This window comes from Salmo trutta, chromosome 9 (assembly GCF_901001165.1).
Source record: "Salmo trutta chromosome 9, fSalTru1.1, whole genome shotgun sequence".
NCBI lineage: Eukaryota > Metazoa > Chordata > Actinopteri > Salmoniformes > Salmonidae > Salmo > Salmo trutta.
In genome coordinates, this window is record NC_042965.1 from 39,366,837 (window position 1) to 39,438,925 (window position 72,089).

Genomic DNA, 72,089 nt, shown 5'->3' on the forward strand with positions numbered 1-72,089 from the left:
GGAATGAGGAACAGAGGAAAGTACAGAGAGATCCTTGATGAAAACCTGCTTCAGGACAAGTCTTTGAATGTCCTTGAGTGGCCCAGCCAGAGCCCGGACTTGAACCTGATCAAACATCTCTGGAGAAACCTGAAAATAGCTGTGCAGTGATGCTCCCCATCCAACCTGACAGAGCTTGAGAGGACCTGCAGAGAAGAAGGGGTCTGAATACCTTCCGAATGCACTGTAGGCCAATTTCTACTTTGTGTAAGGGTTTAACGCAGGCAAGGACCTGCCAGACTAGAGATACAAGCCTCTGCTTAAGTTAAAATGACTGTAAATCTAAACAAGTAACGGGGCTGCCTTTTTGCTTTTCAAATATCAGGTTGTAGCTTTAAAATGGCTGACGGTAACCGGATCAGAGAAAGATCAAAACAGGAGGAAGAGGCCATAGGCAGTCAGGTCAGAGGTCATAGAGTACCCTGGAGTGGCGGTGATCTTGTACTTGACCACAGACGAGCCTCTTCGGTCACCACGGATCAGGGCTTTGACGGCTGTGGGTGTGGCCATGGGGTCTGGTGTAGAGTGAAGCTCCATAACGTCATCCTGCTCTCTTACAGGCTCCTGCTCCGATGCTACGGGAGACTGACCTGGAAGTAGAAGAATGTTATAGTCAACTACTGAGATGTGTGAGCACACACTGCTAAATGGCATTAAAAAAAAGGTGTAAACTGTCCATTCAAGTGCATCGCCATTTACTGGTCCCAATTAAAATATATCCACCCATCTCTTCATGATATCACAATGTTCTGGTGTCGTAAACTCATTCATGACACCACCACCGATACTATATTCTATTTGATGGATTCTGACTTCTTAACTGGAAATATGAACTATACTATGGACCAGTCTGGTTTCAGTTATATTACACTTTTAATTTAACCTTTATTTAACTAGGCAAGTCAGTTAACAACAAATTCTTATTTTCAATGACGGCCTAGGAACAGTGGGTTAACTGCCTTGTTTAGAGGCAGAAAGACAGATTTTTACCTTGTCAGCTCGGGGGATTCGATCTAGCAAACTTTCGGTTGCTTACCCAACGCTCTAACCACTAGGCTACCTGCCACCCCAATGAGTACTCCAATCAGTTATTGGGTTGTAATTTGAAATACTTGCTACACCAAAAGTTAATGGGTATCTGTAGGAGGAATGTATAAGGTGGAGTCAATTAAAGTTTATTACCCACATCACTTTACAGCTTTATTGCTAGACAGGAAGTTGTTTAGAGGGAAGGAGACTTCATCTAAATTAGGGTATATATACACACACACTTGTGCTGGTGGGAACATGTCATTGTCTGTTCAGCTGTCTGACCCTTTGGGTGAATAAACTTGGTTTGAGCTTTAATAATCATCTGTGAGTTTTTATTCGGTTCATTTCGAACCTAACATATTATACACTTGGAAAGTGGAGATATCATAGAACGTCAGAATGTTAACATTGCTGGACACACCTTGCAGTTTGGCAGACACAGTCGCGCTTGCTAGCAAAGACATTTGTGGTGACTAATTCACAGGAAATTGTGAAAAATGATTTGTTTCACCTTTCAACTGCGTTCTGGTGGAATGCATTCAGTTGTGCAACTTACTGTATGTAACCCCTTTCCCTTCCTAGTCAGAACCTGTCCCAACTGATGCAGGTAAAGACATTTAAGATGGAACATTGGTACACTGTGGGAGGTACAGTGGGGGAAAAAAGTATTTGATCCCCTGCTGATTTTGTACGTTTGCCCACTGACAAAGAAATTATCAGTCTGTAATTTTAATGGTAGGTTTATTTGAACAGTGAGAGACAGAATAACAACAAAAATATCCAGAAAAACGCATGTCAAAAATGTTATAAATTGATTTGCATTTTAATGAGGGAAATAAGTATTTCAAAGTAATTACAATTTAGCATTAACACTGGAGTGATAGATGTGTGATGATGATGATGTGCAAGTAGAGACACTGGGGTGCAAAAGAGCAAAAAATAAATAAATAGCAATATGGGGATGAGGTAGTTGTGTGTACTATTTACAGATGGGCTGTGTACAGGTACAGTGATCGATAAGCTCCTCTGACAGCTGATGCTTAAAGTTAAAGTTAGAGAGAGAGCTTCAGTGATTTTTGCAATTCTTTCCAGTCATTGGCAGCAGAGAACTGGAAGGAAAGGCAGCCAAAGTAGGTGTTGGCTTTGGGGATAACCAGTGAAATATACCTGCTGGAGCGCGTGCTACGGGTGGGTGTTGCTATGGTTACCAGTGAGCTGAGATAAGGCGGGCTTTACCTAGCAAAGACTTATAGATGACCTGGAGCCAGTGGGTTTGGCAACGAATATGTAGCGAGGGCCAGCCAACGAGAGCATACAGGTCGCAGTGGTGGGTAGTATATGGGGCTTTGGTGACAAAACAGATGGCGCTGTGATAGACTCCATCCAATTTGCCGAGTAGAGTGTTGGAGGCTATTTTGTAAATGACAACGCCAAAGTCCAGGATCGGTAGGATAGTCAGTTTTACGAGGGTATGTTTGGCAGCATGAGTGAAGGAGGCTTTGTTGCGAAATAGGAAGCCGATTCTAGATTTAATTTTGGATTGGAGATTCTTAATGTGAGTCTGGAAGGAGAGTTTACAGTCTAACCAGACACCTAGATATTTGTAGTTGTCCACATATTCTAAGTCAGAACCGCCCAAAGTAGTGATGCTAGTATGGCCGGCGGGTGCGGGCAGCAATCGGTTGAAGAGCATGCGTTTAGTTTTACTAGCATTTAAAAGCAGTTGGAGGCCATGGAAGGAGTGTTATATGGCATTGAAGCTTGTTTGGAGGTTTGTTAACACAGTGTTAATGGTTTATGGTTTACATCTTGTAGTAAGCCATCTGTATTTACTCTGGTGCAGTCTTCTCTTGAATGTTGACTTTGACACAGATATGCCTACGTCCTGGAGAGAGTTGTTGATTTGGCCAACTGTTGTGAAGGGGTTTTTCTTCACCAGGGTAATAATTATTCTGTCATCCACCACAGTTGTTTTCCCATTGACTTTCAGGCCTTTTGGTGTTCCTGAGCTCACCAGTGAGTTCTTTCATTTCAAGAATGTTTAAAATAGTTGATTTGGACACACCTCATGTTTTTGCAATCTCTCTGATGGGTTTGTTTTGATTTTTCAGCCTAATGACAGCTTGATTCACTGGCAGGTACAGCTCTTTATCCTTCATATTGAGGGTTAACAGCAACAGAATCCCAATGCAAACGCCACACTTAAAAACAACTCTAGACCTTTAATCTGATTACTTGTAAATTAACTAATGAGGGAATAACACAAATTTCCATGGAACAGCTGAGCAGCCAATTGTTAAATTACTTTTGGTGACCACATAAAAAGTGCTATAATTCCTACACCGTTCACCTGATTTGGATTGTCAGTTGAAGTCAGAAGTTTACATACACCTTAGCCAAATACATTTAAACTCAGTTTTTCACAATTCCTGACATCTAATTGCTAATTTAATTTTATATCTTAATGATAATAATCAACAATCAATAAGCCTTGACTAATTCCCAAGGTTTGTAAGGCAATGGGTTAAATAATTAGGCAAGGACTCAGCTTTCTGCAAAAAGTTCATTCGGCTTTATTAATGAGAACGTTCTGAGGTCAAGATAACAAAACATCATTATATATGTCGTGTCTTTGGGCACCATTAACTGAAGACGTGTTTCTCAAAATAACTCCCTGTTATTATTATTACGCGATTAAACTGATTTATTGTTTAACTGTAATTAACTAGGAGATCGGGGCACCAAGGAAAATATTCAGATTACAAAGTTATAATTTTCCTAATATAACTTTCCTATATTATAACATTATATATTATATTATATTATAGTATAGGCCGATTATCTTCTGGTTTAAATGGTGTATTTTACCTCGTGTCCGTCTCATTCCAAACGTCGTAAATTGTTGTATCTGCATGAACCCAGTCTATACTCATATCCTTATTCATACATTTTATCCTTATTCATACATTTTATACAACCATTAGATGTAAGTCTCATCGCTGAGGCTAGTATATAAACCTTAGTATGGTAATATGGCAATATTGTCTCTCGTGAGTTTCCTAAAATTGTACCCAACGGACCAGTTCGTAGCTGGATTCTTCACCAATCTTTTATACCTTCTCCAGAACATAAATGTCGTTCGGTTCCCCAATTCTGTGAGTTGGAAGAATTTCCTTTGTCTCTCTATGAACCCCCTCTCTGTCTCAACTGGGCCATGCGGCAGGACATTCTCCTTTAGAATTTTACGACCGCCTTCACAGGGCCTGGGTAGGGAGAGGTAGGTAGGGGGATGGTGCAAGGGGGAGGGGGTCAACTGTGCTCCCTGTTCCCAGAGAGAGGGCAACGTCATGACATATAGTTCCCTCCTTACTTACGCACATGCATTTACACACAAACTGTTGGTGAACTGCATCTCCCCTTTGACTTCCCACACTGTTTATCACTATCGGCTCCGTGTTACATTCAGAATCTGGTTCAGAGTTACATCCAGCATCCAACGTCTGGCTCAGAGTTACACTACCGTTCAAAAGTTTAGGATCAAGAAATGTCCTTGTTTTTGAAAGAAATGCAACATTTTTGTCAATCCAAATAACATCAAATTGATCAGAAATACAGTGTAGACATTGTTAATGTTGTAAATGACTATTGAAGCTGGAAACGGCTAATTTGTTATGGAATATCTACATAGGCGTACAGAGGCCCATTATCAACAACCATCACTCCTGTGTTCCAATGGCACGTTGTGTTAGCTAATCCAAGTTTATAATTTTAAAAGGCTAATTGATCATTAGAAAACCCTTTTGCAATTATGTTAGCACAGCTGAAAACTGTTGTTCTGATTAAAGAAGCAATAAAACTGGCCTTCTTTAGACTAGTTGAGTATCTGGAGCATCATCATTTGTGGGTTCGATTACAGGCTCAAAATGGCCAGAAACAATAATTTTCTTCTAAAACTTGTCAGTCTATTCTTGTTCTGAGAAATGAAGGCTATTCCATGGCAGAATTTGCCAAGAAACTGAAGATCTCGTACAACGCTGTGTACTACTCCCTTGACAGAACAGCGCAAACTGGCTCTAAACAGAATAGAAAGAGGAGTGGGAGGCCCCGGTGCACAACTGAGCAAGAGGATAAGTACATTAGAGTGTCTAGTTTGACAAACAGATTCCTCACAAGTCCTCAACTGGCAGCTTCAGTAACTAGTACCTGCAAAACACCAGTCTCAATGTCAACAGTGAAGAGGCGACTCCGAGATGCTGGACTTCTAGGCAGAGTTTCTCTGTCCAGTGTCTGTATTCTTTTGCCCATCTTAATCTTTTCTTTTTATTGGCCAGTCTGAAATATGGCTTTTTCTTTGCAACTCTCTCTCCCAGACACCCAAAGTTGTGCCCCTGTTGTAATGAATAATGTGGAAATTGAGCAAGTTGAGGAGACTAAACTGCTTGGAGTAATGCTGGATTGTAAACTGTCATGGTCAAAACATATTGATGCAGCAGTAGCTAAGATGGGGAGAGGTGTGTCCATAATAAAGCTCTGCTCTGCCATCTTGACCACACTATCAACAAGGCAGGTCCTACATGCCCTGGTTTTGTCTCACCTGGACTACTGCCCAGTCGTGTGGTCAGGTACCATGAAGAGGGACTTTACAACTGGCCCGAACAGACCAGCGCAGCTGGCCCTTTAATGTACATGTAGCGCTAACATTAATAATATGCATGTCAATCTCTCATGGCTCAAAGTAGAGGAGAGATTGACTTCATCACTACTTGTTTTTATAAGAAGTATTGTGGTGGCTAATTTCTGCATTACCAAATGAGGAGAGTTACAAACTTCACACACCAGTCAGTTATACTTAAACTACATATTTAATAATAAGAGCTTTACAAAAGCACTTGTACTTTCAATGATGCTCTATCTCTAATTAACCGTTGAAAAGTGTCAACACAAAAGTACAAAGATCTTTTATAGCCAAGATACACCCCTCTCAATGTACATGACGAACCACAGATACATAGAATGGGTCACAAGGTTAACTTCTTTGGGATAGGGGGCAGTATTTCACGGCCGGATAAAAAACGTACCCGATTTCATCTGGTTACTACTCCTGCCCAGAAACTAGAATATGCATATAATTAGTAGATTTGGATAGAAAACACTCTAAAGTTTCTAAAACTGTTTGAATGGTGTCTGTGAGTATAACAGAACTCATATGGCAGGCCAAAACCTGAGAAGATTTCATGCAGGAAGTGCCCTGTCTGACAATTTGTTGTCCTTCTGTTGCATCTCTATCGAAATTACAGCATCTGTGCTGTTATGTGACACTTTCTAAGGCTTCCATTGGCTCTCTAAAGCTGCCAGAAAGTGGAATGGGCAAAGTATAGCAGCAGGGTTTGTAAGTGGTCATTCTGGGGACAGTGAGACTGGAGATGCGCATTCACGAGAACTCGCCATTTTTACTTTCTCTCTTTGAATGAATACAACGTTGCCCGGTTGGAATATTATCGCTATTTTACGAGAAAAATAGCATAAAAATGCTTCTAAGTACGGTAATGGAATATTTTGAATTTTTTTGTCACGAAATGCATCGCGCGTTACCCTTCGGATAGTGACCTGAACGCACGAACAAAACGGAGGTATTTGGATATAACTATGGATTATTTGGAACCAAAACAACATTTGTTGTTGAAGTAGAAGTCCTGGGAGTGCATTCTGACGAAGAACAGCAAAGGTAATCCAATATTCTAATAGTAATTCTGAGTTTACTGAGCCCCGACGTTGGCGGGTCTGAATAGCCAGCCTTGACGGCCGAGCTATGTACTCAGAATTTTGCAAATGTGCTTTCGCCGAAAAGCTATTTTAAAATCGGACATAGCGATTGCATAAAGGAGTTCTGTATCTATAATTCTTAAAATAATTTATGTATTTTGTCAACGTTTGTCATGAGTAATTTAGTAAATTCACCGGAAGTTTTCGGTGGGAATGCTAGTTCTGAACATCACATGCTAATGTAAAAAGCTGTTTTTTGATATAAATATGATCTTGATTGAACAAAACATGCATGTATTGTATAACATAATGTACTAGGAGTGTCATCTGATGAAGATCATCAAAGGTTAGTGCTGCATTTAGCTGTGGTTTCGGTTTATGTGACAGATATGCTTGCTTGGAAAATGGCTGTGTGATTATTTCTGGCTGGGTACTCTCCTAACATTATCTAATGTTTTGCTTTCGTTGTAAAGCCTTTTTGAAATCGGACAATGTGGTTAGATTAACGAGAGTCTTATCTTTAAAATGGTGTAAAATAGTTGATTGTTTGAGAAAATTGAATTGTGGTATTTTAGTTGGTTTTGTATTTCGCGCCGTGCGATGCCATTGGCTGTTGGCTAGGGGTTCCGCAGGCGGAACGGGGTTCCGCTAGCGGAACATCTGTCCTCAACAGGTTAAGTTTTGTATGAAAGATATCTATAAAACATAGCACACAGCAACTGCTGTGTCAACAGTTTTCATTGTATAGACCAGTGTCTGGTCCTCCTACTCCAAACTGGAACCGTCTCTCCCTGGTACGGTATAGAACAGAACCATTAGCTCCATATTATCTGGAATGCTCTTTAGGCTTTATTACCCAAAGACATCGTAAATCTCCTCTGTCAGTGCTATATCATAGAGGCCCATCCTCAGTAAGACACACACACATATGTAGACAATGTACCATTCTGTCCTCTATTACAACCATTATAATACAATACAAGCATTATAACATAATCTTGCAATTTTCCACGACAGTATTGACACGTTGAATGCACCGAGCTGTCTGTTTAAACTACTAGCACACAGCTCAGACACCCATGCATACCCGACAAGACCTCACAAGTCCTCAACTGGCAGCTTCATTAAATAGTACCCGCAAAACACCAGTCTCAATGTCAACAGTGAAGAGGCGACTCCGAGATGCTGGCCTTCTAAGCAGAGTTGCAAAGAAAAAGCCATACCTCAGACTGGCCAATAAAAAGAAAGATTAAGATGGGAAAAATACCACAGATACTGGACAGAGGAAGATTGGAAAAAAAGTGTTATGGACAGACAAATCTAAGTTGGATCACAAAGAAGAACATTCATGAGACGCAGAAAAGATGCTGAAGGAGTGCTTGACGCCATCTGTCAAGCATGGTGGAGGCAATGTGATGGTCTGGGGGTGCTTTGGTGGTGGTAAAGTGGGAGATTTTTACAGGGTAAAAGGGATATTGAAGAAGGAAGGCTATCACTACATTTTGCAACGCCATGCCATACCCTGTGGACAGCGCTTAATTGGAGCCAATTTCCTCCTACAACAGGACAATGACCCAAAGCACAGCTCCAAACTATGCAATAACTATTTAGGGAAGAAGCAGTCAGCTGGTATTCTGTCTATAATGGAGCGGCCAGCACAGTCACTGGATCTCAACCCTATTGAGCTGTTGTGTGAGCAGCTTGACCGTATGGTACGTAAGAAGTGCTCATCAAGCCAATCCAACTTGTGGGAGGTGCTTCAGGAAGCATGAGGTGAAATCTCTTCAGATTACCTCAACAAATTGACAACTAGAATGCCAAAGGTCTGCAAGGCTGTAATTGCTGCAAATGGAGGATTCTTTGACGAAAGCAAATTTTGAAGGACACAATTATTATTTCAATTAAAAATCATTATTTATAACCTTTTCAACGTCTTGACTATATTTCCTATTCATTCTGCAACTAATTTCATGTATGTTTTCATGGAAAACAAGGAATTCTCTAAGTGACCCCAAACTTTTGAATGGTAGTATACATCCAGCATCCATGTCAGAGTTACATCATCAAATCAATACTTAAGTTCACAGAGGACACCCGATACCCCCGGACAGGGCCAACCAGGCAGGATATAACCCCAACCACTTTACCAAAGCACAGCAACCACACCACTAGAGGGATATCAACAAAAACCGGACAGGAAGATTCCGTCATTGACTCAACCCACTCAAGTCGAGTATAGTGAAAAAAGCCTGGCACGACGTGACACACCCCTCCTAGGGACAGCTAAGGAAAACCACCAGTAAGCCAGTGACTCAGCCCCCGTAATAGGGTCAGAGACAGAGAATCCCAGTGGAGAGAGGGGAGCCGGCCAAGCAGAGACGGCAAGGGCGATTCGTCACTCCAGTGCCCTGCAGTTCACCTTCGCACACCTGGGCCAGGCTACACTCAAACATAGGACCTACTGAATCAAATCAAATTATATTTGTCACATGCGCCGAATACAACAGATGCAAACCTTAGTGAAATGCTTACTTACAAGCCCTTAACTAACAATGAAGTTTTAAGAAAAATACAACAACAAAAAATAATAATAACAGATGAGTCTTCAGTAAAGAATTAAAGGTCATTAACGAGTCTCTCTTGCAGGAAGGAGCACAATATAGTGTGTTACTGTTGTGAATGCAGTTAGATGGTTGAGCCCTCTGGTTATCTTTAGTCTGCACAGACAACTAATTTCCTGTTACACACCATCTGTTGACTGCCACCGATACAGAAAGGGGTTGTATGTATTTTCTCTATAAAACCAGAGACCTGGCTATGTTTGTTAAGCTTTTCAACTCTGAGCCATTCTTGGTGATGGTTGATTTGCTTCATTTTTGCAAATCTTATAATAAAGTGTTGTTTGAAAGAATCTGCAGTCTCTCTTCCCTTTGATTAGATATTCCACGACAATTTGGTGGCAGCGGTGGGATGCTAACTCCACTTGCTGATTGCTCCCAGGAGACCGAGTTTAAACTGTGAGCAGGGGCTCTGTTAGACGTGGCTCAGGGTCCCACACAATACAAGTAAAATGGACCAGAGATTGACCCTCCTCGGACCTGCCGGGCGTGTCAGTGAGTGGTTACGTCATTCCGGACAGATAAGATAAATTCAGGGTGAGACTGATTTTCTTTTAAACATCGTAGAAAATCTTGTTCTAAGAACAGGTTGTGCACATTATCTCTTTGTTGCAGCAACGACACCCCTAGTTAGAAACTTTGTTGCAGCAACGACACTCCTAGTTAGACATTTTGTTATAGCAACGACACCCCTAGTTAGAAACTTTGTTGCAGCATTGACACCACTAGTTGCTGGGTTAATAGTTGGGTTAATAGTTGGGTTATTAGTTGGGTTATTAGTTGGGTTATTAGTTGGGTTAATAGCTGGGTTAATAGTTGGGTTATTAGTTGGGTTAATCGTTGGGTTATTAGTTGGGTTAATAGTTGGGTTTTTATACCACTTTAGTGTGCCTTTTCAGTGTGTTACAGCAGTTATAAGAGTTTGTGATTTTTAGTTAGTTAAGATGGCGCTAGTTAATGTTACTTCAGATTTATGCCCCACCCTTTCTGGCGTTATAGGATTCAGTGAGATTCCACCATTCAGTTATGTAGTGATGCCCTCGTCATTCATGTATTTGGTATTTTATTAGGATCCCCATTAGCTGTTGCGAAAGCAGCAGCTCCTCTTCCTGGAGTCCACACAAAACATGACATAATACAGAACATTAATAGACAAGAACAACTCAAGGACAGAACTGCATTAAAAAAATGGTTTTACAAAAGGCACACGTAGCCTACATATCAATACATACACACTAACTATCAAGGTCAAATTATGGAGAGGCCTTGAGGTGTTGCCTCGTCTGTTTTTTTCAACCAAGTTTGCTTTTCACTTGAGCAACATGAGATGGAACAGAGTTCTCTGCAATAATGGCTCTATATAAGACTGTACACTTTCTTGAATTTGTTCTGGATTTGGGGTATCGTGGAAATGACATAATTAGTCACGCTATCCCTTGTTTTACTGTTTAAAGAACTGTCTCTTGGTATATGCTAGTGTTTCTCTAACCTGATAAAAACTATTTGTGGGACTTAGCTATACACCCAGTCTGATGACTAAGGTCCGCTTGGGTGTGACCGCAGCATGTGACATCCTGTGGGTTTACTATCTACAGAAAGTCCCATGTATGGAAACTTGCAGAAAGGAGCACAATATAGTGTGTTACTGTTGTGAATGCAGTTAGATGGTTGAGCCCTCAGGTTGTCTTTAGTCTGCACAGACAACTAATTTCCTGTTACACACCATCTGCTGACTGTCACCGATACAGAAAGGGGTTGTATGTATTTTCTCTATAAAAGCAGAGACCTGGCTATGTTTGTTAAGCTTTTCAACTCTGAGCCATTCTTGGTGATGGTTGATTTGCTTCATTTTTGCAAATCTTATAATAAAGTGTTGTTTGAAAGAATCTGCAGTCTCTCTTCCCTTTGATTAGATATTCCACGACAATTTGGTGGCAGCGGTGGGATGCTAACTCCACTTGCTGATTGCTCCCAGGAGACCGAGTTTAAACTGTGAGCAGGGGCTCTGTTAGACGTGGCTCAGGGTCCCACACAATACGAGGAAAACGGACCAGAGATTGACCCTCCTCGGACCTGCCGGGCGTGTCAGTGAGTGGTTACGTCATTCCTGACAGATAAGATAAATTCAGGGAGAGACTGATTTTCTTTTAAACATCATAGAAAATCTTGTTCTAAGAACAAGTTGTGCACATTATCTCTTTGTTGCAGCAACGACACCCCTAGTTAGAAACTTTGTTGGAGCAACGACACCCCTAGTTAGAAACTTTGTTGCAGCAACGACACTCCTAGTTAGAAACTTTGTTGCAGCAACGACACCCCTAGTTAGAAACTTTGTTGGAGCAACGACACCCCTAGTTAGAAACTTTGTTGTAGCAACGACACCCCTAGTTAGAAACTTTGTTGTAGCAACGACACCCCTAGTTAGAAACGTTGTTGCAGCAGAGTTATTTCTGAATAGGGGAAGTCCTAGAAGTAATTCTAGGGCAAACATCCTGCTGATCCAGGGTGACCCTGAAAGAGCAAGGGACATCTCTGATTGGGATCTTTTTGTTGAAGCAGAAGTATCCTGGTTAAAGACAGGGGTTGTGTTTCTCTGTTGAAGAAGAGATGCAGCCATTGGATGATATGACACGGTTACGATTTATGGGATTCCAAGGCACAATCCTTAGATATATATTTTTTTCTATATTCCTGCAGGAAAACAAATATAAAAGTAAAAAATAAAAAAAATATGAAAAAATATTAACATTGTAAAATAAAATGATTTATTTAAATGTACTGGTAAAACATTTGGTTATGATTGGGTGTGAAACCAGCTATAAATGTAAACGCTACACAGAAATGTTCATAGGAGGAACTACCATGTGGGTAAAACATTTAACATTACATAGAATAAAAAATAAAGAAATTACTAGTTTCAAATAGCAAATACTGTGTGTGTGTGTATAGACGTATAGAGTGTATAGAGAAACAGGGATGACAGGGATGATGATAATGTCTGTCCACACCCTACCTTTGCTTGTTACAACTGTGGAAAAGAGGGACATTTCGCTAGATTGTGGATATACAGGATATCTTCTCAACTGCTCACAGTTGTTGGAAACAGAAAGACAGTTTTGTATAAGGGCACAGGGCGAGACCCAGATGCAGACATGGGAGGCAGATTGTTCGAGTCTCTGATATTTATTATAAAACAAGGGGCAGGGAAGAGACAGGTCGTGGACAGGCAAAAGATCACAACAAGGTCAGCGTCCAGGAGGTACAGAGTGGCAGGCAGGCTTGAGGTCAGGGCAGGCAGCAGGCAGTATGGTCAGGCAGGCTTGAGGTCAGGGCAGGCAGTATGGTCAGGCAGGCTTGAGGTCAGGGCAGGCAGTATGGTCAGACAGGCTTGAGGTCAGGGCAGGCAGTATGGTCAGGCAGGCTTGAGGTCAGGGCAGGCAGTATGGTCAGGCAGGCTTGAGGTCAGGGCAGGCAGTATGGTCAGGCAGGCTTGAGGTCAGGGCAGGCAGTATGGTCAGGCAGGCTTGAGGTCAGGGCAGGCAGTATGGTCAGACAGGCTTGAGGTCAGGGCAGGCAGTATGGTCAGGCAGGCTTGAGGTCAGGGCAGGCAGTATGGTCAGGCAGGCTTGAGGTCAGGGCAGGCAGTATGGTCAGACAGGCTTGAGGTCAGGGCAGGCAGTATGGTCAGGCAGGCTTGAGGTCAGGGCAGGCAGTATGGTCAGGCAGGCTTGAGGTCAGGGCAGGCAGTATGGTCAGGCAGGCTTGAGGTCAGGGCAGGCAGTATGGTCAGGCAGGCTTGAGGTCAGGGCAGGCAGTATGGTCAGGCAGGCTTGAGGTCAGGGCAGGCAGTATGGTCAGACAGGCTTGAGGTCAGGGCAGGCAGTATGGTCAGACAGGCTTGAGGTCAGGGCAGGCAGTATGGTCAGGCAGGCGGGTTCAGAGTCAAGGCAGGCAGGGTCAAAACTGGGAGGACTAGCAAAACAGATGAGGAAAAAGCAGGCACACAGAAACTCACGCTGGTTGACTTGACAAGACAAACTGGCAACAGACAAACAGGGAACACCAGAATAAATACCCAGGGACTAATGGGGAAAACGGGTGACACCTGGAGGTGGGTGGAGACAATCACAAAGACAGGTGAAACAGATCAGGGCGTGACAGTTTTGTGTCAGACTGGCTTACCCTGCACTGAATATTGGCTACTAATATATCGAACTTCTAAGTATATTAACTATGCTATCCAACGTTTATTGACTTGATTCTTTGCGTTATTCTTAGCTTAGCTAAATGGTATAGTCGTTGTGCATTCTCAATGGACATTGTTAAATGGGGTGCTTTGTAAATTCGCTCTGGATATTGTTCGGATTGCAGAGCACTCTCGTCTGAAATGTACGGGTGAATAACTGATGAATTTACAAATGGTCAACACCTGTTGAATATGGCCGGTGTCAGTAAACGTCAAGGAAAGAACGTAATTAAATCGTTGCCAGCAGCACAGTGTGGAGTGTGATGTGGTGTCAGGAAAACAACCTCTCATTCAACGCCAACAAAACAAAGGAGCTGATCATGGACTTCAGGAAACAGCAGAGGGAGCACCCCCCTATCCACATCGACGAGACAGCAGTGGAGAAGGTGGAAAGTTTTAAGTTCCTCGACATACACATCACGGACAAACTGAAATGGTCCACCCACACAGACAGCGTGGTGAAGAAGGCACAACAGCGCCTCATCAACCTCAAGAGGCTGAAGAAATGTGTCTTGTCACCTAAAACACTCACAAACTTATACAGATGCACAATTTAGAGTATCCTGTCAGGCTGTATCACCGCCTGGTACGGCAACTGCTCCGCCCACAACCACAAGGCTCTCCAGAGGGTGGTGCGGACTGCAAAACGCATCACCGGGGGCAAACTAGCTGCCCTCCAGGACACCTACACCACCCGATGCCACAGGAAGGTCAAAAAAATCATCAAGGACAACAACCACCCAAGCCACTGCCTGTTCACCCCGCTATCATCCAGAAGGCGAGGTCAGTACAGGTGCATCAAAGCGGGGATCGAGAGACAGAAGCTGTTTTTCAATCTCAAGGCCATCAGACTGTTAAATATCCATCACTAACACAGAGAGGCTGCTGCCTACATACAGACTTGAAATCATTGGCCACTTTAATAAATGGATCCCTAGTCACTTTAATAATGCCACTTTAATAATGTTTACATATCTTGAATTACTCATCTCACATGTATATGCTGTATTTCATACCATCTTGCCTATGCCGCTCAGTCATAGCTCATCCATGTACAGTTGAAGTCGGAAGTTTACATACACCTTAGCCAAATACATTTAAACTCAGTTTTTCATAATTCCTGACATTTAATCATAGCATAAATTCCCTGTCTTAGGTCAGTTAGGATCACCACTTTATTTTTAGAATGTGCAATGTTAGAAAAATAGTTAATTTCACCTATTTCTTTCATCACATTCCCAGTGGGTTAGAAGTCTACATACTCTCAATTAGTATTTGGTAGCATTGCCTTTAAATTGTTTAACTTGGGTCAAACGTTTCGGGTAGCCTTCTACAAGCTTCCCACAATAAGTTGGGTGAATTTTGGTCCATTCCTCCTGACAGAGCTGGTGTAACGAAGTCAGGTTTGTAGGCCTCCTTGCTCGCACACACCTTTTCAGTTCTGCCCACAAATTTTCAATAGGATTGAGGTCAGGGCTTTGTGATGGCCACTCCAATACCTTGACTTTGTTGTCCTTAAGCCATTTTGCCACAACTTTGGAAGTATGCTTGGGGTCATTGTCCATTTGGAAGACCCATTTGCGACCAAGCTTTACCACCCTGACTGATGTCTTGAGATGTTGCTTCAATATTTTCACATAATTTTCCTCCCTCATGATGCCATCTATTTTGTGAAGTGCACTAGTCCCTCCTGCAGCAAAGCACCCCCACAACATGATGCTGCCACCCCCGTGCTTCACGGTTGGGATGGTGTTCTTCGGCTTGCAAGCCTCCCCCTTTTTCCTCCAAACATAACGATGGTCATTATGGCCAAACAGTTCTATTTTTGTTTCATCAGACCAGAGGACATTTCTCCAAAAAGTATGATCTTTGTCCCAATGTGCAGTTGCAAACCATAGTCTGGCTTTTTAAGGTGGTTTTGGAGCAGTGGCTTCTTCCTTACTGAGCGGCCTTTCAGGTTATGTCAATATAGGACTCGTTTAACTGTGGATATAGATACTTTTGCACCTGTTTCCTCCAGCATCTTCACAAGGTCCTTTGCTGTTGTTCTGGGATTGATTTGCACCAAAGCACATTCATCTCTAGGAGACAGAATGCGTCTCCTTCCTGAGCGGTATGACGGCTACGTGGTCCCATGGTGTTTATACTTGCGTACTATTGTTTGTACAGACGAATATGGTACCTTCAAGAATTTGGAAATTGCTCCCAAGGACGAACCAGACTTGTGGAGGTCTACCATATTTTTTTCTGAGGTCTTGGCTGATTTCTTTTGATTTTCCCATGATGTCAAGCAATGAGGAATTGAGTTTGCAGGTAGGCCTTAAAATACATCCACAGGTACACCTCCATTTGACTCAAATGATGTCAATTAGCCTAACAGAAGCTTCTAAAGCCATGACATAATTTTCTGAAATTTTCCAAGCTGTTTAAAGGCACAGTCAACTTAGTGTATGTAAACTTCTGACCCACTGGAATTGTGATACAGTGAATAATAAGTGAAATAATCTGTCTGTAAACAATTGTTGGAAAAATTACTTGTGTCATGCACAAAGTAGATGTCGTAACCGACTTGCCAAAGCTATAGTTTGTTAACAAGAAAATTGTGGTGGTTGAAAAACAAGTTTTAATGACTCCAACCTAAGTGTATGTAAACTTCCAACTTCAAATGTATGTACAATCTTTAAAAAAAACTAAAAAACCTTACCACAGTTTGCATTAAAAAACAAAAGTCCATCTAAAAAGTCAATGGATGCTTTTGGTTTGACATACAAATGAGTAACTGTCGAGTTGGAAACCCATCTGTGCATGCCCTCCAGACAGACATTGTCCCCTGTTAACACAGACAGATGGAGAGACAGGCTCTTCCTGCAGAATTCTGTACAGAAAAATGTAGATTAACAAACTCCTCCCCCAGGTGTCTTTCAGAACTGTTTGTTTTACTACAGCTCGCCACTAAGGAATGTGGCCATGCACTGAAGGACATACAACTGGACAGGTGAAAGCTACATTCCCAGATGGTGAGTGGACATCATATCCAGCACCTCCCCATTCATGTACTAGTAGATCAGGGTAAAGCAGGAGAGGAAGCCACTTTACACTACTAGGACACAGCCTGTTAGTCTTCTTCCTCAGCGTAGACCAGCTGGATGTTGACCTTGTCTCTCAGCGCCCCGTTCTCTCTGTACACGTACAGATGACCGTTTGGGACGGGCCCGGCGCTGCCTCCCCCCTCTCCGTCTCCCTCCCTCTCTCCTTCCCCCTCTCTCTCATCCTGCTGGGCCATCAGGTCATTGAAGGAGGCCACACATAGGTCGTGCTCCTGCAGGGAGACGGGGTAGCAGAGAGCGGACCTCTCGATCCTCACTGAGCGCCTGACGGGGGTGAAGAATCTCAGCTCCTGTCCGTCCAACACGCGGGCCACAGCCGCCTCCCTCTTCTGGCTCCTGAAACCACTGTGGGTGGGAGAGATCAGAGAGAACAGGTTACAGTATGAACAGTACATACACATGGTGATGGGTTACAAGCTCAGGGCACACGTTAAATACAGTACACAATGTGATGGGGGGGGTTTGAATCCCAAAACACACGTTAAATACAGTACACAAGGTGATGGGGGGGTTTGAATCCCAAAACACACGTTAAATACAGTACACACGGTGATGGGTTTGAATCCCAAAACACACGTTAAATACAGTACACATAGTGATGGGGGGGTTTGAATCCCAAAACACACGTTAAATACAGTACACATAGTGATGGGTTTGAATCCCAGAACACACGTTAAATACAGTACACAAGGTGATGGGGGGTTTGAATCCCAAAACACACGTTAAATACAGTACACACGGTGATGGGGGGTTTGAATCCCAAAACACACGTTAAATACAGTACACACGGTGATGGGGGGTTTGAATCCCAAAACACACGTTAAATACAGTACACACGGTGATGGGGGGTTTGAATCCCAAAACACACGTTAAATACAGTACACACGGTGATGGGGGGTTTGAATCCCAAAACACACGTTAAATACAGTACACACGGTGATGGGTTTGAATCCCAAAACACACGTTAAATACAGTACACACGGTGATGGGGGGTTTGAATCCCAAAACACACGTTAAATACAGTACACACGGTGATGGGGGGTTTGAATCCCAAAACACACGTTAAATACAGTACACAAGGTGATGGGGGGTTTGAATCCCAAAACACACGTTAAATACAGTACACACGGTGATGGGTTTGAATCCCAAAACACACGTTAAATACAGTACACACGGTGATGGGTTTGAATCCCAAAACACACGTTAAATACAGTACACATAGTGATGGGTTTGAATCCCAGAACACACGTTAAATGCACTACACACGGTGATGGGTTTGAATCCCAGAACACATGTTAAATAAAGTACACACGGTGATGGGGGGTTTGAATCCCAAAACACACGTTAAATACAGCACACATAGTGATAGGATTGAAATGGCAGCTCTTGTCAATGGTTGTGCACTATCTAGGGTAGGACTGACCCCAATTAGTCAACTGGTCAATTGTTTGGTCGTTACGCTGTTGGTCGACCAAGATTGTTTTAGTCTAGCAGTAACAAATATATCTCTATACATTTGCACCCATCTCAGTGAACTAATCCATTGTGGAGGCCTAGACTAAAATGTGGTCGGAGGCTCCATATGGGAGAGGGGACAATGCAGAGGGCTCTGTATATCTCCGCATTGACATGATTGGTTGACGGTAGGTGGGGGCGGTACATCCTGTAGAAAACACACTCTTCCTTGACGACAGCTCTGCACTGCTCAGCGAGTATGATAGCCCTGACTTCTGCTGAGGCCGTATCACTGTAAATGCTGCATCACTGTAAATGCTGCATGGCCAAAGCAGATGTCAGATTCACAATGCACCCAGATGCACAATGCACTTGCCTCTCCAGAATGCCTCTCCTGACAATATGTGCACATTCATTGTTTTAGAACTTTATTGTGTGAATTGTTTGTGTTTGATTGTTAGTGTATATCAATTTCCCATTACATACATCCCCAGTAGTACATTTATGTTAATTCCTATAATATCTAAATCTACAATGTTTGTTACTTTGGTTATGGTAATTTCTGTTAATGCAATCAATATTATTATTTTTCCAGTCTTCCCGCTATCATTGTCAGAGTGCACAACCTATGCTACACTTGTGATTAACAAGTTTAGGTTTATTTCATTCCATTTACCAGTTTTTGTCAATTTAGTCAATGTCCTTGGTTTGGGGGGGCACCTGTCAATATTGAGAAAGGACGCGCACACATAGAAGTGGGCCTATAGGCTACCTGGCCTGTGGGCAAACGTAGGCATATAAAATATGCCCATTTGAGGATCTGATATTTCTGATTGGCTTAACGCACCACCACTAATGACCTATGGAGATCTCGAAGTAATGTTTTCACCACCTCAAACAGCAAGCAAACCAAGTCTGTTTTTACATCCACTAAGAATTACAAAAGTTCCTAAATGTATTTGAAAAATCTTTCCAGCTCTCTCCCTTTCAAAACCACTCAGCTTGAAAGGGAAAAATGTAATGCTCTGATCCAGTGGAAACATAAATTAAATAGGCCGACTTAATTACTTGTTATCGGTGCTGGACTTGGACTGAAATAGGTTCCGGTACGGATTTTGGGTGCTTGTACTGTTTATATTCAGGTGCAGGAGCTCCACAATACTTTTGAGCTAATATTTTATAAAGAGGAACAGGAGGTCAAGCAGTAGAACATTTGAGGTGCAGGTACTCAGCTCTGGTGAGCTCCTGCCCAAGTCCACCACTGCTTCTCATCCTTGCACATATAGCCAACAGCTGTGTCTGCCCCGAGCTCACTGCCGCAGGAAACTGAGGGTCCAGAAAATGTTATACAATGTTGCATGTTCACTAGCCAAGCTTCAGGCCAGACCCAAGAAATGGGCAGCAGGAGGAGAATAGTTGAGACAGGTTACGTTTGAATTTTTCTAGATATCTGGCGCCCTCTTGAGCCATTTGTCTTATTAAAACACATAGGGTGTGTTTATGGAAAAAACGCATTTAAAATTTAGACTAATCGATTTGGTCGAAAGAACAGACTACTTTCGGCCAACCAAGATGTTTGTTAGTCGGGGACAGCCCAAATATAGGGAATAGGGTGCCAATCGGAACATAGACAAGGTGATTGGGGCGGCAGGTAGCTTAGCGGGGCGGCAGGTAGCCTAGTGGTTAGAGCGTTGGGCCAGTAACCGAAAGGTTGCTAGATCGAATCCCTGAGCTGAGGTAAAAATCTGTCATTCTGCCCCTAAACAAGGCATTTAACCCGCTGTTCCTAGGCTGTCACTGTAAATAAGAATTTCTTCTTAACTGACTTGCCAAGTTCAATAAAGGTTAAATAAAAATTGATGGGAATACAGGACATGCCCAACCTGACTACCTGTGGCCAATGGCAGTGTTGGTGTCTGGGTACAAAGATGTGGTAAAATGAAGCCCTATTCAGTGGGGAAGCTCTTTACACTTGTACCCATATAAGAGTTGAAACATTTGGACACTGATAAGCACCTAAATTTGAACACAGTAACATATACATGACATCGCCACAGCGCAGTATTGGTTCTGAACTTGAAGTCGGAAGTTTACATACACTTAGGTTGGAATGATTAAAACTAATTTGTTCAACCACTCCACAAATTTCTTGTTAACAAACTGTAGTTTTTGCAAGTTGGTTAGGACATCTACTTGGTGCATGACACAAGTCATTTTTCCAACAATTGTTTACAGACAGATTATTTCACTTATAATTCACTGTATCACAATTCCAGTGGGTCAGAAGTTTACATACACTAAGTTGACCGTGCCTTTAAACAGCTTGGAAAATTCCAGAAAATTATCTCATGACTTTAGAAGCTTCTGTTAGGCTAATTGACATCATTTGAGTCAAATGGAGGTGTACCTGTGGATGTATTTCAAGGCCTACTTTCAAACTCAATTCCTCATTGCTTGACATAATGGGAAAATAAAAATAAATGAGCCAAGACCTCAGAAAAAAAAATGATAGACCTCCACAAGTCTGGTTCGTCCTTGGGAGCAATTCCCAAATGCCTGAAGGTACCACGTTCATCTGTACAAACAATAGTACGTAAGTATAAACACCATGGGACCACGCAGCCGCCATACAGCTCATGAAGGAAAGGGAGGAAAACTAGCCTCCCTGCGGACCAGGCATCTTTTCACTCCCTCCTCTCCACATTTTCTTCCTCTGTTTCTGCTGCTAAAGCCACTTTCTACCACTAAATTCCAAGCATCTGCCTCTAACCCTAGGAAGCTCTTTGCCACCTTCTCCTCCCTCCTGAATCCCCCCCCCCTCCCTCTCTGCAGATGACTTTGTCAACCATTTTGAAAAGAAGGTTGACGATATCCGATCCTCGTTTGTTAAGTCAAACGACACCGCTGGTCCTGCTCACATTGCCCTACCCTATGCTTTGACCTCTCTCTCCAGATGAAATCTTGCGACTTGTGACGGCCGGCCGCCCAACAACCTGCCCGCTTGACCCTATCCCCTCCTCTCTTCTCCAGACCATTTCCGGAGACCTTCTCACCTCGCTCATCAACTCATCCTTGAACGCTGGCTACGTCCCTTCCGTCGTCAAGAGAGCGAGAGTTGCACCCCTTCTCAAAAAACCTACACTCAATCCCTCCGATGTCAACAACTACAGACCAGTATCCCTTCTTTCTTTTCTCTCCAAAACTCTTGAGCGTGCCGTCCTTGGCCAGCTCTCTTGCCATCTCTCTCAGAATAACCTTCTTGATCCAAATCAGTCAGGTTTCAAGACTGGTCATTCAACTGAGACTGCTCTTCTCTGTGTCACGGAGGCTCTCCGCACTGCTAAAGCTAACTCTCTCTCCTCTGCTCTCATCCTTCTAGACCTATCCTCTGCCTTTGATACTGTGAACCATCAGATCCTCCTCTCCACCCTCTCCGAGTTGGGCATCTCCGGCGCGGCTAACTCTTGGATTGCGTCCTACCTGACAGGTCGCTCCTACCAGGTGGCGTGGCGAGAATCAGTCTCCGCACCACGTGCTCTCACCACTGGTGTCCCCCAGGGCTCAGTTCTAGGCCCTCTCCTATTCTCGCTATACACCAAGTCACTTGGCTCTGTCATATCCTCACATGGTCTCTCCTATCATTGCTACGCAGACGACACACAATTCATCTTCTCCTTTCCCCCCTTCTGATAACCAGGTGGCGAATCGCATCTCTGCATGTCTGGCAGACATATCAGTGTGGATGACGGATCACCACCTCAAGCTGAAACTCGGCAAGACGAAGCTGCTCTTCCTCCCGGGGAAGGACTGCCCGTTCCATGATCTCGCCATCACGGTTGACAACTCCATTGTGTCCTCCTCCCAGAGTGCTAAGAGCCTTGGCGTGACCCTGGATAACACCCTGTCGTTCTCCGCTAACAACAAGGCGGTGACCCGATCCTGTAGGTTCACGCTCTACAACATTCGCAGAGTACGACCCTGCCTTACACAGGAAACGGCGCAGGTCCTAATGCAGGCACTTGTCATCTCCCGTCTGGATTACTGCAACTCGCTGTTGGCGGGGCTCCCTGCATGTGCCATTAAACCCCTACAACTCATCCAGAACGCCGCAGCGCGTCTGGTGTTCAACCTTCCCAAGTTCTCTCATGTCACCCCGCTCCTCCGCACACTCCACTGGCTTCCAGTTGAAGCTTGCATCTGCTACAAGACCATGGTGCTTGCCTAAGGAGCTGTGAGGGGAACGGCACCTCCGTACCTTCAGGCTCTGATCAGTCCCTACACCCAAACAAGGGCACTGCGTTCATCCACCACTGGCCTGCTCGCAACCCTACCTCTGTGGAAGCACAGCTCCCGCTCAGCCCAGTCAAAACTGTTCGCTGCTCTGGCACCCCAATGGTGGAACAAGCTCCCTCACGATGCCAGGACAGCGAAGTCAATCACCACCTTCCGGAGACATCTGAAACCCCACCTCTTTAAGGAATACCTGGGATAGGATAAAGTAATCCTTCTAACCCCCCCTACCCCCCCAAAAAGATAGATGTACTATTGTATAGTGGTTGTTCCACTGGATATCATAAGGTGAATGCACCAATTTGTAAGTCTCTCTGGATAAGAGCCTCTGCTAAATGACGTAAATGTAAATGAAGCAGACGCATTGTCTCTTATAGATGAACGTACTTTGGTGCGAAAAGTGCAAATCAATCCCAGAACAGCAGCAAAGGATCTTGTGAAATTGCTGGAGGAAACGGGTACACATCTCCACAGTAAAACGAGTCCTATATTGACATAACCTGAAAGGCCGCTCAGCAAGGAAGAAGCCACTGCTCCAAAACCAACATAAAAAAAGCCAGACTACGGTTTGCAACTGCACATGGGCACAAAGATTGTACTTTTTGGAGAAATGTCCTCTGGTCTGATGAAACAAAAACAGAACTGTTTGGCCATAATGACCATCGTTATGTTTGGAGGAAAAAGGGGGTCGCTTGCAAGCCGAAGAACATCATCCCAACCGTGAAGCACGGGGGTGGCAGCATCATGTTGTGGGGGTGCTTTGCTGCAGGATGGACTGGTGCACTTCACAAAATAGATGGCATCATGAGGTAGGAAAATTATGTGGATATATTGAAGCAACATCTCAAGACATCAGTCAGGAAGTTAAAGCTTGTTCGCAAACGGGTCTTCCAAATGGACAATGACCCCAAGCATACTTCCAAAGATGTGGCAAAATGGCTTAAGGACAACAAAGTCAAGGTATTGCAGTGGCCATCACAAAGCCCTGACATCAATCCCATAGAAAATTTGTGGGCAGAACTGAAAATGCATATGCGAGCAAGGAGGCCTACAAACCTGACTCAGTTACACCAGCGCTGTCAGACGGAATGGGCCAAAATTCACCCAACTTATTGTGGGAAGCTTGTGGAATGCTACCTGAAACGTTTGACCCAAGTTAAACAATTTAAAAGGCAATACACTCAATTAGTATTTGGTAGCATGTAAACTTCTGACCCACTGGTAATGTGACGAAAGACTTCAAAGCTGAAATAATTTTCCCTACTATTATTCTGAGATTTCACATTCTGAAAATAAAGTTGTGGTCCTAACTGACCTAAAACGGGGCATTTTACTAGGATTAAATGTCAGGAATTGTGAAAAACTGAGTTAATGTATTTTTGCTAAGGTGTATGCAAACTTCCGACTTCAACTGTGTGTGTGTGTGTACGTACACACACACACACCTCAGGAACCTGTCTTTCCAAGATAATTCGTAAAAATCCAAATAGCGTCACAGATCTTCATTGTAAAGGGTTTAAACACTGTTTCCCATGCTTGTTCAATGAAACAAACAATTAATGAACATGCACCTGTGGAACGGTCGTGAAGAAACTAACAGCTTACAGACGGTAGGCAATTAAGGTCACAGTTATGAAAACATAGGACACTAAAGAGGCCTTTCTACTGACTCTGAAAAACACAAAAATAAAGATGCCCAGGGTTCCTGCTCATCTGCGTGAACGTGCTTTAGGCATGCTGCAAGGAGGCATGAGGACTGCAGATGTGGCCAGGGCAATAAATTGCGATGTCTGTACTGTGAGACGCCTAAGACAGTGCTACAGGGAGACAGACACGGACAGCTGATCGTCCTCACAGTGGCAGACCACGTGTAACAACACCTGCACAGGATCCGAACATCACACCTGCGGGACAGGTACAGGATGGCAACAACAACTGCCTGAGTTACACCAGGAACGCACAATCCCTCCATCAGTGCTCAGACTGTCCACAATAGGCTGAGAGAAGCTGGACTGAGGGCTTGTAGATCTGTTGTAAGGCAGGTTCTCACCAGCAACAAAGTCGCCTATGGGCACAAACTCACTGTCGCTGGACCAGACAGGACTGGCAAAAAGTATAATTCACTGACGGGCCGCGGGTCTGTCTCACCAGGGGTGATGCTCGAATTCGCATTTATCGTCTTAGGAATGAGCATTACACCGAGGCCTGTACTCTGGAGCGGGATCGATTTGGAGGTGGAGGGTCCGTCATGGTCTGGGGCGGTGTGTCACAGCATCATCGGACTGAGCTTGTTGTCATTGCAGGCAATCTCAATGCTGTTCGGTACAGGGAAGACATCCTCCTCCCTCATGTGGTACCCTTCCTGCAGGCTCATCCTGACATGACCCTCCAGCATGACAATGCCACCAGACATACTGCTCGTTCTGTGCGTGATTTCCTGCAAGACAGGAATGTCAGTGTTCTGCCATGGCCAGCGAAGAGCCTGGATCTCAATCCCATTGAGCACATCTGGGACCTGTTGGATAGGAGGGTGAGGGCTCGGTCCATTCCCCCCCAGAAATGTCCGGGAACTTGCAGATGCCTTGGTGGAAAAGTGGGTTAACATCTCACAGCAAGAAAAGGCAAATCTGGTGCAGTCCATGAGGAGATGCAATGCAGTACTTACAGCTGTTGGTGGCCACACCAGATACTGACTTACTTTTGATTTTGACCCTCCCTTTGTTCAGGGACACATTATTCAATTTCTGTTAGTCACGTGTCAGTGGAACTTGTTCAGTTTATGCCTCAGTTGTTGAATCTTGTTATGTTCATACAAATATTTACACACGTTAAGTTTCCTGAAAATAAACGCAGTTGACAGTGAGAGGACGTTTCTTTTTTTGCTGAGATTATATAGAAATATAGGCCTAATTAAGTTACAGTATGAAGACTTAACAGGACGTGTTCTTAGGCCTACAGCTCGATGGTGGTTATACAAGGCTGCTATACAAAGCCTACTAATGATAACGACATTACTTATTAATAATCATAATAATAAGAGAACAAGAAAAAAAAGGGTATGAGAGCTAGAGCTGCATACGTAATGTGTGACAAACAGGTGCTGTTAGATTACAATCTTATTTTTCAGCCCGTTTGGAACAGCGTAAACACTAAATCAATTATAAACTAATACCAGGCCGTTCTAGTGGGGGAAACAATGGTAAAGCACAACCATGATTAAAAACAGCCAAATCTGCGAACATTTCTTTATCTGACATTTTGCTGTTGCAAAACACCCAAACAAGCGACAGAAGCAAGATTGTCTTATTTCTGTAGATATACAGTACCAGTCAAAAGTTGGGACACAATCCTACTCATTCAAGGGTTTTTCTTTATTTTTACTATTTTCTACATTGTAGAATAATAGTGAAGACAACAAAACAATGTTTATAACACATATGGAATCATGTAGTAACCAAAAACGTGTTAAACAAAACAAAATATATTTGAGATTCTTCAAAGTAGCCATCCTTTGCCATGACAGCTTTGCACACTCTTGGCATTCCCTCAACCAGCTTCACCTGGAATGCTTTTCCAACAGTCTTGAAGAAGTTCCCATATATGCTGAACATTTGTTGGCTGCTTTTCCTTCACTTTGTTGGCCAACTCATCCCAAATCATCTCAATTGGGTAGAGGTTGGGTGATTGTGGAAGCCAGGCCATCTGTTGCAGCACTGGAGGTGTGTTTTGGGTCATTGTCCAGCTGAAAAACAAATGATAGTCCCACAAAGCGCAAACCAGATGGGATGGCGTATCGCTGCAGAATGCTGTGGTAGCCATGCTGGTTAAGTGTGCCTTGAATTTTAAATAAATCCCTGACAGTGTCACCAGCAAACCACCCCACACCACCTCCTTCATGCTTAACAGTGGGAACCACACATGCGGAGATCATCCGTTCACCTACTCTGCGTCTCACAAAGACATGGCAGTTGGAACCAAAAATCGCACATTTTCACTCATCAGACCAAAGGACAGATTTCCCCCGGTCTAATGTCCATTGCTCGTGTTTCTTGGCCCATGTAAGTATTTTCTTATTGCTGTCCTTTAGTAGTGGTTTCTTTACAGCAATTTGACCACGAAGGCCTGATTCACGCAGTCTCCTCTGAACAGTTGATGTTGAGATGTGTCTGTAACTTGAACTCTGAAGCATTTACTTGGGCTGCATTTTCTTCAGGCTGTTACCGCTAATGAACTTATCCTCTGCAGCAGAGGTAACTCTGGGTCTTCCTTTCCTGTGGCGGTCCTCAGGAGAACCAGTTTCATCATAGCGCTTGATGGTTTTTGCGACAGCACTTGAAACTTTCAAAGTTTTTGAAATTTTCCAGATTGACTGACCTCCATGTCTTAAAGTAATGACTGTTGTTTCTCTATGCCTATTTGAGCTGTTCTTGCCATAATATGGACTTTGTCTTTACCAAATAGGGCTATCTTCTGTATACCACCCCTACCTTGTCACAACACAACTGATTGGCTTAAACGCATTAAGAAGGAAAGAAATTCCACAAATTAACAAGGCACACCTGTTAATGTGCAAAGCTGTCAAAGGCAAAGTGTGGCTACTTTGAAGAATCTCAAATATATTTTGATTTGTTTAACATTTTTTTGGTTACTACATGAATCCATATGTGTTATTTCATAGTTTTGATGTCTTATTATACAATGTAGAAAATAGTAAAAAATTAAGAAAAACCCTGGAATGAGTAGGTGTGTCCTAACTTTTGACTGGTACTATATATAGACTTTTTGTAAAAGCCAGGCACATTTAACAGTTAGGTTATTGATTATAGACCTAATTAAGTTGGTTTGCCGACTCCTCAATTTTCTCAGACAATAAGGCTAAGCCATATTCGCACGGGACTAGTATTACTGGAGAACGTTGGTTATGTAATTATTACCCAGAATGTCTGGGTAATAAATGTCTGAATTTCAATTGTGGAAGTGTGATCATAATCATTAGCATATTTTTGTGCTCTGCAGTAGAAGTAAAAAATGTCCCATAGCCTTCAGATGTGAGCTAAACAGTACACTTGAGATGCGTTTTAAGGCTATGGATGAGAAAGTGAATTTATCATTTCCAAACGTTTAGGTCAGTTGTATGCTGCTTTGCGATCTATTAACAACAAGGGTTACAGAATAGGCTATGGGTAACACTTTGTTCAATTTATGGAATCAGTTATAGTTCTCTTGCTCAAACCGTGAGCAACACCTGTCAAACTCAGACATTTCTCTCAAAACACAAGGATGTCGAGAGGACCTTTTAGAGTTCTCCCAAAAAAAGCAGGTTATTCTGGCTGGAATTGTTAGTCTCCTGCCCTGTACGAATTACTGACATGGCAGATTCGGACGGGACTAAAACTACAGATGTGGTGTTTGTGCACATAATTAAAATCCCCAGACCACCCCCAGAAAAACGAATCCAGTCCGAATAGGTATTTTAAAGCAAAGGCTGTTTCCTCCGCCACATCGTTCTCAATCCCAATATGCTGGTTAATTTTACTATTATGCACATAGCAACGGTACACTGAAGATTATGTTTCTGAACCGTGGACAGCGACCAATACAACATGGGAGAAAGTGTATTTATTATAAAATAATATTAGATTTGAGTGTTTCACCATTATTTTTACATAACCAAACACAGTTTCAGTATCACGACAAAGAGTGATGACTGTGCCATCCCCGTGGCCTCCAATGGAATAGTCCAGAGACAGGCGCGACTCAGACAGGTGTCTTGTGCACAATGGGGGAAAAAAAAAATATAATAATATCGACTGCTCGACTAAAGAAACCTTGGTCGACCAAGAGCCTATCGACCAAACAATCAAACCAGATGACTAAATGGGGTCCGCCCACATGGAGAAACCAGTTAGACCCATCACTCACATTGATAATCATGAAGTGCTTTGCGAGGCTGGCTATGGCAAACAACTCCATCATGCCTCACCCACTCCAATATGCATACTTGCCCCAACAGATCCATTGATGGTATAATCTGAATTTCACTCCACACTGCCCTTACACAACTAGATAAGAGGAATACCTACGGTGCATTCGGAAAGTATTCAGACCACTTTTTCCACATTGTTACTCAAAACTGAGCTCAGGTTCATCCTGTTTCTATTGATCATCCTTGAGGATGTTCCTACAACTTGATTGGTGTCCACCTGTGGTCAATTCAATTGATTGGACATGATTTGGAAAGGCACACAGCTGTCAATATAAGGTCCCACAGTCGACAGTGCATGTCAGAGCAAAAACCAAGGCATGAGGTCGAAAGAATTGTCTGTAGATCTCCGAGACAGGATTGTGTCAAGGCACAGATCTGGGGAAGTGTACAAAAAAAATTATGTTCTGCAGCATTGAAGGTCCCCAAGAACACAGTGGCCTTGATCATTCTTAAATGGAAGAAGTTTGGAACTACCAAGACTCTTCCTAGAGCTGGTCGCCCGGCCAAACTGAGCAATTGGGGAAGAAGGGCCGAAAAACATCCCCTCAGCAATGCTGCCACCACCATGCTTCACCGTAGGGATGTGCCAGGTTTCCTCCAGACATGACGCTTGACATTCCGGCCAAAGAGTTCAATCTTGGTTTCATCATGGTCGGAGAGTCCTTTAGCTGACTTTTGGCAAACTCCAAGTGGGCTGTCGTGCCTTTTACTGAGGAGTGGCTTCTGTCTGGCCACTCTACCATAAAGGCCTGATTGGTGGAGTGCTGAAGAGATGGTTGTCCTTCTGGAAGGTTTTCCCATCTCCACAGAGGAACTCTGGAGCTCTGTCAGAGTGACCATCGGGTTCTTGGTCACCTCACTGGTGGTGGCAGCATCATGCTGAGGGGATGTTTTTCAGCGGCAAGCACTGGGAGACTAGTCAGACTTGAGGGAAAGAGGAACAGAGGAAAGTACAGAGAGATCCTTGATGAAAACCTGCTTCAGGACAAGTCTTTGAATGTCCTTGAGTGGCCCAGCCAGAGCCCGGACATGAACCTGATCAAACATCTCTGGAGAAACCTGAAAATAGCTGTGCAGTGATGCTCCCCATCCAACCTGACAGAGCTTGAGAGGACCTGCAGAGAAGAAGGGGTCTGAATACCTTCCGAATGCACTGTAGGCCAATTTCTACTTTGAGTAAGGGTTTAACGCAGGCAAGGACCTGCCAGACTAGAGATACAAGTCTCTGCTTAAGTTAAAATGACTGTATATCTAAACAAGTAACGGGGCTGCCTTTTTGTTTTTCAAATATCTGGTTGTAGCTTTAAAATGGCTGACGGTAACCGGATCAGAGAAAGATCAAAACAGGAGGAAGAGGCCATAGGCAGTCAGGTCAGAGGTCATAGAGTACCCTGGAGTGGCGGTGATCTTGTACTTGACCACAGACGAGCCTCTTCGGTCACCACGGATCAGGGCTTTGACGGCTGTGGGTGTGGCCATGGGGTCTGGTGTAGAGTGAAGCTCCATAACGTCATCCTGCTCTCTTACAGGCTCCTGCTCCGATGCTACGGGAGACTGACCTGGAAGTAGAAGAATGTTATAGTCAACTACTGAGATGTGTGAGCACACACTGGTAAATGGCATTAAAAAAAAGAAGGTGTAAACTGTCCATTCAAGTGCATCGCCATTTACTGGTCCCAAATCAAATATATCCACCCATCTCTTCATGATATCACAATGTTCTGGTGTTGTAAACTCATTCATGACACCACCACCGATACTGTATTCTATTTGATGGATTCTGACTTCTTAACTGGAAATATGAACTATACTATGGACCAGTCTGGTTTCAGTTATATTACACTTTTAATTTAACCTTTATTTAACTAGGCAAGTCAGTTAACAACAAATTCTTATTTTCAATGACGGCCTAGGAACAGTGGGTTAACTGCCTTGTTTAGAGGCAGAATGACAGATTTTTACCTTGTCAGCTCAGGGGATTCAATCTAGCAAACTTTCGGTTGCTTACCCAACACTCTAACCACTAGGCTACCTGCCACCCCAATCAGTACTCCAATCAGTTATTGGGTTGTAATTTGAAATACTTGCTACACCAAAAGTTAATGGGTATCTGTAGGAGGAATGTATAAGGTGGAGTCAATTAAAGTTTATTACCCACATCACTTTACAGCTTTATTGCTAGACAGGAAGTTGTTTAGAGGGAAGGAGACTTCATCTAAATTAGGGTATATACACACATACTTGTGCTGGTGGGAACATGTCATTGTCTGTTCAGCTGTCTGACCCTTTGGGTGAATAAACTTGGTTTGAACTTTAATAATCATCTGTGAGTTTTTACTCGGTTCATTTCGAACCTAACATATTATACACTTGGAAAGTGGAGATATCATAGAACGTCAGAATGTTAACATTGCTGGACACACCTTGCAGTTTGGCAGACACAGTCGCGCTTGCTAGCAAAGACATTTGTGGTGACTAATTCACAGGAAATTGTGAAAAATGATTTGTTTCACCTTTCAACTGCGTTCTGGTGGAATGCATTCAGTTGTGCAACTTACTGTATGTAACCCCTTTCCCTTCCTAGTCAGAACCTGTCCCAACTGATGCAGGTAAAGACATTTAAGATGGAACATTGGTACACTGTGGGAGGTACAGTGGGGGAAAAAAGTATTTGATCCCCTGCTGATTTTGTACGTTTGCCCACTGACAAAGAAATGATCAGTCTGTAATTTTAATGGTAGGTTTATTTGAACAGTGAGAGACAGAATAACAACAAAAATATCCAGAAAAACGCATGTCAAAAATGTTATAAATTGATTTGCATTTTAATGAGGGAAATAAGTATTTCAAAGTAATTACAATTTAGCATTAACACTGGAGTGATAGATGTGTGATGATGATGATGTGCAAGTAGAGACACTGGGGTGCAAAAGAGCAAAAAATAAATAAATAGCAATATGGGGATGAGGTAGTTGTGTGTACTATTTACAGATGGGCTGTGTACAGGTACAGTGATCGATAAGCTGCTCTGACAGCTGATGCTTAAAGTTAAAGTTAGAGAGAGAGCTTCAGTGATTTTTGCAATTCTTTCCAGTCATTGGCAGCAGAGAACTGGAAGGAAAGGCAGCCAAAGTAGGTGTTGGCTTTGGGGATAACCAGTGAAATATACCTGCTGGAGCGCGTGCTACGGGTGGGTGTTGCTATGGTTACCAGTGAGCTGAGATAAGGCGGGCTTTACCTAGCAAAGACTTATAGATGACCTGGAGCCAGTGGGTTTGGCAACTAATATGTAGCGAGGGCCAGCCAACGAGAGCATACAGGTCGCAGTGGTGGGTAGTATATGGGGCTTTGGTGACAAAACAGATGGCGCTGTGATAGACTCCATCCAATTTGCCGAGTAGAGTGTTGGAGGCTATTTTGTAAATGACAACGCCAAAGTCCAGGATCGGTAGGATAGTCAGTTTTACGAGGGTATGTTTGGCAGCATGAGTGAAGGAGGCTTTGTTGCGAAATAGGAAGCCGATTCTAGATTTAATTTTGGATTGGAGATTCTTAATGTGAGTCTGGAAGGAGAGTTTACAGTCTAACCAGACACCTAGATATTTGTAGTTGTCCACATATTCTAAGTCAGAACCGCCCAAGTAGTGATGCTAGTATGGCCGGCGGGTGCGGGCAGCAATCGGTTGAAGAGCATGCGTTTAGTTTTACTAGCATTTAAAAGCAGTTGCAGGCCATGGAAGGAGTGTTATATGGCATTGAAGCTTGTTTGGAGGTTTGTTAACACAGTGTTAATGGTTTATGGTTTACATCTTGTAGTAAGCCATCTGTATTTACTCTGGTGCAGTCTTCTCTTGAATGTTGACTTTGACACAGATATGCCTACGTCCTGGAGAGAGTTGTTGATTTGGCCAACTGTTGTGAAGGGGTTTTTCTTCACCAGGGTAATAATTATTCTGTCATCCACCACAGTTGTTTTCCCATTGACTTTCGGGCCTTTTGGTGTTCCTGAGCTCACCAGTGAGTTCTTTCATTTCAAGAATGTTTAAAATAGTTGATTTGGACACACCTCATGTTTTTGCAATCTCTCTGATGGGTATGTTTTGATTTTTCAGCCTAATGACAGCTTGATTCACTGGCAGGTACAGCTCTTTATCCTTCATATTGAGGGTTAACAGCAACAGAATCCCAATGCAAACGCCACACTTCAAAACAACTCTAGACCTTTAATCTGATTACTTGTAAATTAACTAATGAGGGAATAACACAAATATCCATGGAACAGCTGAGCAGCCAATTGTTAAATTACTTTTGGTGACCACATAAAAAGTGCTATAATTCCTACACCGTTCACCTGATTTGGATTGTCAGTTGAAGTCAGAAGTTTACATACACCTTAGCCAAATACATTTAAACTCAGTTTTTCACAATTCCTGACATCTAATTGCTAATTTAATTTTATATCTTAATGATAATAATCAACAATCAATAAGCCTTGACTAATTCCCAAGGTTTGTAAGGCAATGGGTTAAATAATTAGGCAAGGACTCAGCTTTCTGCAAAAAGTTCATTCGGCTTTATTAATGAGAACGTTCTGAGGTCAAGATAACAAAACACCATTATATATGTCGTGTCTTTGGGCACCATTAACTGAAGACGTGTTTCTCAAAATAACTCCCTGTTATTATTATTACGCGATTAAACTGATTTATTGTTTAACTGTAATTAACTAGGAGATCGGGGCACCAAGGAAAATATTCAGATTACAAAGTTATAATTTTCCTAATATAACTTTCCTATATTATAACATTATATATTATATTATATTATAGTATAGGCCGATTATCTTCTGGTTTAAATGGTGTATTTTACCTCGCATCCGTCTCATTCCAAACGTCGTAAATTGTTGTATCTGCATGAACCCAGTCTATACTCATATCCTTATTCATACATTTTATCCTTATTCATACATTTTATACAACCATTAGATGTAAGTCTCATCGCTGAGGCTAGTATATAAACCTTAGTATGGTAATATGGCAATATTGTCTCTCGTGAGTTTCCTAAAATTGTACCCAACGGACCAGTTCGTAGCTGGATTCTTCACCAATCTTTTATACCTTCTCCAGAACATAAATGTCGTTCGGTTCCCCAATTCTGTGAGTTGGAAGAATTTCCTTTGTCTCTCTATGAACCCCCTCTCTGTCTCAACTGGGCCATGCGGCAAGACATTCTCCTTTAGAATTTTACGACCGCCTTCACAGGGCCTGGGTAGGGAGAGGTAGGTAGGGGGATGGTGCAAGGGGGAGGGGGTCAACTGTGCTCCCTGTTCCCAGAGAGAGGGCAACGTCATGACATATAGTTCCCTCCTTACTTACGCACATGCATTTACACACAAACTGTTGGTGAACTGCATCTCCCCTTTGACTTCCCACACTGTTTATCACTATCGGCTCCGTGTTACATTCAGAATCTGGTTCAGAGTTACATCCAGCATCCAACGTCTGGCTCAGAGTTACACTACCGTTCAAAAGTTTAGGATCAAGAAATGTCCTTGTTTTTGAAAGAAATGCAACATTTTTGTCAATTCAAATAACATCAAATTGATCAGAAATACAGTGTAGACATTGTTAATGTTGTAAATGACTATTGAAGCTGGAAACGGCTAATTTGTTATGGAATATCTACATAGGCGTACAGAGGCCCATTATCAACAACCATCACTCCTGTGTTCCAATGGCACGTTGTGTTAGCTAATCCAAGTTTATAATTTTAAAAGGCTAATTGATCATTAGAAAACCCTTTTGCAATTATGTTAGCACAGCTGAAAACTGTTGTTCTGATTAAAGAAGCAATAAAACTGGCCTTCTTTAGACTAGTTGAGTATCTGGAGCATCATCATTTGTGGGTTCGATTACAGGCTCAAAATGGCCAGAAACAATAATTTTCTTCTAAAACTTGTCAGTCTATTCTTGTTCTGAGAAATGAAGGCTATTCCATGGCAGAAATTGGCAAGAAACTGAAGATCTCGTACAACGCTGTGTACTACTCCCTTGACAGAACAGCGCAAACTGGCTCTAAACAGAATAGAAAGAGGAGTGGGAGGCCACGGTGCACAACTGAGCAAGAGGATAAGTACATTAGAGTGTCTAGTTTGACAAACAGATTACTCACAAGTCCTCAACTGGCAGCTTCAGTAAATAGTACCTGCAAAACACCAGTCTCAATGTCAACAGTGAAGAGGCGACTCCGAGATGCTGGACTTCTAGGCAGAGTTTCTCTGTCCAGTGTCTGTATTCTTTTGCCCATCTTAATCTTTTCTTTTTATTGGCCAGTCTGAAATATGGCTTTTTCTTTGCAACTCTCTCTCCCAGACACCCAAAGTTGTGCCCCTGTTGTAATGAATAATGTGGAAATTGAGCAAGTTGAGGAGACTAAACTGCTTGGAGTAATGCTGGATTGTAAACTGTCATGGTCAAAACATATTGATGCAGCAGTAGCTAAGATGGGAGAGGTGTGTCCATAATAAAGCTCTGCTCTGCCATCTTGACCACACTATCAACAAGGCAGGTCCTACATGCCCTGGTTTTGTCTCACCTGGACTACTGCCCAGTCGTGTGGTCAGGTACCATGAAGAGGGACTTTACAACTGGCCCGAACAGACCAGCGCAGCTGGCCCTTTAATGTACATGTAGCACTAACATTAATAATATGCATGTCAATCTCTCATGGCTCAAAGTAGAGGAGAGATTGACTTCATCACTACTTGTTTTTATAAGAAGTATTGTGGTGGCTAATTTCTGCATTACCAAATGAGGAGAGTTACAAACTTCACACACCAGTCAGAGTTATACTTAAACTACATATTTAATAATAAGAGCTTTACAAAAGCACTTTTACTTTCAATGATGCTCTATCTCTAATTAACCACTGAAAAGTGTCAACACAAAAGTACAAAGGTCTTTTATAGCCAAGATACACCCCTCTCAATGTACATGACGAACCACAGATACATAGAATGGGTCACAAGGTTAATTTCTTTGGGATAGGGGGCAGTATTTCACGGCCGGATAAAAAACGTACCCTATTTCATCTGGTTACTACTCCTGCCCAGAAACTAGAATATGCATATAATTAGTAGATTTGGATAGAAAACACTCTAAAGTTTCTAAAACTGTTTGAATGGTGTCTGTGAGTATAACAGAACTCATATGGCAGGCCAAAACCTGAGAAGATTTCATGCAGGAAGTGCCATGTCTGACAATTTGTTGTCCTTCTGTTGCATCTCTATCGAAATTACAGCATCTGTGCTGTTATATGACACTTTCTAAGGCTTCCATTGGCTCTCTAAAGCTGCCAGAAAGTGGAATGGGCAAAGTATAGCAGCAGGGTTTGTAAGTGGTCATTCTGGGGACAGTGAGACTGGAGATGCGCATTCACGAGAACTCGCCATTTTTACTTTCTCTCTTTGAATGAATACAACGTTGCCCGGTTGGAATATTATCGCTATTTTACGAGAAAAATAGCATAAAAATGTATTTTAAACAGCGTTTGACATGCTTCTAAGTACGGTAATGGAATATTTTGAATTTTTTTGTCACGAAATGCATCGCACGTTACCCTTCGGATAGTGACCTGAACGCACGAACAAAACGGAGGTATTTGGATATAACTATGGATTATTTGGAACCAAAACAACATTTGTTGTTGAAGTAGAAGTCCTGGGAGTGCATTCTGATGAAGAACAGCAAAGGTAATCCAATATTCTAATAGTAATTCTGAGTTTACTGAGCCCCGACGTTGGCGGGTCTGAATAGCTAGCCTTGACGGCCGAGCTATGTACTCAGAATTTTGCAAATGTGCTTTCGCCGAAAAGCTATTTTAAAATCGGACATAGAGATTGCATAAAGGAGTTTTGTATCTATAATTCTTAAAATAATTTATGTATTTTTTCAACGTTTGTCATGAGTAATTTAGTAAATTCACCGGAAGTTTTCGGTGGGAATGCTAGTTCTGAACATTACATGCTAATGTAAAAAGCTGTTTTTTGATATAAATATGATCTTGATTGAACAAAACATGCATGTATTGTATAACATAATGTACTAGGAGTGTCATCTGATGAAGATCATCAAAGGTTAGTGCTGCATTTAGCTGTGGTTTCGGTTTATGTGACAGATATGCTTGCTTGGAAAATGGCTGTGTGATTATTTCTGGCTGGGTACTCTCCTAACATTATCTAATGTTTTGCTTTCGCTGTAAAGCCTTTTTGAAATCGGACAATGTGGTTAGATTAACGAGAGTCTTATCTTTAAAATGGTGTAAAATAGTTGATTGTTTGAGAAAATTGAATTGTGGTATTTTAGTTGGTTTTGTATTTCGCGCCGTGCGATGCCATTGGCTGTTGGCTAGGGGTTCCGCAGGCGGAACGGGGTTCCGCTAGCGGAACATCTGTCCTCAACAGGTTAAGTTTTGTATGAAAGATATCTATAAAACATAGCACACAGCAACTGCTGTGTCAACAGTTTTCATTGTATAGACCAGTGTCTGGTCCTCCTACTCCAAACTGGAACCGTCTCTCCCTGGTACGGTATAGAACAGAACCATTAGCTCCATATTATCTGGAATGCTCTTTAGGCTTTATTACCCAAAGACATCGTAAATCTCCTCTGTCAGTGCTATATCACAGAGGCCCATCCTCAGTAAGACACACACACATATGTAGACAATGTACCATTCTGTCCTCTATTACAACCATTATAATACAATACAAGCATTATAACATAATCTTGCAATTTTCCACGACAGTATTGACACGTTGAATGCACCGAGCTGTCTGTTTAAACTACTAGCACACAGCTCAGACACCCATGCATACCCGACAAGACCTCACAAGTCCTCAACTGGCAGCTTCATTAAATAGTACCCGCAAAACACCAGTCTCAATGTCAACAGTGAAGAGGCGACTCCGAGATGCTGGCCTTCTAAGCAGAGTTGCAAAGAAAAAGCCATACCTCAGACTGGCCAATAAAAAGAAAGATTAAGATGGGAAAAATACCACAGATACTGGACAGAGGAAGATTGGAAAAAAAGTGTTATGGACAGACAAATCTAAGTTGGATCACAAAGAAGAACATTCGTGAGACGCAGAAAAGATGCTGAAGGAGTGCTTGACGCCATCTGTCAAGCATGGTGGAGGCAATGTGATGGTCTGGGGGTGCTTTGGTGGTGGTAAAGTGGGAGATTTTTACAGGGTAAAAGGGATATTGAAGAAGGAAGGCTATCACTCCATTTTGCAACGCCATGCAATACCCTGTGGACAGCGCTTAATTGGAGCCAATTTCCTCCTACAACAGGACAATGACCCAAAGCACAGCTCCAAACTATGCAATAACTATTTAGGGAAGAAGCAGTCAGCTGGTATTCTGTCTATAATGGAGCGGCCAGCACAGTCACTGGATCTCAACCCTATTGAGCTGTTGTGTGAGCAGCTTGACCGTATGGTACGTAAGAAGTGCTCATCAAGCCAATCCAACTTGTGGGAGGTGCTTCAGGAAGCATGGGGTGAAATCTCTTCAGATTACCTCAACAAATTGACAACTAGAATGCCAAAGGTCTGCAAGGCTGTAATTGCTGCAAATGGAGGATTCTTTGACGAAAGCAAATTTTGAAGGAGACAATTATTATTTCAATTAAAAATCATTATTTATAACCTTTTCAAGGTCTTGACTATATTTCCTATTCATTCTGCAACTAATTTCATGTATGTTTTCATGGAAAACAAGGAATTCTCTAAGTGACCCCAAACTTTTGAATGGTAGTATACATCCAGCATCCATGTCAGAGTTACATCATCAAATCAATACTTAAGTTCACAGAGGACACCCGATACCCCCGGACAGGGCCAACCAGGCAGGATATAACCCCAACCACTTTACCAAAGCACAGCAACCACACCACTAGAGGGATATCAACAAAAACCGGACAGGAAGATTCCGTCATTGACTCAACCCACTCAAGTCGAGTATAGTGAAAAAAGCCTGGCACGACGTGACACACCCCTCCTAGGGACAGCTAAGGAAAACCACCAGTAAGCCAGTGACTCAGCCCCCGTAATAGGGTCAGAGACAGAGAATCCCAGTGGAGAGAGGGGAGCCGGCCAAGCAGAGACGGCAAGGGCGGTTCGTCACTCCAGTGCCCTGCAGTTCACCTTCGCACACCTGGGCCAGGCTACACTCAAACATAGGACCTACTGAATCAAATCAAATTATATTTGTCACATGCGCCGAATACAACAGATGCAAACCTTAGTGAAATGCTTACTTACAAGCCCTTAACCAACAATGAAGTTTTAAGAAAAATACAACAACAAAAAATAATAATAACAGATGAGTCTTCAGTAAAGAATTAAAGGTCATTAACGAGTCTCTCTTGCAGAAAGAAGCACAATATAGTGTTTTACTGTTGTGAATGCAGTTAGATGGTTGAGCCCTCAGGTTGTCTTTAGTCTGCACAGACAACTAATTTCCTGTTACACACCATCTGCTGACTGTCACCGATACAGAAAGGGGTTGTATGTATTTTCTCTATAAAACCAGAGACCTGGCTATGTTTGTTAAGCTTTTCAACTCTGAGCCATTCTTGGTGATGGTTGATTTGCTTCATTTTTGCAAATCTTATAATAAAGTGTTGTTTGAAAGAATCTGCAGTCTCTCTTCCCTTTGATTAGATATTCCACGACAATTTGGTGACAGCGGTGGGATGCTAACTCCACTTGCTGATTGCTCCCAGGAGACCGAGTTTAAACTGTGAGCAGGGGCTCTGTTAGACGTGGCTCAGGGTCCCACACAATACGAGTAAAATGGACCAGAGATTGACCCTCCTCGGACCTGCCGGGCGTGTCAGTGAGTGGTTACGTCATTCCGGACAGATAAGATAAATTCAGGGTGAGACTGATTTTCTTTTAAACATCGTAGAAAATCTTGTTCTAAGAACAGGTTGTGCACATTATCTCTTTGTTGCAGCAACGACACCCCTAGTTAGAAACTTTGTTGCAGCAACGACACCCCTAGTTAGAAACTTTGTTGCAGCAACGACACTCCTAGTTAGACATTTTGTTATAGCAACAACACCCCTAGTTAGAAACTTTGTTGCAGCAATGACACACCTTGTTAGAAACGTTGTTGCAGCAACGACACCCCTAGTTAGAAACTTTGTTGCAGCAACGACACCCTTAGTTAGAAACTTTGCTGCAGCAACGACACCCCTAGTTAGAAACTTTGTTGCAGCAACGACACTCCTTAGTAGAAACGTTGTTGCAGCAACGACACCCCTAGTTAGAAACTTTGTTGCAGCAACGACACTCCTAGTTAGAAACTTTGTTGCAGCAACGACACTCCTAGTTAGAAACGTTGTTGTAGCAACGACACCCCTAGTTAGAAACTTTGTTGTAGCAACGACACCCCTAGTTAGAAACTTTGTTGCAGCAGAGTTATTTCTGAATAGGGGAAGTCCTAGAAGTAATTCTAGGGCAAACATCCTGCTGATCCAGGGTGACCCTGAAAGAGCAAGGGACATCTCTGATTGGGATCTTTTTGTTGAAGCAGAAGTATCCTGGTTAAAGACAGGGGTTGTGTTTCTCTGTTGAAGAAGAGAAGCAGCCATGGGATGATATGACACGGTTACGATTTATGGGATTCCATGGCACACAAATGTTGTAGTACAGTAGCTGTTTGTCTGTTAGTACACCAGCGGTCCCTACCTGAGAGGTGTCATGGGAGGGGATGTGGCCTGAGATTGGTCTGGCATGGGGACCGACAGAATGTTGTTGGGGTAGTTGAAGAGGTAGGACACCACGATGGTGTGACCATCCTTAAAACCTCCTCCTCTTCTTCTTCACTCTCCTTTTGTTACGTGACTTTCTTGTTGCTGCAGGAAGATTTGAAGATTTCACTCATGTCCATCTTCCAACTGTCAGGGACATCCTTGATTTTGTGGAAATACACTGCCCTGTTCAACCCTGGGAGTAGCCAGAGCAATTCAACAATTACAGATTCATTTGATCTTAATTCAGTTGACTAAGACATTTGATTTCTCCATAAGAATGCCCATTCAGTTCCTGAACAAAGTGGAGATGTACATTTAGTGTTCCTTAGGTGAGCCCTCATTCCCTTCACGAGATCTCAGGTTTAGAGATGTTGTCCATGTTCACTTCATAGATCTCCATTCCTGCCACAGTGTGAAAACAACAACAACCGCGTCCTTTATTAGCGGTCATAGCAGTCATTTAGTTATATAAAGGAGTTATTACACACCCAGAGTATTATGTTTGTGTATTCCTTTGTAGACTAGTTGGGTTATTAGTTGGTTTATTAGTTGCGTTATTAGCTGGGTTATTAGCTGGGTTATTAGCTGGGTTATTAGTTGGGTTATTAGGCGGGTTATTAATTGGGTTACTAGTCGGTCTATTAGTTGGGTTAAAGGTTGGGTTTTTAGTTGGGTTATTAGTTGGGTTACTAGTCGGTCTATTAGTTGGGTTATTAATTGGGTTACTAGTCGGTCTATTAGTTGGGTTATTAGTTGGGTTAATAGCTGGGTTATTAGCCGGGTTATTAGTTGGTTTATTATTCGGATTATTAGCTGGGTTAATAGTTGGGTTATTAGCTGGGTTAATAGTTGGTTTATTAGTTGGGTTAATAGCTGGGTTATTAGCTGGGTTAATAGTTGGGTTATTAGGCGGGTTATTAATTGGGTTACTAGTCGGTCTATTAGTTGGGTTAAAGGTTGGGTTTTTAGTTGGGTTATTAGTTGGGTTACTAGTCGGTCTATTAGTTGGGTTATTAATTGGGTTACTAGTCGGTCTATTAGTTGGGTTATTAGTTGGGTTAATAGCTGGGTTATTAGTTGGTTTATTATTCGGGTTATTAGCTGGGTTAATAGTTGGGTTATTAGCTGGGTTAATAGTTGGTTTATTAGTTGGGTTAATAGCTGGGTTATTAGCTGGGTTAATAGTTGGTTAATAGTTGGGTTATTAGCTGGGTTAATAGTTGGGTTAATAGTTGGTTTATTAGCCGGGTTATTAGTTGGTTTATTATTCGGGTTATTAGCTGGGTTATTAGTTGGGTTATTCGCTGGGAATTTAGTCGGGATGTTAGTTGGGTTGTTAGGTGGGTTGTTCGTTGGGTTAAAGGTTGGGTTATTAGTTGGGTTATTAGTTGGGTCAAAGTTCGGGTTATTAGTTGGGTTGTTAGCTGGGTTAATAGTTGGGTTAATAGTTGGGTTATTAGTTGGGTTATTAGTTGGGTTAATAGCTGGGTTAATAGTTGGGTTATTAGTTGGGTTAATCGTTGGGTTATTAGTTGGGTTAATAGTTGGGTATTTATACCACTTTAGTGTGCCTTTTCAGTGTGTTACAGCAGTTATAAGAGTTTGTGATTTTTAGTTAGTTAAGATGGCGCTAGTTAATGTTACTTCAGATTTATGCCCCACCCTTTCTGGCGTTATAGGATTCAGTGAGATTCCACCATTCAGTTATGTAGTGATGCCCTTGTCATTCATGTATTAGGTATTTTATTAGGATCCCCATTAGCTGTTGCGAAAGCAGCAGCTCCTCTTCCTGGAGTCCACACAAAACATGAAACATGACATAATACAGAACATTAATAGACAAGAACAACTCAAGGACAGAACTGCATTAAAAAAATGGTTTTACAAAAGGCACACGTAGCCTACATATCAATACATACACACTAACTATCAAGGTCAAATAATGGAGAGGCCTTGAGGTGTTGCCTCGTCTGTTTTTTTCAACCAAGTTTGCTGTTCACTTGAGCAACATGAGATGGAACAGAGTTCTCTGCAATAATGGCTCTATATAAGACTGTACACTTTCTTGAATTTGTTCTGGATTTGGGGTATCGTGGAAAATGACATAATTAGTCACGCTATCCCTTGTTTTACTGTTTAAAGAACTGTCTCTTGGTATATGCTAGTGTTTCTCTAACCTGATAAAAACTATTTGTGGGACTTAGCTATACACCCAGTCTGATGACTAAGGTCCGCTTGGGTGTGACCGCAGCATGTGACATCCTGTGGGTTTACTATCTACAGAAAGTCCCATGTATGGAAACTTGCAGGAAGGAGCACAATATAGTGTGTTACTGTTGTGAATGCAGTTAGATGGTTGAGCCCTCAGGTTGTCTTTAGTCTGCACAGACAACTAATTACCTTTTACACACCATCTGCTGACTGCCACCGATACAGAAAGGGGTTGTATGTATTTTCTCTATAAAAGCAGAGACCTGGCTATGTTTGTTAAGCTTTTCAACTCTGAGCCATTCTTGGTGATGGTTGATTTGCTTCATTTTTGCAAATCTTATAATAAAGTGTTGTTTGAAAGAATCTGCAGTCTCTCTTCCCTTTGATTAGATATTCCACGACAATTTGGTGGCAGCGGTGGGATGCTAACTCCACTTGCTGATTGCTCCCAGGAGACCGAGTTTAAACTGTGAGCAGGGGCTCTGTTAGACGTGGCTCAGGGTCCCACACAATACGAGTAAAATGGACCAGAGATTGACCCTCCTCGGACCTGCCGGGCGTCAGTGAGTGGTTACGTCATTCCGGACAGATAAGATAAATTCAGGGTGAGACTGATTTTCTTTTAAACATCGTAGAAAATCTTGTTCCAAGAACAGGTTGTGCACATTATCTCTTTGTTGCAGCAACGACACCCCTAGTTAGAAACTTTGTTGCAGCAACGACACTCCTAGTTAGAAACGTTGTTGCAGCAACGACACCCCTAGTTAGAAACTTTGTTGCAGCAACGACACTCCTAGTTAGAAACTTTGTTGCAGCAACGACACTCCTAGTTAGAAACGTTGTTGTAGCAATGACACCCCTAGTTAGAAACTTTGTTGTAGCAACGACACCCCTAGTTAGAAACGTTGTTGCAGCAACGACACCCCTAGTTAGAAACTTTGTTGCAGCAGTTATTTCTGAATAGGGGAAGTCCTAGAAGTAATTCTAGGGCAAACATCCTGCTGATCCAGGGTGACCCTGAAAGAGCAAGGGACATCTCTGATTGGGATCTTTTTTTTGAAGCAGAAGTATCCTGGTTAAAGACAGGGGTTGTGTTTCTCTGTTGAAGAAGAGAAGCAGCCATGGGATGATATGACACGGTTACGATTTATGGGATTCCAAGGCACACAAATGTTGTAGTACAGTAGCTGTTTGTCTGTTAGTACACCAGCGGTCCCTACCTGAGAGGTGTCATGGGAGGGGATGTGGCCTGAGATTGGTCTGGCATGGGGACCGACAGAATGTTGTTGGGGTAGTTGAAGAGGTAGGACACCACGATGGTGTGACCATCCTTAAAACCTCCTCCTCTTCTTCTTCACTCTCCTTTTGTTACGTGACTTTCTTGTTGCTGCAGGAAGATTTGAAGATTTCACTCATGTCCATCTTCCAACTGTCAGGGACATCCTTGATTTTGTGGAAATACACTGCCCTGTTCAACCCTGGGAGTAGCCAGAGCAATTCAACAATTACAGATTCATTTGATCTTAATTCAGTTGAATAAGACATTTGATTTCTCCATAAGAATGCCCATTCAGTTCCTGAACAAAGTGGAGATGTACATTTAGTGTTCCTTAGGCGAGCCCTCCTTCCCTTCACGAGATCTCAGGTTTAGAGATGTTGTCCATGTTCACTTCATAGATCTCCATTCCTGCCACAGTGTGAAAACAACAACAACCGCGTCCTTTATTAGCGGTCATAGCAGTCATTTAGTTATATAAAGGAGTTATTACACAACCAGAGTATTATGTTTGTGTATTCCTTTGTAGACTAGTTGGGTTATTAGTTGGTTTATTAGTTGGGTTATTAGCTGGGTTATTAGCTGGGTTATTAGTTGGGTTATTAGGGGGTTATTAATTGGGTTACTAGTCGGTCTATTAGTTGGGTTAAAAGTTGGGTTTTTAGTTGGGTTATTAGTTGGGTTACTAGTCGGTCTATTAGTTGGGTTATTAATTGGGTTACTAGTCGGTCTATTAGTTGGGTTATTAGTTGGGTTAATAGCTGGGTTATTAGCCGGGTTATTAGTTGGTTTATTATTCGGATTATTAGCTGGGTTAATAGTTGGGTTATTAGCTGGGTTAATAGTTGGTTTATTAGTTGGGTTAATAGCTGGGTTATTAGCTGGGTTAATAGTTGGTTAATAGTTGGGTTATTAGCTGGTTTATTATTCGGGTTATTAGCTGGGTTATTAGTTGGGTTATTCGCTGGGAATTTAGTCGGGATGTTAGTTGGGTTGTTAGGTGGGTTATTCGTTGGGTTAAAGGTTGGGTTATTAGTTGAGTTATTAGCTGGGTTATTAGTTGGGTTATTAGCTGGGTTAATAGTTGGGTTATTAGTTGGGTCAAAGTTCGGGTTATTAGTTGGGTTGTTAGCTGGGTTAATAGTTGGGTTATTAGTTGGGTTATTAGTTGGGTTATTAGTTGGGTTAATAGCTGGGTTAATAGTTGGGTTATTAGTTGGGTTAATCGTTGGGTTATTAGTTGGGTTAATAGTTGGGTTTTTATACCACTTTAGTGTGCCTTTTCAGTGTGTTACAGCAGTTATAAGAGTTTGTGATTTTTAGTTAGTTAAGATGGCGCTAGTTAATGTTACTTCAGATTTATGCCCCACCCTTTCTGGCGTTATAGGATTCAGTGAGATTCCACCATTCAGTTATGTAGTGATGCCCTCGTCATTCATGTATTTGGTATTTTATTAGGATCCCCGTTGGCGGTTGCAAAAGCAGCAGCTACTCTTCCTGGAGTCCACACAAAACATGAAACATGACATAATACAGAACATTAATAGACAACAGCTCAAGGACAGAACTGCATTAAAAAAATGTTATTACAAAAGGCACACGTAGCCTACATATCAATACATACACACTAACTATCAAGGTCAAATAATGGAGAGGCCTTGAGGTGTTGCCTCGTCTGTTTTTTTCAACCAAGTTTGCTGTTCACTTGAGCAACATGAGATGGAACAGAGTTCTCTGCAATAATGGCTCTATATAAGACTGTACACTTTCTTGAAATTGTTCTGGATTTGGGGTATCGTGGAAAATAACATAATTAGTCACGTTATCCCTTGTTTTACTGTTTAAAGAACTGTCTCTTGGTATATGCTAGTGTTTCTCTAACCTGATAAAAACTCTTTGTGGGACTTAGCTATACACCCAGTCTGATGACTAAGGTCCGCTTGGGTGTGACCGCAGCATGTGACATCCTGTGGGTTTACTATCTACAGAAAGCCCCATGTATGGAAACTTGCAGAAAGGAGCACAATATAGTGTGTTACTGTTGTGAATGCAGTTAGATGGTTGAGCCCTCAGGTTGTCTTTAGTCTGCTCAGACAACTAATTACCTTTTACACACCATCTGTTGACTGCCACCGATACAGAAAGGGGTTGTATGTATTTTCTCTATAAAAGCAGAGACCTGGCTATGTTTGTTAAGCTTTTCAACTCTGAGCCATTCTTGGTGATGGTTGATTTGCTTCATTTTTGCAAATCTTATAATAAAGTGTTGTTTGAAAGAATCTGCATTCTCTCTTCCCTTTGATTAGATATTCTACGACAATTTGGTGACAGCGGTGGGATGCTAACTCCACTTGCTGATTGCTCCCAGGAGACCAAGTTTAAACTGTGAGCAGGGGCTCTGTTAGACGTGGCTCAGGGTCCCACACAATACGAGTTAAATGGACCAGAGATTGACCCTCTTCGGACCTGCCGGGCGTGTCAGTGAGTGGTTACGTCATTCCTGACAGATAAGATAAATTCAGGGAGAGACTGATTTTCTTTTAAACATCATAGAAAATCTTGTTCTAAGAACAAGTTGTGCACATTATCTCTTTGTTGCAGCAACGACACCCCTAGTTAGAAACTTTGTTGGAGCAACGACACCCCTAGTTAGAAACTTTGTTGGAGCAACGACACCCCTAGTTAGAAACTTTGTTGTAGCAACGACACCCCTAGTTAGAAACGTTGTTGCAGCAACATTTACATCATTTACATTTAAGTCATTTAGCAGACGCTCTTATCCAGAGCAACTTACAAATTGGTGCATTCACCTATAATATCCAGTAGAACAAACACTTTACAATAGTGCATCTAAATCCTTTAAAGGGGGGGGGTTAGAAGGATTACTTTATCCTATCCCAGGTATTCCTTAAAGAGGTGGGGTTTCAGGTGTCTCCGGAAGGTGGTGATTGACTCCGCTGTCCTGGCATCGTGAGGGAGATTGTTCCACCATTGGGGTGCCAGAGCGGCGAACAGTTTTGACTGGGCTGAGCGGGAACTGTGCTTCCTCAGAGGTAGGGAGGCGAGCAGGCCAGAGGTGGATGAACGCAGTGCCCTTGTTTGGGTGTAGGGCCTGATCAGAGCCTGAAGGTACGGAGGTGCCGTTCCCCTCACAGCTCCGTAGGCAAGCACCATGGTCTTGTAGCGGATGCGAGCTTCAACTGGAAGCCAGTGGAGAGAGCGGAGGAGCGGGGTGACGTGAGAGAACTTGGGAAGGTTGAACACCAGACGGGCTGCGGCGTTCTGGATGAGTTGTAGGGGTTTGATGGCACAGGCAGGGAGCCCAGCCAACAGCGAGTTGCAGTAATCCAGACGGGAGATGACAAGTGCCTGGATTAGGACCTGCGCCGCTTCCTGTGTGAGGCAGGGTCGTACTCTGCGAATGTTGTAGAGCATGAACCTACAGGATCGGGTCACCGCCTTGATGTTAGTGGAGAACGACAGGGTGTTGTCCAGGATCACGCCAAGGTTCTTAGCACTCTGGGAGGAGGACACAAGGGAGTTGTCAACCGTGATGGCGAGATCATGGAACGGGCAGTCCTTCCCCGGGAGGAAGAGCAGCTCCGTCTTGCCGAGGTTCAGCTTGAGGTGGTGATCCGTCATCCACACTGATATGTCTGCCAGACATGCAGAGATGCGATTCGCCACCTGGTTGTCAGAAGGGGGAAAGGAGAAGATTAATTGTGTGTCGTCTGCATAGCAATGATAGGAGAGACCGTGTGAGGATATGACAGAGCCAAGTGACTTGGTGTATAGCGAGAATAGGAGAGGGCCTAGAACAGAGCCCTGGGGGACACCAGTGGTGAGAGCACGTGGTGCGGAGACAGCTTCTCGCCACGCCACCTGGTAGGAGCGACCTGTCAGGTAGGACGCAATCCAAGCGTGGGCCGCGCCGGAGATGCCCAGCTCGGAGAGGGTGGAGAGGAGGATCTGATGGTTCACAGTATCAAAGGCAGCAGATAGGTCTAGAAGGATGAGAGCAGAGGAGAGAGAGTTAGCTTTAGTAGTGCGGAGAGCCTCCGTGACACAGAGAAGAGCAGTCTCAGTTGAATGCCCAGTCTTGAAACCTGACTGATTAGGATCAAGAAGGTCATTCTGAGAGAGATAGCAGGAGAGCTGGCCAAGGACGGCACGTTCAAGAGTTTTGGAGAGAAAAGAAAGAAGGGATACTGGTCTGTAGTTGTTGACATCGGAGGGATCGAGTGTAGGTTTTTTCAGAAGGGGTGCAACTCTCGCTCTCTTGAAGACGGAAGGGACGTAGCCAGCGGTCAAGGATGAGTTGATGAGCGAGGTGAGGTAGGGGAGAAGGTCTCCGGAAATGGTCTGGAGAAGAGAGGAGGGGATAGGGTCAAGTGGGCAGGTTGTTGGGCGGCCGGCCGTCACAAGACGCAAGATTTCATCTGGAGAGAGAGGGGAGAAAGAGGTCAAAGCACAGGGTAGGGCAGTGTGAGCAGGACCAGCGGTGTCGCTTGACTTAGCAAACGAGGATCGGATGTCGTCAACCTTCTTTTCAAAATGGTTGACGAAATCATCCGCAGTGAGGGAGGAGGGGGGGGGGAGGGGGAGGAGGATTCAGGAGGGAGGATAAGGTAGCAAAAAGCTTCCTAGGGTTAGAGGCAGATGCTTGGAATTTAGAGTGGTAGAAAGTGGCTTTAGCAGCAGAGACAGAAGAGGAAAATGTAGAGAGTGAAAGGATGCGAGGTCCGCAGGGAGGCGAGTTTTCCTCCATTTCCGCTCGGCTGCCCGGAGCCCTGTTCTGTGAGCTCGCAGTGAGTCGTCGAGCCACGGAGCAGGAGGGGAGGACCGAGCCGGCCTGGAGGATAGGGGACAGAGAAAATCAAAGGATGCAGAGAGGGAGGAGAGGAGGGTTGAGGAGGCAAAATCAGGAGATAGGTTGGAGAAGGTTTGAGCAGAGGGAAGAGATGATAGGATGGAAGAGGAGAGAGTAGCAGGAGAGAGAGAGCGAAGGTTGGGACGGCGCAATACCATCCGAGTAGGGGCAGAGTGAGAAGTTTTTGATGAGAGCGAGAGGGAAAAGGATACAAGGTAGTGGTCGGAGACTTGGAGAGGAGTTGCAATGAGATTAGTGGAAGAACAGCATCTAGTAAAGATGAGGTCAAGCGTATTGCCTGCCTTGTGAGTAGGGGGGGGAAGGTGAGAGGGTGAGGTCAAAAGAGGAGAGGAGTGGAAAGAAGGAGGCAGAGAGGAATGAGTCGAAGGTAGACGTGGGGAGGTTAAAGTCACCCAGAACTGTGAGAGGTGAGCCATCCTCAGGGAAGGAACTTATCAAGGCGTCAAGCTCATTGATGAACTCTCCAAGGGAACCTGGAGGGCGATAAATGATGAGGATGTTAAGCTTGAAAGGGCTGGTAACTGTGACAGCATGGAATTCAAATGAGGAGATAGACAGATGGGTCAGGGGAGAAAGAGAGAATGTCCACTTGGGAGAGATGAGGATTCCAGTGCCACCACCCCGCTGGCTCGATGCTCTAGGGGTATGCGAGAACACGTGGCCAGACGAGGAGAGAGCAGTAGGAGTAGCAGTGTTATCTGTGGTGATCCATGTTTCCGTCAGCGCCAGGAAGTCTAGGGACTGGAGGGTAGCATAGGCTGAGATGAACTCAGCCTTGTTGGCCGCAGACCGGCAGTTCCAGAGGCTGCCGGAGACCTGGAACTCCACGTGGGTCGTGCGCGCTGGGACCACCAGGTTAGAGTGGCAGCGGCCACGCGGTGTGAAGCGTTTGTATGGCCTGTGCAGAGTGGAGAGAACCGGGATCGACAGACACATAGTTGACAAGCTACAGAAGAGGCTACGCTAATGCAAAGGAGATTGGAATGACAAGTGGACTACACGTCTCGACACCCCTAGTTAGAAACGTTGTTGCAGCAACGACACCCCTAGTTAGAAACTTTGTTGCAGCAACGACACTCCTAGTTAGAAACTTTGTTGGAGCAACGACACCCCTAGTTAGAAACTTTGTTGCAGCAACGACACCCCTAGTTAGAAACTTTGTTGGAGCAACGACACCCCTAGTTAGAAACCTTGTTGCAGCAACGACACCCCTAGTTAGAAACGTTGTTGCAGCAACGACACCCCTAGTTAGAAACTTTGTTGCAGCAACGACACCCCTAGTTAGAAACGTTGTTGCAGCAACGACACCCCTAGTTAGAAACGTTGTTGCAGCAGAGTTATTTCTGAATAGGGGAAGTCCTAGAAGTAATTCTAGGGCAAACATCCTGCTGATCCAGGGTGACCCTGAAAGAGCAAGGGACATCTCTGATTGGGATCTTTTTGTTGAAGCAGAAGTATCCTGGTTAAAGACAGGGGTTGTGTTTCTCTGTTGAAGAAGAGAAGCAGCCATGGGATGATATGACACGGTTACGATTTATGGGATTCCAAGGCACAATCCTTAGATATATATTTTTTTCTATATTCCTGCAGGAAAACAAATATATAAGTTTAAAAAAAAAAAAATATGAAAAAATATTAACATTGTAAAATAAAATGATTTATTTAAATGTACTGGTAAAACATTTGGTTATGATTGGGTGTGAAACCAGCTATAAATGTAAACGCTACACAGAAATGTGCATAGGAGGAGCAACCATGTGGGTAAAACATTTAACATTACATAGAATAAAAAATAAAGAAATTACTAGTTTCAAATAGCAAATACTGTGTGTGTGTGTGTGTGTGTGTATAGACGTATAGAGTGTATAGAGAAACAGGGATGACAGGGATGATGATGACAATGTCTGTCCACACCCTATCTTTGCTTGTTACAACTGTGGAAAAGAGGGACATTTCGCTAGAAAGTGTTCAAACCCAAGGAAACAGAGGGCAGCGGGGAAAGGTTGGAGAACCAGACCTCCACCGAAAACAACCCTTTACAATCCACATACGGACTGATGCGAGGTAGAGACAGGTAGAGACAGTTGACGCCCTTGGACAGCATTTAAAGATATTTTTTTGAAACCACGTGAGGTGCCGATGGTTTGTCTCTTCGTCAATGGTGAGTCAACAGATTTTCTAGTAAATTCCGGCGCTGCGATGTCTGTCATAAATTCACATCCATGTCCAAACCTCCCATTTCAAACGAATCCATCAGCAATTTGGAGTGACTATGAAAGAGTTGCATAAAACATCAATCCATTTTCTGCATGTTGTACTGTAAATTTGGCAGGAAGAGATCTCTGTAAATTGTGGATATACAGGATATCTTCTCAACTGCTCACAGTTGTTGGAAACAGAAAGACAGTTTTGTATAAGGGCACAGGGCGAGACCCAGATGCAGACATGGGAGGCAGATTGTTCGAGTCTCTGATATTTATTTTAAAACAAGGGGCAGGGAAGAGAATGGTCGTGGACAGGCAAAAGATCATAACAAGGTCAGCGTCCAGGAGGCACAGAGTGGCAGGCAGGCTTGAGGTCAGGGCAGGCAGTATGGTCAGGCAGGCTTGAGGTCAGGCAGGCTTGAGGTCAGGGCAGGCAGTATGGTCAGGCAGGCTCGAGGTCAGGGCAGGCAGTATGGTCAGGCAGGCTCGAGGTCAGGGCAGGCAGTATGGTCAGGCAGGCTCGAGGTCAGGGCAGGCAGTATGGTCAGGCAGGCTCGAGGTCACGGCAGGCAGTATGGTCAGGCAGGCTCGAGGTCAGGGCAGGCAGTATGGTCAGGCAGGCTCGAGGTCAGGGCAGGCAGTATGGTCAGACAGGCTCGAGGTCAGGGCAGGCAGTATGGTCAGGCAGGCTCGAGGTCAGGGCAGGCAGTATGGTCAGGCAGGCTCGAGGTCAGGGCAGGCAGTATGGTCAGGCAGGCTCGAGGTCAGGGCAGGCAGTATGGTCAGGCAGGCTTGAGGTCAGGGCAGGCAGTATGGTCAGGCAGGCTTGAGGTCAGGGCAGGCAGTATGGTCAGGCAGGCTTGAGGTCAGGGCAGGCAGTATGGTCAGGCAGGCTTGAGGTCAGGGCAGGCAGTATGGTCAGGCAGGCTTGAGGTCAGGGCAGGCAGTATGGTCAGGCAGGCTTGAGGTCAGGGCAGGCAGTATGGTCAGGCAGGCTTGAGGTCAGGGCAGGCAGTATGGTCAGGCGGGCTTGAGGTCAGGGCAGGCAGTATGGTCAGGCAGGCTTGAGGTCAGGGCAGGCAGTATGGTCAGGCAGGCTTGAGGTCAGGGCAGGCAGTATGGTCAGGCAGGCTTGAGGTCAGGGCAGGCAGTATGGTCAGGCAGGCTTGAGGTCAGGGCAGGCAGTATGGTCAGGCAGGCTTGAGGTCAGGGCAGGCAGTATGGTCAGGCAGGCGGGTTCAGAGTCAAGGCAGGCAGGGTCAAAACTGGGAGGACGAGCAAAACAGATGAGGGGAAAAAGCAGGAGCACAGAAACTCACGCTGGTTGACCTGACAAGACAAACTGGCAACAGACAAACAGGGAACACCAGAATAAATACCCAGGGACTAACGGGGAAAACGGGTGACACCTGGAGGTGGGTGGAGACAATCACAAAGACAGGTGAAACGGATCAGGGCGTGACAGTTTTGTGTCAGACTGGCTTACCTTGCACTGCGAATTTCCCACCATTGACAAGACATTTATGTTATGGACAGAAGATGGACCCCAATTGTGATTTATTAATATGTGTTGTCAACAACAGTGACATTTGAAGCCTGAGACTGGTATAGGACATTAGGACTCCCATATTCTCCAGTAGTAAATTGGCAGATCTTCAGTATTGGTTCTAATACAAGGTCAGGTTCTGTTACCAATTAAAAAGGCACAAATACTATAACAACTCTCCAGAGAAGTGGGTATCACTACCTTAGAAAATGGTTAAGTTGTTATATATTAGAGAGGTGAGTGAGTACAGCTACACTATGGCCATGGTCAGGAAGAGGTCAACTACAGCAAAACCATAGAGGCACTAAAGGAAGAGGTCAACTTTTGCAAAACCATAGAGGCACTAAAGGAAGAGGTCAACTTTTGCAAAACCATAGAGGCACTAAAGGAAGAGGTCAACTTTTGCAAAACCATAGAGGCACTAAAGGAAGAGGTCAACCACAGAAAAACCATAGAGGCACTAAAGGTAACGCAAAGGTATTCTACCAATCCAGCTTGATAATGAAAAAATCCAATCATGGATAAAATTGGGCAACATTTCCCTGCTGACTGGAAATATGCGAAAGTGGATACAAATTCATTGCTTTGACTAATTATAACAATTTGTTAGTTACGCTATCCTTACGAACTGCATAGCATACCATTACAGCAGTATGTACCGGTAATATTTGTTAGCTAGCTACCTAGCGTTAGTTGGCTACTAATATACCGAACTAATAAGTATATTAACTATGCTATCCAACGTTTATTGACTTGATTCTTTGCGTTATTCTTAGCTTAGCTAAATGGTATAGTCGTTGTGCATTCTCAATGGACATTGTTAAATGGGGTGCTTTGTAAATTCGCTCTGGATATTGTTCGGATTGCAGAGCACTCTCGTCTGAAATGTACGGGTGAATAACTGATGAATTTACAAATGGTCAACACCTGTTGAATATGGCCGGTGTCAGTAAACGTCAAGGAAATAACGTAATTAAATTGTTGCCAGCAGCACAGTGTGGAGTGTGATGTGGTGTCAGGAAAACAACCTCTCACTCAACGCCAACAAAACAAAGGAGCTGATCATGGACTTCAGGAAACAGCAGAGGGAGCACCCCCCTATGCACATCGACGAGACAGCAGTGGAGAAGGTGGAAAGTTTTAAGTTCCTCGACATACACATCACGGACAAACTGAAATGGTCCACCCACACAGACAGCGTGGTGAAGAAGGCGCAACAGCGCCTCATCAACCTCAGGAGGCTAAAGAAATTTGGCTTGTCACCTAAAACACTCACAAACTTATACAGATGCACAATTGAGAGTATCCTGTCAGGCTGCATCACCGCCTGGTATGGCAACTGCACCGCCCACAACCACAAGGCTCTCCAGAGGGTGGTGCGGACTACAAAACGCATCACCGGGGGCAAACTACCTGCCCTCCAGGACACCTACACCACCCGATGTCACAGGAAGGTCAAAAAGATAATCAAGGACAACAACCACCACTGCCTGTTCACCCCGCTATCCTCCAGAAGGCGAGGTCAGTACAGCTGCATCAAAGCGGGGACCGAGAGACTGAAAAAAAGCTTCTATCTCAAGGCAATCAGATTGTTAAACAGCCATCACTAGCACAGAGAGGCGGCTGCCTACATACAGACTTGAAATCATTGGCCACTTTAATAAATGGATCACTAGTCACTTTAATAATGCCACTTTAATAATGTTTACATATCTTGAATTACTCATCTCACATGTATATGCTGTATTTCATACCATCTAGCCTATGCCGCTCAGTCATAGCTCATCCATATACAGTTGAAGTCGGAAGTTTACATACACCTTAGCCAAACACATTTAAACTCAGTTTTTCATGATTCCTGAAATTTAATCATAGCATAAATTCCCTGTCTTAGGTCAGTTAGGATCACCACTTTATTTTTAGAATGTGCAATGTCAGAAAAATAGTTGAGAATTATTTATTTCAGCTTCTATTTCTTTCATCACATTCCCAGTGGGTTAGAAGTTTACATACTCTCAATTAGTATTTGGTAGCATTGTCTTTAAATTGTTTAACTTGGGTCAAACATTTCGGGTAGCCTTCCACAAGCTGCCCACAATGAGTTGGGTGAATTTTGGCCCATTTCTCCTGACAGAGCTTCGTGTAACGGAGTCAGGTTTGTAGGCCTCCTTGCTCGCACACGCTTTTTCAGTTCTGCCTACAAATTTTCAATAGGATTTAGGTCAGAGCTTTGTGATGGCCAATTCTAATACCTTGACTTTGTTGTCCTTAAGCCATTTTGCCACAACTTTGGAAGTATGCTTGGGGTCCATTTGGATGACCCATTTGCGACCAACCTTTACCACCCTGACTGATGTCTTGAGATGTTGCTTCAATATTTTCACATAATTTTCCTCCCTCATGATGCCATCTATTTTGTGAAGTGCACTAGTCCCTCCTGCAGCAAAGCACCCCACAACATGATGCTGCCACCCCCGTGCTTCACGATTGGGATGGTGTTCTTCGGCTTGCAAGCCTCCACCTTTTTCCTCCAAACATAACGATGGTGATTATGGCCAAACAGTTCTATTTTTGTTTCATCAGACCAGAGGACATTTCTCCAAAAAGTATGATCTTTGTCCCAATGTGCAGTTGCAAACCATAGTCTGGCTTTTTAAGGTGGTTTTGGAGCAGTGGCTTCTTCCTTACTGAGCGGCCTTTCAGGTTATGTCAATATAGGACTCATTAACTGTGGATATAGATACTTTTGCACCTGTTTCCTCCAGCATCTTCACAAGGTCCTTTGCTGTCGTTCTGGAATTGATTTGCACTTTTTGCACCAAAGCACATTCATCTCTAGGAGACAGAATGCGTCTCCTTCCTGAGCGGTATGACGGCTACGTGGTCCCATGGTGTTTATACTTGAGTACTATTGTTTGTACAGATGAACATGGTACCTTCAAGCATTTGGAAATTGCTCCCAAGGACGAACCAGACTTGTGGAGGTCTACCATATTTTTTCTGAGGTCTTGGCTGATTTCTTTTGATTTTCCCATGATGTCAAGCAATGAGGAATTGAGTTTGCAGGTAGGCCTTGAAATACATCCACAGGTACACCTCCATTTGACTCAAATTATGTCAATTAGCCTAACAGAAGCTTCTAAAGCCATGACATCATTTTCTGAAATTTTCCAAGCTGTTTAAAGGCACAGTCAACTTAGTGTATGTAAACTTCTGACCCACTGGAATTGTGATACAGTGAATTATAAGTGAAATAATCTGTCTGTAAACAATTGTTGGAAAAATGACTTGTGTCATGCACAAAGTAGATGTCCTAACCGACTTGCCAAAACTATAGTTTGTTAACAAGAAATTTGTGGTGGTTGAAAAACAAGTTTTAATGACTCCAACCTAAGTGTATGTAAACTTCCAACTTCAAATGTATGTACAATCTTTAAAAAAAACTAAAAAACCTTACCACAGTTTGCATTAAAAAACAAAAGTCCATCTAAAAAGTCAATGGATGCTTTTGGTTTGACATACAAATGAGTAAGTGTCGAGTTGGAAACCCATCTGTGCATGCCCTCCAGACAGACATTGTCCCCTGTTAACACAGACAGATGGAGAGACAGGCTCTTCCTGCAGAATTCTGTACAGAAAAATGTAGATTGACAAACTCCTCCCCCAGATGTCTTTCAGAACTGTTTGTTTTACTACAGCTCGCCACTAAGGAATGTGACCATGCACTGAAGGACATACAACTGGACAGGTGAAAGCTACATTCCCAGATGGTGAGTGGACATCATATCCAGCACCTCCCCATTCATGTACTAGTAGATCAGGGTAAAGCAGGAGAGGAAGCCACTTTACACTACTAGGACACAGCCTGTTAGTCTTCTTCCTCAGCGTAGACCAGCTGGATGTTGACCTTGTCTCTCAGCGCCCCGTTCTCTCTGTACACGTACAGATGACCGTTTGGGACGGGCCCGGCGCTGCCTCCCCCCTCTCCGTCTCCCTCCCTCTCTCCTTCCCCCTCTCTCTCATCCTGCTGGGCCATCAGGTCATTGAAGGAGGCCACACATAGGTCGTGCTCCTGCAGGGAGACGGGGTAGCAGAGAGCGGACCTCTCGATCCTCACTGAGCGCCTGACGGGGGTGAAGAATCTCAGCTCCTGTCCGTCCAACACGCGGGCCACAGCCGCCTCCCTCTTCTGGCTCCTGAAACCACTGTGGGTGGGAGAGATCAGAGAGAACAGGTTACAGTATGAACAGTACATACACATGGTGATGGGTTACAAGCTCAGGGCACACGTTAAATACAGTACACAAGGTGATGGGGGGGGTTTGAATCCCAAAACACACGTTAAATACAGTACACAAGGTGATGGGGGGGTTTGAATCCCAAAACACACGTTAAATACAGTACACACGGTGATGGGTTTGAATCCCAAAACACACGTTAAATACAGTACACATAGTGATGGGGGGGTTTGAATCCCAAAACACACGTTAAATACAGTACACACGGTGATGGGTTTGAATCCCAGAACACACGTTAAATACAGTACACAAGGTGATGGGGGGTTTGAATCCCAAAACACACGTTAAATACAGTACACACGGTGATGGGGGGGTTTGAATCCCAAAACACACGTTAAATACAGTACACACGGTGATGGGGGGTTTGAATCCCAAAACACACGTTAAATACAGTACACACGGTGATGGGGGGTTTGAATCCCAAAACACACGTTAAATACAGTACACACGGTGATGGGGGGTTTGAATCCCAAAACACACGTTAAATACAGTACACAAGGTGATGGGGGGTTTGAATCCCAAAACACACGCTAAATACAGTACACACGGTGATGGGTTTGAATCCCAAAACACACGTTAAATACAGTACACACGGTGATGGGTTTGAATCCCAAAACACACGTTAAATACAGTACACATAGTGATGGGTTTGAATCCCAGAACACACGTTAAATGCACTACACACGGTGATGGGTTTGAATCCCAGAACACACGTTAAATAAAGTACACACGGTGATGGGGGGTTTGAATCCCAAAACACACGTTAAATACAGCACACATAGTGATAGGATTGAAATGGCAGCTCTTGTCAATGGTTGTGCACTATCTAGGGTAGGACTGACCCCAATTAGTCAACTGGTCAATTGTTTGGTCGTTACGCTGTTGGTCGACCAAGATTGTTTTAGTCTAGCAGTAACAAATATATCTCTATACATTTGCACCCATCTCAGTGAACTAATCCATTGTGGAGGCCTAGACTAAAATGTGGTCGGAGGCTCCATATGGGAGAGGGGACAATGCAGAGGGCTCTGTATATCTCCGCATTGACATGATTGGTTGACGGTAGGTGGGGGCGGTACATCCTGTAGAAAACACACTCTTCCTTGACGACAGCTCTGCACTGCTCAGCGAGTATGATAGCCCTGACTTCTGCTGAGGCCGTATCACTGTAAATGCTGCATCACTGTAAATGCTGCATGGCCAAAGCAGATGTCAGATTCACAATGCACCCAGATGCACAATGCACTTGCCTCTCCAGAATGCCTCTCCTGACAATATGTGCACATTCATTGTTTTAGAACTTTATTGTGTGAATTGTTTGTGTTTGATTGTTAGTGTATATCAATTTCCCATTACATACATCCCCAGTAGTACATTTATGTTAATTCCTATAATATCTAAATCTAAAATGTTTGTTACTTTGGTTATGGTAATTTCTGTTAATGCAATCAATATTATTATTTTTCCAGTCTTCCCGCTATCATTGTCAGAGTGCACAACCTATGCTACACTTGTGATTAACAAGTTTAGGTTTATTTCATTCCATTTACCAGTTTTTGTCAATTTAGTCATTGTCCTTTGTTTGGGGGGGCACCTGTCAATATTGAGAAAGGACGCGCACACATAGAAGTGGGCCTATAGGCTACCTGGCCTGTGGGCAAACGTAGGCATATAAAATGTGCCCATTTGAGGATCTGATATTTCTGATTGGCTTAACGCACCACCACTAATGACCTATGGAGATCTCGAAGTAATGTTTTCACCACCTCAAACAGCAAGCAAACCAAGTCTGTTTTTACATCCACTAAGAATTACAAAAGTTCCTAAATGTATTTGAAAAATCTTTCCAGCTCTCTCCCTTTCAAAACCACTCAGCTTGAAAGGGAAAAGTGTAATGCTCTGATCCAGTGGAAACATAAATTAAATAGGCCGACTTAATTACTTGTTATCGGTGCTGGACTTGGACTGAAATAGGTTCCGGTACGGATTTTGGGTGCTTGTACTGTTTATATTTAGGTGCAAGAGCTCCACAATACTTTTGAGCTAATATTTTATAAAGAGGAACAGGAGGTCAAGCAGTAGAACATTTGAGGTGCAGGTACTCAGCTCTGGTGAGCTCCTGCCCAAGTCCACCACTGCTTCTCATCCTTGCACATATAGCCAACAGCTGTGTCTGCCCCGAGCTCACTGCCGCAGGAAACTGAGGGTCCAGAAAATGTTATACAATGTTGCATGTTCACTAGCCAAGCTTCAGGCCAGACCCAAGAAATGGGCAGCAGGAGGAGAATAGTTGAGTCAGGTTACGTTTGAATTTTTCTAGATATCTGGCGCCCTCTTGAGCCATTTGTCTTATTAAAACACATAGGGTGTGTTTATGGAAAAAACGCATTTAAAATTTAGACTAATCGATTTGGTCGAAAGAACAGACTACTTTCGGCCAACCAAGATGTTTGTTAGTCGGGGACAGCCCAAATATAGGGAATAGGGTGCCAATCGGAACATAGACAAGGTGATTGGGGCGGCAGGTAGCTTAGCGGGGCGGCAGGTAGCCTAGTGGTTAGAGCGTTGGGCCAGTAACCGAAAGGTTGCTAGATCGAATCCCTGAGCTGAGGTAAAAATCTGTCATTCTGCCCCTAAACAAGGCATTTAACCCGCTGTTCCTAGGCTGTCACTGTAAATAAGAATTTCTTCTTAACTGACTTGCCAAGTTCAATAAAGGTTAAATAAAAATTGATGGGAATACAGGACATGCCCAACCTGACTACCTGTGGCCAATGGCAGTGTTGGTGTCTGGGTACAAGGATGTGGTAAAATGAAGCCCTATTCAGTGGGGAAGCTCTTTACACTTGTACCCATATAAGAGTTGAAACATTTGGACACTGATAAGCACCTAAATTTGAACACAGTAACATATACATGACATCGCCACAGCGCAGTATTGGTTCTGAACTTGAAGTCGGAAGTTTACATACACTTAGGTTGGAGTGATTAAAACTAATTTGTTCAACCACTCCACAAATTTCTTGTTAACAAACTGTAGTTTTTGCAAGTTGGTTAGGACATCTACTTGGTGCATGACACAAGTCATTTTTCCAACAATTGTTTACAGACAGATTATTTCACTTATAATTCACTGTATCACAATTCCAGTGGGTCAGAAGTTTACATACACTAAGTTGACTGTGCCTTTAAACAGCTTGGAAAATTCCAGAAAATGATGTCATGGCTTTAGAAGCTTCTGGTAGGCTAATTGACGTCATTTGAGTCAAATGGAGGTGTACTCGGATGTATTTCAAGGCCTACTTTCAAACTCGAATCCTCTTTGCTTGACATAATGGGAAAATCAAAAGAAATGAGCCAAGACCTCAGAAAAAAAATGGTAGACCTCCACAAGTCTAGTTCATCCTTGGGAGCAATTCCCAAATGCCATGGTACCACGTTCATCTGTACAAACAATAGTACGTAAGTATAAACACCATGGGACCATGCAGCCACCATACAGCTCATGAAGGAAAGAGAGGAAAACTAGCCTCCCTGCGGACCAGGCATCTTTTCACTCCCTCCTCTGCACATTTTCTTCCTCTGTTTCTGCTGCTAAAGCCACTTTCTACCACTAAATTCCAAGCATCTGCCTCTAACCCTAGGAAGCTCTTCGCCACCTTCTCCTCCCTCCTGAATCCCCCCCCCCCCTCCCTCTCTGCGGATGACTTTGTCAACCATTTTGAAAAGAAGGTTGACGATATCCGATCCTCGTTTGTTAAGTCAAACGACACCGCTGGTCCTAGTCACATTGCCCTACCCTATGCTTTGACCTCTCTCTCCAGACGAAATCTTGCGACTTGTGATGGCCGGACGCCCAACAACCTGCCCGCTTGACCCTATCCCCTCCTCTCTTCTCCAGACCATTTCCGGAGACCTTCTCACCTCGCTCATCAACTCATCCTTGAACGCTGGCTACGTCCCTTCCGTCGTCAAGAGAGCGAGAGTTGCACCCCTTCTCAAAAAACCTACACTCAATCCCTTCGATGTCAACAACTACAGACCAGTATCCCTTCTTTCTTTTCTCTCCAAAACTCTTGAGCGTGCCGTCCTTGGCCAGCTCTCTTGCCATCTCTCTCAGAATGACCTTCTTGATCCAAATCAGTCAGGTTTCAAGACTGGTCATTCAACTGAGACTGCTCTTCTCTGTGTCACGGAGGCTCTCCGCACTGCTAAAGCTAACTCTCTCTCCTCTGCTCTCATCCTTCTAGACCTATCCGCTGCCTTTGATACTGTGAACCATCAGATCCTCCTCTCCACCCTCTCCGAGTTGGGCATCTCCGGCGCGGCTAACTCTTGGATTGCGTCCTACCTGACAGGTCGCTCCTACCAGGTCGCGTGGCGAGAATCAGTCTCCGCACCACGTGCTCTCACCACTGGTGTCCCCCAGGGCTCAGTTCTAGGCCCTCTCCTATTCTCGCTATACACCAAGTCACTTGGCTCTGTCATATCCTCACATGGTCTCTCCTATCATTGCTACGCAGACGACACACAATTCATCTTCTCCTTTCCCCCCTTCTGATAACCAGGTGGCGAATCGCATCTCTGCATGTCTGGCAGACATATCAGTGTGGATGACGGATCACCACATCAAGCTGAAACTCGGCAAGACGAAGCTGCTCTTCCTCCCGGGGAAGGACTGCCCGTTCCATGATCTCGCCATCACGGTTGACAACTCCATTGTGTCCTCCTCCCAGAGTGCTAAGAGCCTTGGCGTGACCCTGGATAACACCCTGTCGTTCTCCACTAACATCAAGGCGGTGACCCGATCCTGTAGGTTCATGCTCTACAACATTCGCAGAGTACGACCCTGCCTTACACAGGAAACGGCGCAGGTCCTAATGCAGGCACTTGTCATCTCCCGTCTGGATTACTGCAACTCGCTGTTGGCGGGGCTCCCTGCATGTGCCATTAAACCCCTACAACTCATCCAGAACGCCGCAGCCCGTCTGGTGTTCAACCTTCCCAAGTTCTCTCATGTCACCCCGCTCCTCCGCACACTCCACTGGCTTCCAGTTGAAGCTCGCATCTGCTACAAGACCATGGTGCTTGCCTAAGGAGCTGTGAGGGGAACGGCACCTCCGTACCTTCAGGCTCTGATCAGTCCCTACACCCAAACAAGGGCACTGCGTTCATCCACCTCTGGCCTGCTCGCCTCCCTACCTCTGTGGAAGCACAGCTCCCGCTCAGCCCAGTCAAAACTGTTCGCTGCTCTGGCACCCCAATGGTGGAACAAGCTCCCTCACGATGCCAGGACAGCGAAGTCAATCACCACCTTCCGGAGACATCTGAAACCCCACCTCTTTAAGGAATACCTGGGATAGGATAAAGTAATCCTTCTAACCCCCCCCTACCCCCCCCAAAAAGATATAGATGTACTATTGTATAGTGGTTGTTCCACTGGATATCATAAGGTGAATGCACCAATTTGTAAGTCGCTCTGGATAAGAGCCTCTGCTAAATGACGTAAATGTAAATGAAGCAGACGCATTGTCTCTTATAGATGAACGTACTTTGGTGCGAAAAGTGCAAATCAATCCCAGAACAGCAGCAAAGGATCTTGTGAAATTGCTGGAGGAAACGGGTACACATCTCCACAGTAAAACGAGTCCTATATTGACATAACCTGAAAGGCCGCTCAGCAAGGAAGAAGCCACTGCTCCAAAACCAACATAAAAAAGCCAGACTACGGTTTGCAACTGCACATGGGCACAAAGATTGTACTTTTTGGAGAAATGTCCTCTGGTCTGATGAAACAAAAACAGAACTGTTTGGCCATAATGACCATCGTTATGTTTGGAGGAAAAAGGGGGTCGCTTGCAAGCCGAAGAACATCATCCCTACCGTGAAGCACGGGGGTGGCAGCATCATGTTGTGGGGGTGCTTTGCTACAGGATGGACTGGTGCACTTCACAAAATAGATGGCATCATGAGGTAGGAAAATTATGTGGATATATTGAAGCAACATCTCAAGACATCAGTCAGGAAGTTAAAGCTTGTTCGCAAACGGGTCTTCCAAATGGACAATGACCCCAAGCATACTTCCAAAGATGTGGCAAAATGGCTTAAGGACAACAAAGTCAAGGTATTGCAGTGGCCATCACAAAGCCCTGACATCAATCCCATAGAAAATTTGTGGGCAGAACTGAAAATGCATATGCGAGCAAGGAGGCCTACAAACCTGACTCAGTTACACCAGCGCTGTCAGACGGAATGGGCCAAAATTCACCCAACTTATTGTGGGAAGCTTGTGGAATGCTACCTGAAATGTTTGACCCAAGTTAAACAATTTAAAAGGCAATACACTCAATTAGTATTTGGTAGCATGTAAACTTCTGACCCACTGGTAATGTGACGAAAGACTTCAAAGCTGAAATAATTTTCCCTACTATTATTCTGAGATTTCCCATTCTGAAAATAAAGTTGTGGTCCTAACTGACCTAAAACGGGGCATTTTACTAGGATTAAATGTCAGGAATTGTGAAAAACTGAGTTAATGTATTTTTGCTAAGGTGTATGCAAACTTCCGACTTCAACTGTGTGTGTGTGTGTGTACGTACACACACACACACACACACACACACACACACACACACACACACACACACACACACACACACACACACCCCCCTCAGGAACCTGTCTTTCCAAGATAATTCGTAAAAATCCAAATAGCGTCACAGATCTTCATTGTAAAGGGTTTAAACACTGTTTCCCATGCTTGTTCAATGAAACAAACAATTAATGAACATGCACCTGTGGAACGGTCGTGAAGAAACTAACAGCTTACAGACGGTAGGCAATTAAGGTCACAGTTATGAAAAACATAGGACACTAAAGAGGCCTTTCTACTGACTCTGAAAAACACAAAAATAAAGATGCCCAGGGTCCCTGCTCATCTGCGTGAACGTGCTTTAGGCATGCTGCAAGGAGGCATGAGGACTGCAGATGTGGCCAGGGCAATAAATTGCGATGTCTGTACTGTGAGACGCCTAAGACAGTGCTACAGGGAGACAGACACGGACAGCTGATCGTCCTCACAGTGGCAGACCACGTGTAACAACACCTGCACAGGATCCGAACATCACACCTGCGGGACAGGTACAGGATGGCAACAACAACTGCCTGAGTTACACCAGGAACGCACAATCCCTCCATCAGTGCTCAGACTGTCCACAATAGGCTGAGAGAAGCTGGACTGAGGGCTTGTAGATCTGTTGTAAGGCAGGTTCTCACCAGCAACAAAGTCGCCTATGGGCACAAACTCACTGTCGCTGGACCAGACAGGACTGGCAAAAAGTATAATTCACTGACGGGCCGCGGGTCTGTCTCACCAGGGGTGATGCTCGAATTCGCATTTATCGTCTTAGGAATGAGCATTACACCGAGGCCTGTACTCTGGAGCGGGATCGATTTGGAGGTGGAGGGTCCGTCATGGTCTGGGGCGGTGTGTCACAGCATCATCGGACTGAGCTTGTTGTCATTGCAGGCAATCTCAATGCTGTGCGGTACAGGGAAGACATCCTCCTCCCTCATGTGGTACCCTTCCTGCAGGCTCATCCTGACATAACCCTCCAGCATGACAATGCCACCAGACATACTGCTCGTTCTGTGCGTGATTTCCTGCAAGACAGGAATGTCAGTGTTCTGCCATGGCCAGCGAAGAGCCTGGATCTCAATCCCATTGAGCACATCTGGGACCTGTTGGATAGGAGGGTGAGGGCTCGGTCCATTCCCCCCCAGAAATGTCCGGGAACTTGCAGATGCCTTGGTGGAAGAGTGGGTTAACATCTCACAGCAAGAAAAGGCAAATCTGGTGCAGTCCATGAGGAGATGCACTGCAGTACTTACAGCTGTTGGTGGCCACACCAGATACTGACTTACTTTTGATTTTGACCCTCCCTTTGTTCAGGGACACATTATTCAATTTCTGTTAGTCACGTGTCAGTGGAACTTGTTCAGTTTGTCTCAGTTGTTGAATCTTGTTATGTTCATACAAATATTTACACACGTTAAGTTTCCTGAAAATAAACGCAGTTGACAGTGAGAGGACGTTTCTTTTTTTGCTGAGATTATATAGAAATATAGGCCTAATTAAGTTACCGTATGAAGACTTAACAGGACGTGTTCTTAGGCCTACAGCTCGATGGTGGTTATACAAGGCTGCTATACAAAGCCTACTAATGATAACGACATTACTTATTAATAATCATAATAATAAGAGAACAAGAAAAAAAAGGGTATGAGAGCTAGAGCTGCGTACGTAATGTGTGACAAACAGGTGCTGTTAGATTACAATCTTATTTTTCAGCCCGTTTGGAACAGCGTAAACACTAAATCAATTATAAACTAATACCAAGCCGTTCTAGTGGGGGAAACAATGGTAAAGCACAACCATGATTAAAAACAGCCAAATCTGCGAACATTTCTTTATCTGACATTTTGCTGTTGCAAAACACCCAAACAAGCGACAGAAGCAAGATTGTCTTATTTCTGTAGATATACAGTACCAGTCAAAAGTTGGGACACAATCCTACTCATTCAAGGGTTTTTCTTTATTTTTACTATTTTCTACATTGTAGAATAATAGTGAAGACAACAAAACAATGTTTATAACACATATGGAATCATGTAGTAACCAAAAACGTGTTAAACAAAACAAAATATATTTGAGATTCTTCAAAGTAGCCATCCTTTGCCATGACAGCTTTGCACACTCTTGGCATTCCCTCAACCAGCTTCACCTGGAATGCTTTTCCAACAGTCTTGAAGAAGTTCCCATATATGCTGAACATTTGTTGGCTGCTTTTCCTTCACTTTGTTGGCCAACTCATCCCAAATCATCTCAATTGGGTAGAGGTTGGGTGATTGTGGAAGCCAGGCCATCTGTTGCAGCACTGGAGGTGTGTTTTGGGTCATTGTCCAGCTGAAAAACAAATGATAGTCCCACAAAGCGCAAACCAGATGGGATGGCGTATCGCTGCAGAATGCTGTGGTAGCCATGCTGGTTAAGTGTGCCTTGAATTTTAAATAAATCCCTGAGTGTCACCAGCAAACCACCCCACACCACCTACTTCATGCTTAACAGTGGGAACCACACATGCGGAGATCATCCGTTCACCTACTCTGCGTCTCACAAAGACATGGCAGTTGGAACCAAAAATCGCACATTTTCACTCATCAGACCAAAGGACAGATTTCCCCCGGTCTAATGTCCATTGCTCGTGTTTCTTGGCCCATGTAAGTATTTTCTTATTGCTGTCCTTTAGTAGTGGTTTCTTTGCAGCAATTTGACCACGAAGGCCTGATTCACGCAGTCTCCTCTGAACAGTTGATGTTGAGATGTGTCTGTAACTTGAACTCTGAAGCATTTACTTGGGCTGCATTTTCTTCAGGCTGTTACCGCTAATGAACTTATCCTCTGCAGTAGAGGTAACTCTGGGTCTTCCTTTCCTGTGGCGGTCCTCAGGAGAACCAGTTTCATCATAGCGCTTGATGGTTTTTGCGACAGCACTTGAAACTTTCAAAGTTTTTGAAATTTTCCAGAGTGACTGACCTCCATGTCTTAAAGTAATGACTGTTGTTTCTCTATGCCTATTTGAGCTGTTCTTGCCATAATATGGACTTTGTCTTTACCAAATAGGGCTATCTTCTGTATACCACCCCTACCTTGTCACAACACAACTGATTGGCTTAAACGCATTAAGAAGGAAAGAAATTCCACAAATTAACAAGGCACACCTGTTAATGTGCAAAGCTGTCAAAGGCAAAGTGTGGCTACTTTGAAGAATCTCAAATATATTTTGATTTGTTTAACATTTTTTTGGTTACTACATGATTCCATATGTGTTATTTCATAGTTTTGATGTCTTATTATACAATGTAGAAAATAGTAAAAAATTAAGAAAAACCCTGGAATGAGTAGGTGTGTCCTAACTTTTGACTGGTACTATATATAGACTTTTTGTAAAAGCCAGGCACATTTAACAGTTAGGTTATTGATTATAGACCTAATTAAGTTGGTTTGCCGACTCCTCAATTTTCTCAGACAATAAGGCTAAGCCATATTCGCACGGGACTAGAATTACTGGAGAACGTTGGTTATGTAATTATTACCCAGAATGTCTGTTATTCCAGAGGACGATACGGATGGGATTCTTTTTCCTGAAACGGCACCCTGTAATTAATTTTTTTCCCTCCATGACAGTTATGACAGAAGCCTGGAGTTTTTCGTTCTAGGCATGAAGAAATTTCAACAAGTCTAGACAATAACAGGGCTACACTGATAACTCGAGCTTGGTTCCCAAGTTTCTAAACCACACCAAAATCAGCTTTGTTATAGTGTCACCATTATATTTCAATTGTGGAAGTGTGATCATAATCATTAGCATATTTTTGTGCTCTGCAGTAGAAGTCAAAAATGTCCCATAGCCTTCAGATGTGAGCTAAACAGTACACTTGAGATGCGTTTTAAGGCTATGGATGAGAAAGTGAATTTATCATTTCCAAACGTTTAGGTCAGTTGTATGCTGCTTTGCGATCTATTAACAACAAGGGTTACAGAATAGGCTATGGGTAACAATTTGTTCAATTTATGGAATCAGTTATAGTTCTCTTGCTCAAACCGTGAGCAACACCTGTCAAACTCAGACATTTCTCTCAAAACACAAGGATGTCGAGAGGACCTGTACAGTTCTCCCAAAAAAAGCAGGTTATTCTGGCTGGAATTGTTAGTCTCCTGCCCTGTACGAATTACTGACATGGCAGATTCGGACTGGACTAAAACTACAGATGTGGTGTTTGTGCACATAATTAAAATCCCCAGACCACCCCCAGAAAAACTAATCCAGTCCGAATAGGTATTTTAAAGCAAAGGCTGTTTCCTCCGCCACATCGTTCTCAATCCCAATATGCTGGTTAATTTTACTATTATGCACATAGCAACGGTACACTGAAGATTATGTTTCTGAACCGTGGACAGCGACCAATACAACATGGGAGAAAGTGTATTTATTATAAAATAATATTAGATTTTAGTGTTTCACCATTATTTTTACATAACCAAACACAGTTTCAGTATCACGACAAAGAGTGATGACTGTGCCATCCCCGTGGCCTCCAATGGAATAGTCCAGAGACAGGCGCGACTCAGACAGGTGTCTTGTGCACAATGGGGGAAAAAAAATAAAAAATAATATCGACTGCTCAACTAAAGAAACCTTGGTCGACCAAGAGCCTATCGACCAAACAATCAAACCAGATGACTAAATGGGGTCCTGTCTGGCCACTCTACCATAAAGGCCTGATTGGTGGAGTGCTGAAGAGATGGTTGTCCTTCTGGAAGGTTTTCCCATCTCCACAGAGGAACTCTGGAGCTCTGTCAGAGTGACCATCGGGTTCTTGGTCACCTCACTGGTGGTGGCAGCATCATGCTGAGGGCATGTTTTTCAGCGGCAAGCACTGGGAGACTAGTCAGACTTGAGGGAATGAGGAACAGAGGAAAGTACAGAGAGATCCTTGATGAAAACCTGCTTCAGGACAAGTCTTTGAATGTCCTTGAGTGGCCCAGCCAGAGCCCGGACTTGAACCTGATCAAACATCTCTGGAGAAACCTGAAAATAGCTGTGCAGTGATGCTCCCCATCCAACCTGACAGAGCTTGAGAGGACCTGCAGAGAAGAAGGGGTCTGAATACCTTCCGAATGCACTGTAGGCCAATGTCTACTTTGTGTAAGGTTTTAACGCAGGCAAGGACCTGCCAGACTAGAGATACAAGTCTCTGCTTAAGTTAAAATGACTGTATATCTAAACAAGTAACGGGGCTGCCTTTTTGTTTTTCAAATATCTGGTTGTAGCTTTAAAATGGCTGACGGTAACCGGATCAGAGAAAGACCAAAACAGGAGGAAGAGGCCATAGGCAGTCAGGTCAGAGGTCATAGAGTACCCTGGAGTGGCGGTGATCTTGTACTTGACCACAGACGAGCCTCTTCGGTCACCACGGATCAGGGCTTTGACGGCTGTGGGTGTGGCCATGGGGTCTGGTGTAGAGTGAAGCTCCATAACGTCATCCTGCTCTCTTACAGGCTCCTGCTCCGATGCTACGGGAGACTGACCTGGAAGTAGAAGAATGTTATAGTCAACTACTGAGATGTGTGAGCACACACTGCTAAATGGCATTAAAAAAATAAGGTGTAAACTGTCCATTCAAGTGCATCACCATTTACTGGTCCCAAATCAAATATATCCACCCATCTCTTCATGATATCACAATGTTCTGGTATCTTAAACTCATTCATGACACCACCACCAATACTATATTCTATTTGATGGATTCTGACTTCTTAACTGGAAATATGAACTATACTATGGACCAGTCTGGTTTCAGTTATATTACACTTTTAATTTAACCTTTATTTAACTAGGCAAGTCAGTTAACAACAAATTCTTACTTTCAATGACGGCCTAGGAACAGTGGGTTAACTGCCTTGTTTAGAGGCAGAATGACAGATTTTTACCTTGTCAGCTCGGGGGATTCGATCTAGCAAACTTTCGGTTACTGGCCCATCGCTCTAACCACTAGGCTACCTGCCACCCCAATCAGTACCCCAATCAGTTATTGGGTTGTAATTTGAAATACTTGCTACACCAAAAGTTAATGGGTATCTGTAGGAGGAATGTATAAGGTGGAGTCAATTAAGGTTGGATATGGGGCTTGGAATGTTACTGAGTAAGGGAAAGGCAATCACATGGTTGCGGTCAATGATAAAGGTGGAGAGATGTAGATTAGTGAGGAATGTGGGCCGAGGTCAGGTCACAGTAAGAGAAGGAACAGTTTATTACCCACATCACTTTACAGCTTTATTGCTAGACAGGAAGTTGTTTAGAGGGAAGGAGACTTCATCTAAATTAGGGTATATACACACACACTTGTGCTGGTGGGAACATGTCATTGTCTGTTCAGCTGTCTGACCCTTTGGGTGAATAAACTTGGTTTGAGCTTTAATAATCATCTGTGAGTTTTTATTCGGTTCATTTCGAACCTAACATATTATTGTCATGACGTTGGCCTCTGAGTACAGGGAGGACAGTTGACCCCCTCCCCTTTGTACTATCCCCCAACCTTGCACCCCCACCCAGGCCCTGTGTGAAAGGGTTGTAAAAATTCTAAGAGGAGAATCTCCTACGACATGTTTCATAGAGAGACAAAGGAAATTCTTCCAACTCATAGAATTGGAGAACCGAACGACATTTTATGTTCTGGAGAAGGTATGGAAGATTGGTGAAGAGTCCAGCTACGAACTGGTCCGCTTGGTACAATTTTGTGATACTCAGAAGAGACAATATAGCCATATTACCATAAAACAGTTTATATAATAGCCTCAGCGATGAGACTTGCATCATAATGGTTGTATAAAATGTATTAATAAGGATAAAGCTATTTGTAATACATTGAGATGCTATGTACTGATGTTAATGTGATAGAATTGTATTTCTGTACCAAATTTAACTCAGTCATCGGCACGCCCCGCAGGGACAGAGACAGGACCAGGCGTCATTTGACAAGCCTGTTCTAGGGTCACCTATAAAAACCCCCACCCTGATTTACTTTCTTAAGACCAGGCCTGCACTCCATGGCCAATAGGTTTTACCATCCAAGTACTCTACTGAAAGTGAACCATACCACGTGGTTAACTTTTAGACTATCGATATCGACAGAATAAGAACAAGTCTTTGATATTAATTATTAGTCTGCAGCTAAGTAAGTTATATCATCTAACGCGAAGACCAACGAAACATCCATTCTATAACGACATTAATGAATGTCGCTTTGAAAGATCCATTCTAACCGAGAGAGAGAGAGAGAGAACTCTCCATCAGAACAGAACTCTTCAACAAGGATCCCGACGACACTGAGCGTAAATATATATTGATTGCAATTGTTCCCGAATGAGTGAGCGTTCAATTGTCAATTGTAATATTAATGAACTCTGTAGGTGTGCATCCTCAGCTGACTTTTATGATCCATTGTTCAACAGGCCGACCTGCCTGTTTAGCCCATTAGGGCACATTACGCTACCAATCCTTTGTGAAGATAATTACTGTTTGTATGTTTTCTGTTAATTACTTAGTGTAGTAAATAAATGATTTTAAGACAATTGATGTATGGATGATTTTAGTAAAGACTGGGTTCGTGCAGATACAACAATTTACGACGTTTGGAATGAGACTGGACTCGAGGTAAAATACACCATTTAAACCAGAAGATAATCGGCCTATATTATAATATAGGTTAAGTTATATTAGGAAAATTATAACTTTGTAATCTGAATATTTTTCTTGGTGCCCCGATCTCCTAGTTAATTACAATTAAACGATTAATCAGTTTAATCGCGTGATAATAATTACAGGGAGTTAAATGATAAACATGTCTTCAGTTTAATGGTACCCAAAGACACGACATTATACACTTGGAAAGTGGAGATATCATAGAACGTCAAAATGTTAACATTGCTGGACACACCTTGCAGTTTGGCAGACACTGTCGCGCTTGCTAGCAAAGACATTTGTGGTGACTAATTCACAGGAAATTGTGAAAAATGATTTGTTTCAACTTTCAACTGCATTCTGGTGGAATGCATTCAGTTGTGCAACTTACTGTATGTAACCCCTTTCCCTTCCTAGTCAGAACCTGTCCCAACTGATGCAGGTAAAGACATTTAAGATGGAACATTGGTACACTGTGGGAGGTATGAAGGGCTGCACACTGTTTTTATGCTCCAAATTCACTACTTTATTGACAACGTTTAGATTCTAAACGGATATAATTCTTTATGACCATATGTACCTCTAATTATCATTGACTATTTTTAAAAATGTTTTATTTCACCTTTACTTAACTAGGCAAGTCAGTTAAGATCAAATTCTTATTTACAATGACGGCCTACACCGGCCAAACCCAGACGACGCTGGGCCAATTGTGCGCCGCCCTATGGGACTCCCAATCACAGCAGGGTGTGATACAGCCTGGAATCGATCCAGGTTGTCTGTAGTGACAACTCTTACACTGAGATGCAGTGCCTTAGAGTGCAGCGCCACTCGGGAGCACAAAACTAAGCGCAAAAGTGAATTGGTTTCTACACCCACCAACGTTTGTGACAAGAGGGAACACAGCTACAACTGGAAGTGACTTTTTCGTAGCAGGTTAGGATAATTAATGTGGCAGGTTAGGAGACTAAGGTTAAGATTAGGAAAATAATTAGGGTTAG

General features: G+C 43.5%; 2 protein-coding genes across 2 annotated transcripts in view; both read right to left on the reverse strand.

Annotated features, from left to right (window-relative positions):
* Window positions 1-16,307: 16,307 nt before the first annotated feature.
* Window positions 16,308-30,159, reverse strand: LOC115200530 (cytoskeleton-associated protein 2-like). Its single transcript, XM_029763659.1, has 2 exons — window positions 29,927-30,159; window positions 16,308-17,150 (listed from the first exon to the last, which is right to left on the reverse strand). The coding sequence occupies exons 1-2, from the start codon at window positions 30,157-30,159 to the stop codon at window positions 16,814-16,816; spliced, it is 570 nt and encodes a 189-aa protein (XP_029619519.1). The 3' UTR covers window positions 16,308-16,813.
* Window positions 30,160-55,849: 25,690 nt separating this feature from the next.
* LOC115200531 (cytoskeleton-associated protein 2-like) overlaps window positions 55,850-72,089 on the reverse strand; it is a 29,482-nt gene continuing 13,242 nt past the window's right edge. The window contains exons 8-9 of the mRNA XM_029763660.1: window positions 68,768-68,936; window positions 55,850-56,692 (exon numbers count right to left, since the gene is read on the reverse strand). Coding sequence (XP_029619520.1) covers window positions 56,356-56,692; window positions 68,768-68,936 — 506 coding nt within the window. The 3' untranslated portion in view covers window positions 55,850-56,355. The remainder of the gene's footprint in view (window positions 56,693-68,767; window positions 68,937-72,089) is intronic.

What these genes read in the sequence shown, in the direction of transcription:
- LOC115200530 (XM_029763659.1), bottom strand. Translation starts at nt 30,159, where the DNA reads ATGCCATTTACCAGTGTGTGCTCACACATCTCAGTAGTTGACTATAAC. An exon ending in AAGATCACCGCCACTCCAGG is followed by an intron (nt 17,151 to 29,926) that starts GTACTCTATGAC and finishes TCCCACCCACAG; the next exon opens with TGGTTTCAGGAGCCAGAAGA.